Source organism: Megalobrama amblycephala, linkage group LG2 (genome assembly GCF_018812025.1).
Source record: "Megalobrama amblycephala isolate DHTTF-2021 linkage group LG2, ASM1881202v1, whole genome shotgun sequence".
Classification (NCBI taxonomy): Eukaryota; Metazoa; Chordata; class Actinopteri; order Cypriniformes; family Xenocyprididae; genus Megalobrama; species Megalobrama amblycephala.
The window spans coordinates 55,049,650-55,107,698 of record NC_063045.1 but is presented as its reverse complement, the minus strand read 5'-3'; the positions used below and the strand labels follow the sequence as shown (position 1 = coordinate 55,107,698).

General features: G+C 38.5%; 7 protein-coding genes across 7 annotated transcripts in view; 4 read left to right on the top strand and 3 right to left on the bottom strand.

The window, feature by feature from the left end:
- The first annotated feature begins 6,472 nt into the window (after positions 1–6,472).
- On the top strand, positions 6,473–8,435 carry LOC125262302 (trace amine-associated receptor 13c-like). The gene has a single exon (XM_048180988.1). It carries the CDS (start codon positions 7,051–7,053, stop codon positions 8,062–8,064), a length of 1,014 nt encoding a protein of 337 aa, XP_048036945.1. The 5' UTR covers positions 6,473–7,050; the 3' UTR covers positions 8,065–8,435.
- Positions 8,436–17,611: 9,176 nt separating this feature from the next.
- LOC125262961 (trace amine-associated receptor 13c-like) lies at positions 17,612–19,411 on the top strand. The gene has a single exon (XM_048181802.1). The coding sequence runs from the start codon at positions 17,677–17,679 to the stop codon at positions 18,688–18,690; it is 1,014 nt and encodes a 337-aa protein (XP_048037759.1). The 5' UTR covers positions 17,612–17,676; the 3' UTR covers positions 18,691–19,411.
- Positions 19,412–29,464: 10,053 nt separating this feature from the next.
- On the bottom strand, positions 29,465–30,861 carry LOC125262300 (trace amine-associated receptor 13c-like). Its single transcript, XM_048180986.1, has one exon. The coding sequence runs from the start codon at positions 30,657–30,659 to the stop codon at positions 29,649–29,651; it is 1,011 nt and encodes a 336-aa protein (XP_048036943.1). The 5' UTR covers positions 30,660–30,861; the 3' UTR covers positions 29,465–29,648.
- A 543-nt stretch (positions 30,862–31,404) lies between these two features.
- Positions 31,405–34,244, bottom strand: LOC125262301 (trace amine-associated receptor 13c-like). The gene has a single exon (XM_048180987.1). The coding sequence runs from the start codon at positions 34,041–34,043 to the stop codon at positions 33,036–33,038; it is 1,008 nt and encodes a 335-aa protein (XP_048036944.1). The 5' UTR covers positions 34,044–34,244; the 3' UTR covers positions 31,405–33,035.
- Positions 34,245–40,751: 6,507 nt separating this feature from the next.
- On the top strand, positions 40,752–42,803 carry LOC125262960 (trace amine-associated receptor 13c-like). Its single transcript, XM_048181801.1, has one exon. The coding sequence runs from the start codon at positions 40,918–40,920 to the stop codon at positions 41,932–41,934; it is 1,017 nt and encodes a 338-aa protein (XP_048037758.1). The 5' UTR covers positions 40,752–40,917; the 3' UTR covers positions 41,935–42,803.
- A 5,810-nt stretch (positions 42,804–48,613) lies between these two features.
- On the top strand, positions 48,614–50,471 carry LOC125262299 (trace amine-associated receptor 13c-like). The gene has a single exon (XM_048180985.1). It carries the CDS (start codon positions 48,876–48,878, stop codon positions 49,887–49,889), a length of 1,014 nt encoding a protein of 337 aa, XP_048036942.1. The 5' UTR covers positions 48,614–48,875; the 3' UTR covers positions 49,890–50,471.
- A 6,999-nt stretch (positions 50,472–57,470) lies between these two features.
- LOC125262959 (trace amine-associated receptor 13c-like) overlaps positions 57,471–58,049 on the bottom strand; it is a 1,672-nt gene continuing 1,093 nt past the window's right edge. Inside the window, exon 1 of the mRNA XM_048181800.1 lies at positions 57,471–58,049. This exon is cut by the window's right edge and continues 1,093 nt beyond it. Within this exon, the coding sequence (XP_048037757.1) occupies positions 57,923–58,049 (127 nt within the window). The 3' untranslated portion in view covers positions 57,471–57,922.

Below are 58,049 nucleotides of genomic sequence, written 5' to 3'. Positions count from 1 at the left end.
TGTGACTCCTCCGCTTTCTCTCACAAACATAGGCGAAGATCTCACCGAAATCTCATTTGTTATTAGGCTATCTATTAATAAAAAAACGGGGACAATGCATTTTTTAATGTTTTTGTTTTTTAATTGTTGCAGGTTCCCTATATCATTACTGTTGAGTTATGTTCTCATCATTTATGTTATATTATGAAGTTATATTTTGTAGTAATCTTTAATGGATGGATGACAACAACATATTACACATAGGCATGACGGAGAAAAATGAAACCTTAACAATTACATTAATAATTATTATGATTTAATTTTATTAGGATTTTTGTTCTGTTTTTAATACAATTCACCAAAAAATATTACACTATTAACCAGGCCTAACTAAGAAAAAACTATTACACTATTTTGAAAAATCGCATTACAAAAATAAAACAACATAAATATTAGATTAGATTAATAAAACAGCATTTAACAAATATTTTTAACATTTATTAGTGAATTTAATATTTTCATTTTTACGAGCTGAGCTAGCCTGTAAAATTCCTGGGCTAGCCCAGAAATTTCAACTTTTTAAACTTGTAATTATTATTTTGCATTTTAGTCTCAATTTAAGCACTAAGTAAGTTGCAAGTGTATTATTTATTTATTCATGTCTAAGTGTACCTTTACCACTTGATAAGACGTGTGGAAATTGCTGCGTTGTGACTGGGGACGTTTAAACTGTCCAAAACAATCCCACACCCTGTTATAAAACACATAACCGTATTACTTTAATTTAACATGAATAGTTATGTTACTACCTTGAAAGTCGAAACAGATAACGATGTTTCTTTTGATAATTGATGATATGGCGCTCTGCTCTGGTCCAGGGCTGGGTTTCCCAATAACGATGTATCTTAGCTCTTAAGAGCGCTTTCTACGTGCGAGGTTACGAACGTTCGCAGCAATTCCACGTGCGTTTCCCAAAAATGCCCTTAACATGAACGCGCGAGAACGCGTTCTACGTGCTACTTAAGAGTCGCTGTCCGTTTCTCAAGTGCTGAATATTACCTTATAAAATCGTATCCTTTAACATTTAACCTAATAATCGTCACCTGATGTGGTTTAGAATAAATAAATAAATAAATAAATATAGATACCTTTCAAAAAGATTAAATTAATGTTCTTCTGGAGGAGGTAGAGCTAAACAAAGATATATATATATATATATACACACACACACACACACACACACACACAGTCAAACCACAATTTATTCAGACACCTTGAACATTTAATTCATTATTAAAGATTATTCACTATAGTTTTTTGTAGTAGTTTGCTACTTAAGTTACGATGCTTTTGGGAAACAGACCTTAATATTAAGATCACTCGTACGATCGTTTTTACGATCAACTTAGGCTTACGATGCTTTTGGGAAACGCAGCCCAGGTTAGCGGCGCGCACGCGACCAAGTGTAGCAGTGACAGTGTAGCTGCACAGCCCCCTCTGTTGGTGAATATAATAACTACATGATTGCTCTGATAACCAACAGGCTGCTGTATGTTGGTCGGGCTTTTTTGCAATGTATTTGCGGGTTATTTTGAACGAGCTATAAAACGGGGACATTTCCAGGGACAGCTCCAGTCGGGGACGGAGCACCAAAAACCGGGACTGTTCACTACGTTCACAAACCACTGTTAATTTTAATAGAAAATAGGCCTACAGTATAAGGGAGCATGGCAGAAGACACGCAAAGAGTGCTCCCTCTGTAATCACTAAAAAGTTGTCATCTCACAAAGTTCTGTTATAATAAATTAAGCTGTCACACATTGAATCTCTTATTTAGATAGTGTCTACATTTCTTTGTTTTTAATGAGAGAATTTGCGATCGTGCAAACTCATATAGTCCACTCACCGCTCAAAACGCCGGTGTTTTTGTTCAGTGATATGCCGCTCTAGGTTGGGGCGGGGTTTGGTACTCAGTAGAATGAGGGAAAGATAATTTAAATTTAGAATAACTAATCGGGTGATAACTTTTTGATATAAGTGAAATAATTCCAAATGAATGTCCCAAAAATAAATAAATTAATTAACTTTAAAACTAAATCCCTCTCCTTTTGCCGCCCTTACTGTGCTGCCGCCCTAGGCGGCTGCCTAGTTCGCCTATAGGCACGCGCCGGCCCTGACTGGGACTTCATACCTTTAATGAAATAGAGATCGTGAGATGAATCCAATCTGTTGCACTTGGGTAAAATGTCCATTTCAAAACATAAAAAAAACTACTTTTTGTTCATGAAAGCGTTAAATCCATGAAATCTTTATATATTATCCATCGTTTGCATTACATATCTTTGGAATGATTTGCTCTCCATCATCGTTCTTCAAGAAAGGATGCAATCTGAGCATCGTTTATAATGTAAAACTCTATACGTACATATATAGGTACCAGTAAATACTTTGAGTAATTATTTTTCAGCCGACTTTTTACTTCTACTCCTTACATTTTCACGCAATTATCTGTAGCCTACTTTCTACTCCTTACATTTTAAAATAGCCTCGTTACTCCTATTTCATTTCGGCTTGTTTTCATTCCGGCTTGAAAAAAAAACAAAAAACTATCCAGATAAATCGCGCCATCCGGATAGAGTGAATTTGATTGTGGTTGGATGAGAAGTATAAACATATACCATTCTGACACCCTATTGGTATGTACGCGATCCAAAAAAAAGGTGTTTTTCTCTGAGGAATGGTAAAGCATGGTGCTCGCAAAAAATCAAGAAAATTAGATTTAAACAATAAGACTAAACATGTTGAGCTATATAGCAATTAGTTTTCTGTGTATAAATATATCAAAACAGTTGTTCTCTTGTCTATTAAAATGTAATACATTAAAGAGTCTTTGGTGTTTCCATCGTTTCTACAAAATAAAACCAGAAACCGAGGCAGGCCGAGGGTTAACGCGGGTATGATGCAATTGACAGGCGACTCCTCACATGTCCCGGAATCTTGGTTAAAACTGCAATTTTCTCACGATTTACAAATAGTTAGAAACATTTGGGATATTGTAAGTACTAAAGTGAACAAAATATATAACACTGGCCTAGTGGTTTTTGGATATTTTACTGCAAAAATATTACATATTGCACCTTTAAGGTGCAGCACAGTGAAACAAATAATATTCTTGAATAAAAATATGAAATTGCATTGGTTTTTTAAAAATGTGTTGTTTTGTAAGGAACACACACAAAAAAATGGTGCAATGAAAAAAAATTTATTGCCGTATTAATATTTAGAAGGTGAAAAGATACAAGTTTGATGCAAGTAAAAATGAAGAACAAAATCTTTTCATTGCATTTTGCATAATACAATGACAATTTTGCTACACACACACGCACCACCATCTTTCTAATATGATTATTAAATATATAAAATAAACTTTACTATGACATCCCATTGAACAAAACTGAATGACACAGGTGTAGTAATTTTTATTGACCACCAGATGATGAAGTAGAGCACCAATTGAAAAGCTTCGAAGCACCGACGCAGCTTGTTATAAAAGCCTCACTGCTTCAAAAGCCTCATTCGTCACATCCTTAGTATATTAAATTAACATAGTCAAACATAAAACAAAGACAGGCTTGACTCGGCAAAAATCATGAACTTAAACAAGACTCATCAACAGTGGTTACAGGAAACAATGCTTAAGACACAAGGCTAATATGAGGGTTCAAATACACAAGGGCAAAAGACTAAACAAGACACACCTGTGCACAATCAAGACAATGAACCAATCAGAATGTGACAACATAGAACACATGACAAGGGGAGCACATGGCAGGATCACATGACTAGAACATGACAAACATTGGAAGCACATGGCACACAAAGCAAACAATAGCAAACAACAATGAGACTTGACTAAACTTGAAAATAAAGACATGAAACATGAACATGAACACAAAACCAAACACCATCTGTGACAGTGTATTTGTGACCACATATTTATATAGTGACCACTGATGCACTTGCAGCAGATTTGACAAAGTCAGTATTGTTTTTTTTTTACTTTCTACTTACTACTATTGGTGTGGATATAGCATCACATAAATCAGTTTCATGTCTCATATTTCTCTCTTATGATCAGCAATTTTACTGCCAAAGTTCAGATGAAAGAAAATAATTATGTCATTACACAGCACCACCCAGAGTGGGCGGTAGATGGGTTGGCTAGTCTGATCCAGACACTGTATACATGAAAGGACAGTAAGGAGAGCAGAACAAACTCCTAACAGGAGGAGACTCACTCATGGCCTATGAGACAGTCCAACAAACCTAATTATTCTCTCTCTGGCTGTGGCCGACCTGCTTGTTGGACTTATTGTGATGACTGTAGATGCCATAAAGCTGATTGAGACATGCTGGTACTTTGGAGACACTTTCTGTGACATGTTTATGATAATCATGGGACTGCTTATCTCAACATCTATTTGTAATTTAGTTTTAGTTGCTGTTGATCGTTATGTGGCTGTGTGTCACCCTTTACTGTACCCACAGAAAATAACCACAACTAAAACCTTAATAAGCATCTGTCTCTGCTGGTTTTTCTCCTCTACCTACAACATTGTCTATTTAATAAGTGACAGATATTTTGAAAGTTCCCAAATACCAGACATGTGCTATGGAAAGTGCCATTTAGTAATAAGTTTTTCATGGACATTCACAGACCTGTTCTTTTCATTTGCGTTACCTTGTACCCTGATTATAACTTTATATTTGAGGATATTTTATGTCGCACATCAGCAAGTCTGTAACAAAGACAGCGGTGTGCCAACTGCAACAAGGGCCCCAAAGATGTTTTGAACAGCAGCAGCACCACTGCTTTGAATGTACCGGCAGATGGAGGCGTAAAAATGACGTGACGTGGTGATACAGCCAAAAGTTCAGTGTTTATTCCAAGTGGAGCAAAAATAAAGGTTTTCCAGTGGTGCGTCAATGGTATTTACAGTGAAAGTCCAAAAAATATATACAAAAAAAAAAAACAGAAACAAAATAAAGTAAAAACTGTTCAAAGTTATACATACAAACAAACAAACTTTTGGCTATGCCAATTAATTGACCCAAAAGACCGCAGTCCTCAAAATGGTGGCATTTACTGTGACTGGGTTTTGTCTGTTTGGGATGGGAAAATGTTCCAGTACGTAAGTATGACTATTTATGATATGTAAGTGGTAATATAAAACAATAAACATTTAACATAACCGGTCTTGTTTTACTTCTTAACATAACATAACACAACACAAATCAACATAGAAGTAATGCATGATGAGGACGTGAACAACACAACACATGATCAGTGATACCAACATATCTGTTTTAACTGATGTTCCATATGCGCAAAACAGATAAGTGTATATGATGTTACAAAAGGAAGTGTATGCATGCATGTGTTTTCACAGTCCATTGTCAAAATAAAAGTCCTTTTTATATTCAAAGTCTCTAGTCACAGGACCTCACTGTGACAAAGTCAAACTTTTAAACTCCCTGATGAAGGGTGGTAAATGTGTAATGGAAGGTTCAGTGAGGAGAAAATCTGAGAGAAAGGCTGCAATGACTTTAGGAATCATTGTGACAGCTTATCTGCTGTGCTATATTCCATACTATATATTGTCTGTAACAGGGACTACAGTAATCTCTTCTGCCACAATAACATTTCTAATATGGACTTTGTATGTTAACTCAAGTCTAAATTCTCTTATCTATGCTTTATTTTATCGCTGGTTTAAAATATCAGTTAACACATCTTAACTCTTAAAATATTGGAGCCATCCTCCTCTCTCATGGATATTTTTTTTTACAGATTGTGAATAATTTAATGTTGGGGTTGATTTTATTATTTTTCCCCCACTGAAGTTTTTTGTTTGTTTTGTTTTTGATGATCTCTTTTGCAGTTACGCTAATGCGACATTGCAGTTCTTCATCATCACAAAAGTTTATTATTTGCTTATAAGATTTTTTGCACATAAATACTGTTGGTTATGTCTTAAGTGAACATAAACAACTATAGGAAAGAAACTGCATGTATATTGGATCTGTACATTTGATCTTAAAGCCTAATATACAGTACCTGATGCTGTCTGTTGTTAATGTGAATCAAACAAAAGAACAAGAGAACAATCACACACTGCTCTTGACTGAATAACTTTTGTAGCTTTAATAAGAATCAAAGTTTATTTAACTCATACATGGAATGTGCAGTTTTATTTTTACATTTGATTATTCAATTTCTTACTTGAAGACCTATACCTGAAAAAATTTAAAGCCATTTATTTAATTTGTATCTTTTTTTATATTGTATTTGTCATTGTTTTTTTTTTTTTTTGTCTTTATTCTTATTTTTAATCATATATATAAAATAATAAAATAAAATAAAGTGAAGTAAGATTTTGGTCATATCGCCCATCCTCACTTTGGACTAAATGGTTAAATATTAGTTTGGCTGTACTGTTCAGTAAGTTGCAAAATAGTCTTAAAACCCAACTTAAAAATGTGCTAATTGTGATAAGATTGTTGATTGCGATCATGTCTGAAAAAAAAAAAAAAAGAAAATGTGATATATTTCATATCTGGATCCATTACAATTAGAAGGCTAAAAATTACAATGTTTGTGTGTAAATGTACCTTAGATATGATCTAAACATTAAGGACAAGTTGTTGGCCTTGCATTCATCATTGATATTAGTGACAAGCATCAAGTCCCCACTGAGGTATGTGAATTTTGTTTGTGACCACTTATGCACTTACATCAGATGTGATAGAGTCAGTATTCTTTTAGTTTCTACCGACACCTATTGGTGTGGATATAGTATCACGTAAAACCAATTTCATGTCTCTCATTTGTCTCTTTTGATCAGCAATTTTACTGCTAAAGTTGAGATGAAAGAAAATAATTATAAGTAATTGTCATTATGCAGCATCGGAGTGAGCGGTAGATGGGTTGGTCAGTGTGATTCAGACACTGTATAAATGAAAGGACAGTAAGGAGAGCAGAACAAACTCCTAACAGGAGGAGACTCACTCATGGCCTATGAGACAGAGGATCATGAGACTCAATACTGCTTTCCTGCCATCAACTCATCATGTATCAAGGGAAAACGCTCCAGACATGAATACAATTTCATGTATGTTTTTTTTTCATTGCTGTCAGCATGGACTGTGTTTCTGAACCTGCTGGTGATCATCTCCATCTCTCACTTCAAGAAGCTTCACACTCCAACCAACCTGATTATTCTCTCTCTGGCTGTGGCCGACCTGCTTATGGGACTTATTGTGATGCCTGTAGAGGCCTTTAAACTGATTGAGACGTGTTGGTACTTTGGAGACACTTTATGTGCAATGTTTATGGCAGTTATGGGGGTGCTTCTCTCAGCATCTCTCAGTAATTTAGTTTTAATTGCCATTGATCGTTATGTGGCTGTGTGTCACCCTTTACTGTACCCACAGAAAATAACCACAACTAAAACCTTAATGAGCATCTGTCTCTTCTGGTCTTGTTGTTCAGCTTATAACTTTGCCATTGTAATATGTAACGGATATTTTGACACACCACACAGAACCAATGCATGTTACGGTGAGTGTATTGCTGTGATTAGTTCTGCTTGGAGATTCACTGATTTGACTTTTTCTTTCGTATGTCCTTGTATGGTGATCATCACAGAGTATTTGAGGATATTTTATGTAGTACATCAGCAGGTGAAAGTGATAAACTCTCTGGTGAAGGGTAGTAAATGTGTAATGGAAGTTTCAGTGAGGAGAAAATCTGAGAGCAAAGCTGCTCTGACTTTAGGAATCATTGTGACGGTTTATCTGTTTTGCTGGATTCCATACTATATCTCGACTCTAACTGAAATTACAGTTAACACTTTCACAACAGTAACATTTCTATCATGGACTTTGTATATTAACTCAGGACTAAATCCTCTTATCTATGCGTTATTTTACCGCTGGTTTAAAATATCAGTTAAACACATCTTTACTCTTAAAATATTGGAGCCAGCATCCTCTTTCATGGATATTTTTACAGATTATTCATGATTTTTGTCTAGGGTTGTGTTTTTTGTTTGTTTGTTTGTTTGTTTGTTTGTTTGTTTTTTTCCAGCTGATAAAGCACACACTTAAAGTGTAGTTCTGTAAAGTTTGTGAAGTGGATGTAAACACAATTGATATCAGATATCTTTCCATAAACACATTAACTGAAAAAAGTGAGGTATTTTAAACATGTTGTATATTTAAATTAAATGAAATAGTTACAATTATTATGTTATGTACTATACTCATGTGTTTCTTTCTGACTTCTTGATGGCATACAACAAAGTGACAAAGCTGTCTCAAATCGGACAAAAAATGTTAACCTGCATGCAGTGCTTCAAGCCAGACAGTGATTGGTCTGTGCAGCACTGCATGAACACACCTACTACCAATTCAACTGAACTGTTTTTAGACTATGGGATGCTTCTGGTTGTTATCACCAAAATAATGTATTCTTTAACATTGTTCTCTGGTTTATTTTAGTCACTTTTAGTGGGTACAGAGGCTGTACGTGTCAGCCATGACCAGCTGTTTACCTGGGACAATGCACAGTTATAGGCTTAAAGCTCATGAAACACACAAAGAATCATTTCAGCAGGGCTTTGTACTAGGGGTGCTCTAATTGACAGGCTACCGATAACTATCAGCCGATAATCGCTCTGGAAAGCTTGATCGGAGGTGTCTATAAAGATTTATCTCATGTTGATAACGCATAAAGATGTGTGCCTGCCATGACAGGTCTGGCATGGCATGCAGTGGCACTGTTAGGGTTGTCACTGGGGCTGGGCGATATGGCCAAAAAAATCATATCTCTGTATTTTTTGGCTGAATTGTGATATGCAATATATATCTCAGTATTTTCTACATTTTTCTATTTGGATTTAGAAAAAAAAAAAATTGTTTTGTTTTGTTTGTTTTTTTTTTTCAATTTTTTTTTAAATTCACATCCTGCCCAATGTTGTCCTATAAACAATGTTCATATTGAAGGCTATTAAAACAAATATAGTGAATGTAATCATGTAGTGGTCTATGCTATAGGTTATATGTGCAAAAAAAAAAAAAAAAAAAAGAAAGAAAGGAAAATTAGATTACATTCTAACATTGTAACATTACATTTGCACTCGTATCAAACTACTGTACACCAATCAGGCATAACATTATGACGACCTTCCTAATATTGCATTGGTCCCCTTTTTGGGACTCCACTAGACCCCTGAAGGTGTGCTGTGGTATCTGGCACCAAGATGTTAGCAGCAGATCCTTTAAGTCCTGTAAGTTGCGAGGTAGAGTCTCCATGGATCTGACTTGTTTGTTCAGCACATCCAACAGATGCTCAATTGAACTGAGATCTGGGGAATTTGGAGGCTAAGTCAACACCTCAAACTCGTTGTGCTCCTCAAACCATTCCTGAACCATTTTTGCTTTGTGGCAGGGCGCATTATCCTGTTGAAAGAGGCCACAGCCACCAGGGAATACCATTTCCATTAAAAGGGTGTACATGGTCTGCAACAATGCTTAGGTAGGTGGTACGTGTCAAAGTAACATCCACATGGATGGCAGGACCCAAGGTTTCCCAGCAGAACATTGGCCGAAGCCTCACACTGCCTCTGCCGGCTTGCCTTCTTCCCATAGTGCATCCTGGTGTCATGTGTTCCCCAGGTAAGTGACGCACACTCACCCGGCCATCCACGTGATGCTTTCAGTGGTGGACAGGGGTCAGCATGGGAACCCTGACTGGTCTGCGGCTATGCAGCCCCATACGCAACAAACTGAGATGCACTGTGTATTCTGACACTTTTCTATCAGAACCAGCATTAACTTTAGCAATTTGAGCTATAGTAGCTCGTCTGTTGGATCGGACAACATGGGCCAGCCTTCGCTCCCCACGTGCATGAATGAGCCTTGGCAGCCCATGACCCTGTCGCAGGTTCACCACTGTTCCTTCCTTCCACCACTTTTAGATACTGACCACTGCAGACCGGGAACACCCCACAAAAGCTGCAGTTTTGGAGATGCTCTGACCTAGTCTAGCCATCACAATTGGCCCTTGTCAAACTTGCTCAAATCCTACGCTTGCCTATTTTTCCTGCTTCTAACACATCAACTTTGAGGACAAAATGTTTACTTGCTACCTAATATATCCCACCCACTAACAGGTGCCGTGATGAAGAGATAATCGGTGTTATTCACTTCACCTGTCAACGATCATAATGTTAATCTAGGGCTGCACCCTAATAGTCGACTAACCGTTAAGGTGATGATACATGGGGCAACTCTTTTTTATGGGCAATTTTTTGAGATTCTCCAATCAGAGTGATCACATGACCGGCTTGGAGATTTCAGAAAAAATTCAAAGATGGTGGCCTCTCAGCAGCAGTGGAGCGAAGAAAAAGAGTATGAACTTATATCTTTTTACGCTGGTAAGTTGTCATCGGAAAGGCATTTATATTTAATAAAAATGAAGAAACTACTTGAAAAGTTGAAATAAAGTGCATAACAAGTGTTTAATAATAAAGCATTTGTTGGGTTGCAATAGATTTGCTCCTTTCTGATTGGTTGTTCCCAACTGTCCGTTGCTCTAATTAGTTGCCCTGTGTATCATCAGGTTGCCCATTGACGGCAACAATCCAAACATTCACCTATCATTTATCATTCATCAACCTCAAATATTGCTTATCACTTGAAACGTGTAAGCAGTAGCAACTTTACAAGTCCGCTCGCTCTAACGTTAGCCTAGTCCTAGATAAATGCGCGCTATAATTAGGCGCATATCCATGCTTGTGTGTGCATGCTCACTGTATGACATGGAGGCGCCGGTGCGATCACTTGCATTTAACTTAAAATACAATGACATTTTGGTAATACAGATAAGAGTAATGCAAACTGTAAAGGGTCTATTTTTATTTCTGTAAACTCACAGTAACAGCAAAATGTTGTGCTTTTGTAAAATAATGAAAACCAGGATGCGCTTTCTGCCGACTCGGTCTAAGTGAAGTTGAGCATGTAACCAAAATGAAACCGAAACTCAGTGTATACTTGCCTCACAGACACGAGAAATATATCTATAGAAAGCTTGAAATGTCTTCTTTTAAATGAACCAATTCAAATGGAAAAATAAATATTCTCAGATTATGTAATCCGTATAAAACATGCATATAGGCACGTTCAATACTGCGGAGATGATGAGTTAGCATCGTCGACTTTATCTCTGCAGCCGAAAACAGAGAAAACCTAATCAATAAATTAAAATGTTTAGACAATCTCCTTGTTTTCTTTTGTTTGTTTTTTTTCCACGACACACTCATAATCATAATGTTTGCCAGTGCACTGTAGCTAGCTTTATGCGTCCGCTTCAGCTCTGATTAGGCCATGTAGGCTATGTATAGCCTCCTATGTACTATAGGCAATTAAAGGCTCATTATTATGATTTATGGTTTATTAATATAAACATGTGATTAGTCGACCAATTGCTTACTTCGGGGATTCTGTACTAATTCGGGGGCAGCCCTAACATAATCAATTGATTATTGTCATGATTAATCGAGTACTCTTTTTGTTGTTGTTGTTAATAAAAATAGAAAATGCATTGTAGGCTATATTATGTATTATAACAAACGCCTGCAGAGGGCACCAACGCTATAGTGATTGTTGTTGTTAAACAGCAAATCAAATCCTTAATACTGGCCAAATGTTTACTTCATCTTTAATATTTGGCCACTTCCTTTCGATGTAAATGCTACACTGTAATTTCAAGAACAAGAACATGAGGACATCAAAACATGCAAACTCAGAGCAAGGGTTTAAAGTTTTATTTTGAAATCGTGATGAACAGTTAACATATTTAGAAACATATGTATTCTCCAGTGTTTTCTTATGTTTATAAATGATTTACGTTATGAATCTGACTAAATGGCGCACATTGCGTTCCCAGATGTACGTTATAAGCAACCCAAATTCACAGCATATATGCAGAAATGAAGTTTGTTAACCCGAGCTGCTGAGACGCACTCCACGCATGTAAAACAGTGCAACACTTCTTATGAAACACAAAGCATGTCAGACATTATACATTCCCAAATGCACGTTACTGGAAACCCAAACAAACAGCACGTGCCAAGATCGAGTTTGTGTAAAGCTTCTGTGAACGGAGCCACTCTGAGACGGAAGAAACTCGTAACCTGCACGCATGTAAATAATTAAAGCCTTGCGCATCACCCTCAGCACATTTGACCCCAGCCTTTGTGATTTCACAATAGCATTATGATATCATTTTTAAATGGTTTTAATACATCTTGCAGCCTTAGAAAATGGTCTAATAATGCGGTTCATGGATTCTAGTCTGTGGAATGGGTTATGAATATATCCTAGTTCTGATGGATCATTTTACAAGGTTTGCCTCAGTGGCATATGCAACTAAAAATAAGTCTGGAGGAACAGCAGCAGAAAGAATCTTCAGTGACTTCATTCCCCGGTTTGGATTTCCAACTAAATTACATCATGACCAAGGTCGAGAATTTGAGAATGACCTCTTCAAAACCTTGCGCCAACTGTCAGGAATGAGCCATTCAAAGACCTCTCCATATCAGGGCAATCCTGCCGAGAGATTCAACAGAACGCTGCTACAGATGATGAGAACACTGGCAGAGAAAGAAAAGGAAAAATGGAAGGAACACCTACCACAGATAGTGCATGCGTACAATTGCACATGACATGAAGCGACAGGACACTCACCATTTTACTTACTCTATGGACGACACCCACGATTACCCATTGATCTTGTATTCAAAGAGACAAATGGAGAGGAAAGAAACAATCCAAAAGGATATGCCAAGCAATGGGCAAAGCGAATGGCAGAAGCTTACCAAATTGCTTCAGAGAACAGTAAGAACTCAAGCGCCCGAGGGAAACAGTACTGTGACAGGAAGTCAAGGGGAGTTGTTCTTCAACCTGGCGATAGAGTACTAGTGAAAAACCAAAGTGAGAGAGGTGGCCCAGGAAAATTGAGATCATATTGGGAGCAAACTGTTTACATTTTCAAGGAACAGATAAACAATGGGCCAGTCTACCGGGTGGTAGCAGAGACAGACGGCTCAAAGTCAAGAGTTCTACACAGGAATCTGCTACATCAGGTTAATGACTTACCAGTACAGATACCAGACGAAGCACCTAAACAGATGACAAAGAGAAACCAGACAAAACCACAGGATGAGTCGGGATCACTCTGTTACTCTGATAGTGATGAGGAGCAGGATGACGAAAACTACTATTGGCTAAGGGTACGAGACACCAGAGGGAACAACCTAAGACTTACCATTAATAAGCATCTGTCTCTGCTGGTTTTTCTCCTTTGCCTACAATACTGCCTATCTGACTGGTGGCAGAAATTTTGAAAGTTTTCTGTATATAAGGTCTTTACACACTTGAAATCGGGTTCACGGATAACCCTGGGTATTCGCTACTGTTTCACACTGCACATTCCTAAACCCCAGGTTAAGGTCGTTATCTGCATATTTGCGGTGTCAGTGTCACTGACTGGACAAACGCAGAACGTGACCTGTTTGAAGACTCTAGCATTGTGTGTCCTCATATTACAAACATTATTAGAAACAACTGTTTATACATTGTGCGGTGTTTCCGTGACTGCCCAAAGCACGTGAATAAAAGGCATGTGATTGGTTTTTGGTTTCTAATCATCTAGTTGTAACATTTTAACACTGCGTCATTTCACACTGTACAAGTTTGGCACCGCAATGTGGAGTTAACACCACAAAAGCAGTGCTAACCCAGCTCCAGAGCAGGGTTTTATAACCCTGGGTAAAAAGCGGTGCTAACCCCTCATCTAAATTATAAGTGTGATACGCTCCTTTAAATTGTAGTTTCAATGCAGCTTCAAAGGGCTATATACGATCCCAGCCGAGGAATAAGGGCCTTATCTAACTAAACCATCTGTCATTTTCTAAAAAAAGAAAAAGAAAATTTATATACTTTTTAACCACAAATGCTCATCTTGCATTAGTCTGCACTTTCGCTTTGGGTCGGTACTTCAGCCTACGACACGCATGATCTTTCCAACGTAACTATGTAATGCATGAACTCGTGGACGCGCATCACAGAGCTAGTGCAAGATGGGCATTTGTGGTTAAAAGCTTTTCTTTTTTTTTAGAAAATGACAGATCGTTTTGCTAGATAAGACCCATATTCCTCGACTGGGATTGTGTAGAGCCCTTTGAAACTGCAGTTTGGACCTTCAGCTCATTGGTCCCCATTGAAGTCCACTATATGGAGAAAAATTCTGGAATGTTTTCCTCAAAAAAATGTATTTCTTTTTGACTGAAGAAAGAAAGACATGAACATCTTAGTAAATTATCAGAAAATTCTAATTCTGGAGTGAACTAAAAAACAAAAATCAAAACAAAAGCAGAATCTGAATTGGCTCTAATAAAAATCATGATTAGTGCATACCTATTAATCATTATTATTTAATATCCTCTCATTGTCACAGACTAAGTGTTTAAGGTTGTAGTGCAGCAAAAATGATGCTAAGAGAAGTCAAACAGAGTTGTACCATAAATACATGGACTGAATGTTCTTCCTTTCACAATTGAGTGGGAGCGAAATTATGGAGCGAATAAGAGTGGTTTTGAGGTCATTTCTAATGGATGTAAGAAGTCAGTTACCATCAAGACACAGGTTGGTCGTTTGCTGTAAATGTCACATTTACATGTGTACAGGCTCCAGAGTTAATCATAAACTCAGAAAACAAACACTAGAATGTTAACAGAGAATGCTTATAGTATTGAGCTTTGTGAGAAAGCTCAACCTGATCTAAACATCACTGGACTTAGTTCTAAATCATTAATATTTAGTTAATGTTGATAGATAAATTGTGTCATTCATTCCTGCACGTGAGCATAGGAACACATAATAGTGTGCTCAAATATATATTTGGGTGTACTGCAGTATCATTGCCATTGATGAGCCCCAAAATCTCTTTTTTTTGGCCATGTTCACACAGCAGCAGAATATGGTTGTCAGTCCTATTGGTTTTTGAGTCCTTAATACGGTTACATTCACACGCAGTACGTTTATTTACGGGAGTGACAACCGCATTCTATAACCGAACTCAAACCTGTAAATTTTCAGGACTCACAACCGCATTCTCGGAATATTTGCGCTGTGTGAACGGAACCGCACTGGACAACTAGTTGTCTGTCACATACAGTGCGAGAGAGCCGGTGTTTTGTGTGTGGTTTCGCTTTCAGTAACTTACAGCGACAGAGATGTGAGCTGTACGTCATCTTAAGGTGTTAGATCCAGTCATTGTTCTCCATCGGAGCAGCTCATGTCAGTTTTGTGTTTCTTTTCAAATGCCGTGTATGCGCGAGATGTCGCAAATGACGTGACGCGTGTACGTCGCCATCTTTTAATACTACGTTGATCATTGTCGTCATGGTTACTAGTAAGAGAATACAGGCTTGACACTCGCTACACGTTCATACCGGCAGTGTTCTGCACGTCCTGATTTTGCTAAGTTAGATGCGTTCCTGGGTCAACATATTTTGTTGATCCTGGAACAACATTCCAGTCTGAAAATTTAGTCTTAACTCTATTCCTACCCCTAAACCTAACCTAAGTTATCCCAAAAATCAGATGGAAATGATAGATGAATAACACTGATGTAGAAGCACCAATTCATGATTTTAAGCCTAAACTTGATATAATCTGTAAACTTGCCCCTCAAATCTGATTGGTTGATTTGAATGTTGTTCCAGGATCAACAAAAATGTTGACCCAGGAACATGTTGAACTCAGCAAAATCAGGTTCTGCCAGTGTTCCAAACACTACTGTAAGTTGCTGTGTGAACGAGACATTTCGAGACTCACACCTGTAAGTAAATGCGGTTGTCAATCCCAAAAAATGACTGTGTGAACCTGGCCTTTGTCTGTGCGCACCTGGTATTTATTTGGTATTTTACATGGGTAAATAATCCTTAAGGTCCTGTTAACAACTGTTCTGTATATAAAGTTCTGCTGCAGTGACAATCCTCCAGTGATCTGTTCATTAAGTGTGTGAAGCAAACAAACTTACACAATTCACTGACCTTGCACTCCCAACTCACGGGCCTTGCACACATTTACAGAGACGTTGTGATGCTTATCATTATCCATGTTTCCATCCACCTATTTTTATGTGAATTTTAGCATATAGCATAAAAAATGCTGGATGGAAATGCCAAGATGCGCATAAATTCTGAAAATGTGCATAAAGATGAATAGTTTTTGTATCCAATAAGACACACTATGATGAAAGCGAATAAGTTCCTTGATGTGCATCAAAAAAGTCAATCTTGTTGCACAACACTTGAAATGTTGTTTTGGACATTCTGAAATGCCTTAGCCAAAGTCTTCCGTCAATGTCTTTTCATATAATTTACCTCCCAGAACTTACAGGACTTCATTCCCAAACAGCTTGTAGCCCCAGAGTGCAGTCTGGATGATTGGACGGGGTGACAATTTGAAGTGTTAGTTCACTCAAATATTAAAAATATGTTATTTATTACTCACCCTCATGTTGTTTTACACCCGTAAGACCTTCGTTCATCTTTGGAACACAAACTAAGATATTTTTTGATGAAATTCAAGATTATCTAGTGATGGCCGATTTCAAAACACTGCTTCAAATCTTTGTTTCGAGCGCCAAAGTCATGTGATTTCAGCAGTTTGACATGCGATCCGAACCACTGATTAGAAACAAAAGTTTCGAAGACTCGAATAAATCATAGATAAGAGGTTTCAGACCTGAGTTAACATACAAAATCCATGTTAGCAGTGTCATTGTTTTAGAAGAGATGTATGTGATGACCTGATAATCATTTAAAAATGTCCTCTATTTAATAATCCTTATACCTGGATCATAATATATATTCAAAGATATTTTATATTGCACATCAGCAAGTGAAAGTTATAAACAGTTTGGTGAAGGATGAAGGTTTTGCTCTATTCCACACTATGTTGTCTGTAACAGGGACAACAGTTATTACTTCTGCCATAATGACATTTCTAACATGGACTATTTATGTTAACTCTACTCTGAATTATCTTATCTATGCCTATGAATGGAAGAGATACTGTACATATAAACAGTGTAGATGTACAGATGATTTAAACTATTGGGAGAGGTTATTGTGCTTTCATATGTCATTAATATTAGTGACAAGCATCACAAAGCCCCACTGTAGTCTTTGTTTTGTGATCATGTCAACTGATGCACCTTCATCAGCTGTGACTTCATATGAATGTACTGTATGTTAGTGACCGGCATAAACTGGGCACAGAGTCAGGGGCTATCAGCTGCAGTCTATTGGTATATATCTATTGATGTGGACAGGACCATCTCTAGGGGCTCACATCAACAATCTGCATCACAGTTTTTGTTATTCATTTTTTTATTTTATTTTGTACCATATGCAAAGTCATTTTACTATTGGAAGAAAATAATTGTTACTAGACAGCGTTAGAGTGGGAGGTAGTTGGGTTGTTCAGTCTGATCCAGACACTGTATAAATGAAAGGACAGTAAGGAGAGCAGAACAAACTCCTAACAGGAGGAGACTCACTCATGGCCTATGAGACAGAGAAACATGAGACTCAATACTGCTTTCCTGCCATCAACTCATCATGTATCAAGGGAAAACGCTCCAGACATGAATACAATATCATGTATGTGTTTTTTTCATTGCTGTCAGCATGGACTGTGTTTCTGAACCTGCTGGTGATCATCTCCATCTCTCACTTCAAGAAGCTTCACACTCCAACAAACCTGATCAGTCTCTCTCTTGCTGTGGCCGACCTGCTTGTTGGACTTATTGTGATGCCTGCGGATGCCATTAAGTTAATTGAGACATGTTGGTACTTTGGAGACACTTTGTGTGACCTGTTTTTGATAATCATGGGTCTGGTCCTCTCAACAGCTATTTGTAATTTAGTTTTAATTGCTATTGATCGTTATGTGGCTGTGTGTCACCCTTTACTGTACCCACATAAAATAACCACAACTAGAACCTTAATAATCATCTGTCTCTGCTGGTTTTTCTCCTTTGCCTACAGTCTTGCCTATGTGATTAATGGCAGATATTTTGAAAGCTCACAAAGAACAGACTCATGCTATGGAAAGTGCTATTTAATAATAGGTTTTTCATGGATAGTTGTTGACCTGTTCTTTTCTTTCTTGTTTCCATTGACTGTGATCATAACTTTATATTTGAGGATATTTTATGTTGCACATCAGCAAGTGAAAGTTATAAACTCTCTGATGAAGGGTGGTAAATGTGTAATGGAAGGTTCAGTGAGGAGGAAATCTGAAAGCAAAGCTGCTCTGACATTAGGAATCATTGTGACAGCTTATCTGCTATGCTATATTCCATACTATATCTTGTCTTTAACAAGTAGTACAATAATCTCTTATGCTACAATGACATTTCTATTATGGACTATATATGCTAACTCAAGCCTGAATCCTGTTGTCTATGCTTTATTTTACCCTTGGTTTAAAATATCAGTTAAACACATCTTAACTCTTAAAATATTGAAGCCATCATCCTCTTTCTTAGATATATTTATATATTATTCATGATTTTTGTAGAGGAGGAAGATGTTTTTTGTTTTGTTTTGTTTTTTGTCTATTTGACAAAGCATAGACTAATGTATAGTACTTTTATGCATTTGTAAACTGAACGTGCACATACTGTCCCCTGAAGCAACAGTTTTACTAATGTGCATTTACAGTTGCAGAGCATTTACAGTTATTCTGTTCTTGTAATCAGCTGTATGACCATAGACAGGCCTAGTGTTAAACCATACTGTTTAAATGCAAAAGGGAATTAAAATTTTCATATCCCAATTCAGCCAGAAGATGGAGACAAATACTTGTGCAAAACCAAGGCATCATTGTCTCTCCATTGACAAAATTCTAATTCTAAATATCACATACATCCTTCATAGAGAAAGGAATCGCAAAGTTCATTGCAACAGATTCATGAGGTGTTAATAATGTTGATAATAAACTTATTTAATTCAGTACTGAAAAATATCAATACAAAATGTTTCATTTGTATCATGTCTATTTTTATTCTTATTAATGTATCTTACTATTAACTTGTACAGTATGTTATCATGCTAAAGTCAGATTTTATTGAAATCAATTGTGAGTTCACTTTTCTCTGCTCTTTGTATGTTTGTGTGGAGTGGCGGCCTATAGAGAGTGTTCCAAATCAGTTTCTTTTAAGGTTCCATGACAGTTAAAAGACAATTGCCTATGTAGGTTGTTATACATAAAGTATCTGTAAATCACAAGATTTAATTTAGTTTTGTTTTCTGTTAATCGTTATGTGGCTGTGTGTCACTCTTTACTGTACCCACAGAAAATCACCACCACTAAAACTATGATGAGCATCTGTCTCTGTTGGTTTTGTTCTTTAGCTTATAATAGTGAAGTAATTAGCTGTAATTAGGGTTGTAATTAGCAGCAGCAGCAGCAGCTATTTAGACTTTTCAGACAGAATAGTGTGTTTTGGAGAGTGCTTCTTTATAATGAGTTTTATGTGGAGAATCACTTATTCTTCTGAGGAAATCTGAGAGCAAAGCTGCTCTGACATTAGGAATCATTGTGACAGTTTATCTGCTCTGCTTTATTCCATACTATATATTGTCTTTAACAGGGATTACAATAATATCTTTGACCACAATGACATTTCTAACATGGACTTAGCTGTGGTCTGGTCTGAATACCAAATCTGCCATTAGATCATTAATAAGAAAAAAAAGAATGTGAGTAGAAGTAATTACATTAATTTATGACATAAATACACTAGTACTAGAGATGGGACAGTATGAAAATTTCATATTATGATTATAGTGACCAAAATTATCACGATTATCAATATTAACTGATACGCACACTGAAAACATTTCAACAAGTTTTATATTTGAAAATCAACAAACAACAAATAAAATGAGCAGCTCTATGCACTTTTTTTAAGCATAAACATTCAATTATATGACCGTTGTCAAAAGGCAACGCATTATAACACAGCACACCATGAGAAGAGAAGGCTATCTTCATTATCTATGGCCTAAAAAATAACAGACACCTGGTAGAAAAATGACATGATTTAGAAACAGAAATAAGCTGCAGCAAGATAAAATCTTTTTATGCAAAACCGTATACCTTTATTTACAAATAAAGTATAATAATGGGAATATTGATCTTGGAGTGAGTTTCATCGTGTTACTGTTGTAACCGAACGCTACGTGCTGTTTAAATGCTGAATGGAGAATGACTGAGGAGAGATGAGTTTCCATTAACCTTAAAGACTTAAATATTAATTTGTACCTCACATTAAGCTATCGAATGACTTCAGAAGTCTTGGAATATAGTGCACAAAAACTTTATGGTGCTTTACAATGTTTTTTATGCCTTTAGCGGGGCTTAACAATAACACAGAATAGTACGTACAATATCGGATGTCACCGAGAAGCTGCAGCCATGGTGGGAAGGATTTTTGGGGGATGAATTTCCCGAGTGCTTATCTTCTCACACACACAAAAAAAACAATGTTGCGTGCTGCGGCTGCATCAGACTGATGCTGCCTGGACAGGATTTACCACAAGTTTTCATAATCGCAATAATCAAACATGGTTTTAATGTTAATTACATTTTAAATAATAATACTAACCGCCAGTACATTTTATTGTGTTTTATCATGAAACCGGTAATCGTCCCATCCCTAACCAGTACAAACATGACTTAGTTCTTTTTGAAGGCCTTATTGTTTATTTGGCTGAGATGATTTTTTCACTTTCAAACATGTTGATAGTCTTGTTTTTACAGTGTGTATAGAGTGTCAGTCATTTGTATCATATATGAGTCTGGACCATATGAGTCACGACCAAAAGGGTCATTATGGTTCATGCATAAATACACATTACAGGACATATGGTTTTGATTACATCTGATTGATTATGTTATGCCAAATGTACACTGCAAAGGTTGCACAGAAGCGCATCAGATGCATCATTTGGGTGTCTTTACACAGAGTGTTTGTTGTTGCACAGCAATTACAACTGTATACTTTTATTCTAAAGGGCCAAGGCGGGTCTTGTAGAACCTTTAAGCTTTCTGTTCTATCTTAAATAACTTGACTCTTCCATAACGCGTCTGTATCCAACATAGCATTGTTCCCATTACAGAGAGCGCTGTTTCTCTGGCAGTTTCAAAAGCGCATAAAATATAACACTGTGGCTTGGCTTGATTAAAAAGTCTATTTGTCTAACAAAATCCAAATTTCAAACATTTTTTAGAACTCCAGACTAGGGTTGCCAAAAGTACCAGTACGTATTCTGGCTGCCACTGCCAGTGTTTTATATGTTAAGCTATTTATTTGAGAAAACAGTCATTTTACAGAATTACTGATCAATCTGTACATTTATCAACTCAGTGACCATTATGCACACTGTAAAACCCAATAAGTTCAGAATACTCAAAACATTTGAGGAAACTTATTACCTCAAAACATTTAAGTATACTAACTCATTTTTTTAAAAGTTGGTAGAACTTAAAATTTTTGTGACAAGTGGGGCGGGGCTGAGAGCCATGGAAGCGGATCAAGGCCAGTGTGGTGCACAGGTGTCTCTCACTAAAAATCCCTTCACCAGCATCCCTTGCCCAACCCATCATAATGTTAATTACATACAGTTAATTTACATAAACATCACATTCAGATCTTGGTTAAATGTTACATAGCAAATAACGCATGCTATTATAACTATCAGAGAGACTGTCATTACATACTTGCATATATGTAATCAAACAACTTATGTGGTCTTAAATGTTTTGCAGCTCATCCTCAACCTAACCACAGGCTCTACTCTTCACCACAGTGGTAAGCCTACAAAACTAACATAACAGAACCCCCCTGAATCTCAACATAACACAACATTAAACATTAACTTATATCTCCATATGTTAATCTTGTGCAAAAACACACAAAATAACACATAATTTCAACAGTTATTTATATGGTCTGATGCAAAGCATGCTGGGAATTAGAAATCTGATGCAGCTCAATCATATTAAGTTCAGCTTACTACAATGAAATTTTGAGTTCTTGCAACTTTTTTCTATTAAGTATAATGAACTTTCATTATTATTTGAGTGAAACAAACTCATTTAATTTAATTAATTTCACTGCTCGGTTTTACAGTGCACATTTGTTGTATTTATGAATAATAGTTGCATTTTTCCAAAATAAACCAAAAGTTTATTACAGTCTGTTATATACATACAAAGGCTGCTGTGCCAATCTAATAATATTACTTATTATCATTGCTATTATTCATTAACATTGCTTGTTTGTGGTGATGGATTCCAGAATGCCATAATCGCTGTTCACTGTCTGTGATGCGGAAGTGACTGATGCTAATTTGCTTTGGTCTGAGCACTGTCATGATGCGTCTTACATAACATTTTTGTTGGTTTTGTGTGTCGAACAACCCACCCAGTTGCCAGAAGTGAACACAATGATTGTGTGCTTATGCAATTATTTGTAAGGAGAATTTGCATCTTATTACATTTTGGAGATAACTCTCATACTCACTGTGGTGTTTGCTTGTTTCTTTTCTTGTTAAAATTAACTTATGCAGAACTACAGAAGAGGACACAGTAAGCTAGGCTGATTTTAGGCTAAGTTTACTTTTTTCTTGACGAGGGAAGGGGGTGAGAGGGCCAAGGTTTAAGAGTCACGGTTTGCTACTGTTATATACACAAGGGCTGACGAGACTAGACACAGCTAGAAACAGACTAAAGGCCCGAAGCGCACACCCAAGCGATTTTCACCGGCGATGCGCCGAGTGAAAGTGCAAATTCACTCCCTGGCAGTATGTGGCGCTTGTGCTTAATGGTAGTGCAAATAAACATATGATATTAATAAAGTTAAAGAAGATAAAAAAATGCATATATAAAATGGCATATGCCTACATTATATATATATATATATATATATATATATATATATATATAGTCAGAAACGGTAGTGCAAATAAGTCACAATGACAGTAGTGCAAGTGAACGGTAGTGTAAATAAACATATTTATGAAACAGACATTCTCAACTATATTTCTTGAATGTAAAAAAAAAAAGTAAAAATACAGAAATAATACACATCTGTGGCAGAGCACCCATAGTGTGCGTCTCAATCAGCTCTCTAGTTCACTAGTCAGGGCACTGATCAGGGAGTCGGCCACATTCATTTACATGGTATACTGATACACGACCTAGGAAGCTAGGGAGCTGTTTGAGATGCAGGGATAGTTTGTAGGGGTCTTCCTCGTCTACTTACTTTCTCTTCGTCGTCTTGTGTGCTCGGCAAGACCGTTTTGTGCTTGAGCGCCACCAAGTCGTGTTTTACTGTAACTTCAGCAGCTCCAGGCACGTGAACAAAAGCGCCAATCTCATTGGTCGGTCAGTTTTTAACGCGGCGCGTCAAACCAAAAAAACGAACCCGAGGCGTTTTTTAAAAAAATGACGCTTTTACGCCTCGCGTTTTTCGCGTCGGTGTGCACACTCACATTGGCGCCCGTTGTTTAGTCACGAGGCGTTAAACGTCGGCGAAAATCGCGCGCGATATTCGTCCCGGTGTGAACAGGCCTTAACAAGGGGAAAACTACAAGCTAAAAGACTATATAGAATAAGAGAAAGACATACCCTGACAATGAGAGCTAATCTCAAAACAAACTTTATTCAACTTATTTTTTAAATTAATTTTAATCAGATTGTGTGGTAGTGATTTTTAGTGAATGTATGAAGTCAGTCCTTTTTGCAAAATATTTAGCTGGAAAACTGTTTGTGCTATCTTTCTTTAAAATAAATGCCATATTTTATTAGTGTCTCTTGTGTGTTGATGAACCGCTGACCTGTTATTCAGACAGTGACTTTGCATCTTTGTTCATTTGACCAATTCAATTACTAACTTCAGACAGAAACTAATCATCTAGGGACATCCACTTGTGTGTTTATTATGTATTTCAGAAGTAATCCTGAGGGTCCTGTTAACACCTGTATTCAGAGTTCTGCTGCAGTGACAATCCTCCAGTGATCTGTCCATTAAGGGTGTGAAGCAAACATTGGCAAACAAACACACACAATACACTGATGTTGCATTGTTCTCAGAGGTCAGTGAGTTTGTTTTAATGAGATTAAAAGTTACGAAATTTTTGAAACTTTGCAATCAGAATCAGCATGAATATAAATCACCAATAAGATAATTATTCTTAATTAGTACCACACAAAGTTCAGCTGAAGCATTATTTAATGATGAATTATTTAATATTGCACCAACAAGAAAGGTGCGTTAGGCCTGCCTAACTGCCTGTTTTAGCTCTGAAGCAGTGTTTATGTGTGTGCATGTTTGTCCACTACAGCCTGTGGATACCCTGTGTAAGGAATATAGGCTGTGACACACCAAGCCGACATTAAAGAACTAGTCGCCACAAATCCAAATGCTGTTTTGCCTTGCGTCTTCTGCATCTTGGCCAAAAAGCTGCACTTGAGCACACTGCACAGAGCACAGCCAGTGGCCAGCTAGCATGTATGCTCTGTGTCTGTGTGAGAGGAAATTATTTTCTATATCAGCAAGTGGCAGTAGTCTGTATTCAGCATTCAATAAGGGAAGCAGGAGCAAATACAGGGGATATACAGTACAAATTGTAAACAAAGCAGCGTCTGCTTAACATGTAGTCATGTTGATCCCTTGGTCTTCACTTTCTTCATTGAAAATATCGATATTTCAATTCATATGACAATATTTGTGTATTTGGATGCACAGATAAGATGATTTAAAGAGTCTTCTGTGTGTGCCTTCTTGACGTTGTCATTTGTTTGCTTTCATCACTTTCATTTTTCTTCTTGTGCACTGAATCCCTATACTGAAAAGCCAACTAGATAGATCTCTCTCACTGACTGCTACAATGCTGATTCAACTCCAAAAAGCCACTGATGGTGGTCCAACTATACCAACACTGCAGAACAGTATGCAAAAACTGAGATGCTCAAGTGACGGCTGACTGTTGGCTTGGTGTGTCGTCCTTATAATCTAGGGCTGTTTCAAATCAAAGGGGTCCAGTGAGTTTCAAGACATTTTACAGAAGAACATTGGTGCAGTAAAGTGCTCAAACTGGCCCAATCATCATTTTCTATCATCCCTTTTTGTCAACAGTACTAACCTTGACAGTGAAATGTTTTATTTCTCCTGCTCCAAACTACATTGCTATGCATAAGACAAAAATGAGATATGAAATCAGAAAATTCTGCTTTTACATGATATCAACAGTTAAGGCCTGTTTACACTAAGAACGATAACTATATTTGCGTCCACACCAACGAACGATAACATTCTGCAGTTTCAATGTGTGTACAACATGTTTTTGCTGTTCTTGTTGCATTTACATGGCTTTAACCAGCAGATGTCCTCAGCATGCTCTGTTTTTGAAGTGAATAGCTAGTGTAATCGATCTAATCTAACAGTGAATTTAGCAGAAGTCAATATAATGGCATAAATCAACGCCTAGTCTTTTTCACTGCAACTTCAAAGGAAGAAAGACAATGTTGTCGAAACTAGTGCTGGATAACTTACCTGAGCTAATTTTATGTTACAGTGGTTGCTAGTCTGGCATAATGATCTCATCGTTAATACTTCTCACCATTTATTCAGAGGGTATGACCGATTGTTTTCCATATATCCATTTACTTTAAAGTATCCTTGAAAAAAGGGGTTGACTTGTCAAAAAGTGGTGGCTTTTTCTGGTCCTCTGTGATTAAATTCTCCGCAAAGTCATCTGCCATTTTAAATGCGTGAGCCCTTAAATTAGAATAGAGGCTGATTGGTTGTCAGTGTTTTATCGTTCATCTGCTGGAAAAAAAATATTCTGAAAGTGATCCCATCCATATCGTTTCTCTGTATCGTTATATCTGTGGTGTGGACATTGCTGATCTTTTATATTTAGAATGATTTTTATAACTATATCTTTATAGTTATAGTTCTTTGTATGAATGGGCCTTTACAGCTGTCAGTATAAAGTACAAGAATGTTGATGTTCAGTGAAACATAAAAGTTTACATAGTGCACCTCTAAGCCATGTACTGCATTATTTTTCTGTATTACAAAATTACTGCAGCCAATATCCACTGAGTCTCTGTGTACTGTTTGAAAGTGCCCAGTTTGTGCCACAGTCACATACATTCATATAAAGTCATGCCTGCTGTAGGTGCATTAGTGGACATGATAACACAATACAAAGACCACAGTGGGGCCTTGTACACATTTACAGAGAACCTGTGATGCTTATCAGTAACATCAGTAGGCCTGTTTACACCTGGTCACTTCATGCGTTTTCTCTGATCAGATAGCTATCTGATCATGAAAAGACCAGGTGTAAATGCCCTCCGAAATGCATTCGAGACAGATTCGATCGCTCAAACCACTTCAGGAGGTGGTCTGGGATGCATTCCAGTCAAAACTGAACAGGTCTAAATGCATCTGGTTGATGAAACCAACTCCTCACAAAAATGCTAAAAAATAAATAAATAAAATAAACGTGTGAGAGCGTGTTATAGGCTAAATATAGGGGTGTGACGAAAATTTCTCAACGAGGTGAAAAGCTGTCTAGTGAGTGATATTGCCATGGCAGAGTGTAAGGGTTAAATTAGGATAGAATATGCCACCGCTACATTTACATAATGCGTCTACTGTCGTTTTGTTTTTTATAGAAATAAAAACCATTTAATTCAGCTGGATAACGATCGCCGCCGATCCCTATGAGTACATGCGATCACAAAAATCAAAAGTAAACACAAGCGTGCATTCAAGCGTGATTTCAATACCCTGCATTTTGAAAGCGGCTCCCTGATGCATGTATATACAGCGTTTATTAATCTTAATGTTAATTTCAACATTTAGTAATACATTATTAAAATCAAGGGCCCTATCTTGCACCCAGCGCAATTGACTTTGTACACCGACGCATGTGTCATTCCTATTTTGCACCCGCGCAAAGCGCGCTTTTCCCTCCACAGAAGCACGTCGCTAAACTAGTGAATGAACTTGCGCTCCCTGGGCGGTTCAGCGCAAAAAAGGAGGTGTGTTCAGGCGCATTGCCCGCGCATTGCTATTTTAAGGAGCTGAAAATAGACTGCGCCATAGACCAACTCAAACCTGGTCTAAAGTCAATGGCGCAATATTTTTTTGTTAGAGCGCATTGGTAGAAACTGCGCCTCTGGGCGCGTCCACAGTGCGCGTTGACTTTGCTTATTACACACAGGGATGCGCATCACACAAACATGCCAAATATTAAAAACAAAAGGATTACAGTGTAAAAGAATATTATTGTGTACATAAATATAAAAATGTAATGATGAATAGTCATTGCGTGTATTAGAATTAGGCTACCTATTTTCAATTCAACCTATTACTACTTATAATGATGAACGAAATTGGCTAATTAATTGAACAATCGTGCCAATACACACACACACACATATATATTAACTGACTCATCGCGTGTACGCCATGTAAATAGCAATCCGCCATGGCGCGAGCGTATCTCGCTCTTAAAGGGAATGGGAGATGACACTCTGATTGGTTTATTTCACGTTACGCCCAAACCACACCTATGAATAATGAAGCTACTTCAGACCAACCCATTTTAGATTTGCGCCGGGCGCAAGAGCCATTTATCCCGCCGGGAAAATAGCAACAGCGCCGAGACCCGCCCACAAAGTTACTTGCGCTTCGCGCTTTGACACTTGCGTTTCAGATCGTTAAAATAGGGCCCCAAGAGTTGTATTTAACTGAACTAACATGAACTAACAATAAATAACTTTTTATTAACTAACATTAACAAAGATTAATAAATAATGTAACAAATGTATTGCTCATTGTTAGTTCATGTTAGTTAATACATTAATGTTGACAAATGGACCTTGTTGTGTAGTGTTACCATTTTTTTATTCTATATTTTTATTTCTATGATCGATTTGTGGAAAGGAGTTCAGTTATGAGGTCAAAAGTTGTAGAAACTCAAATCATGTACAGTAAGGTCTGAAGAGATTCATATGAAATCATACAGGAGAGAAGCCAGTCAGCTGAGTTTGTGGCAAAACAAATTGTCATCAATAAAATGCTTATCAATAAAATGCAGCTCATATTTCTTACTTTCGGTGACGTCAACTCCATTAAATCTGCATATAGCGTGGAACTTGAAGATCGGATTTATATCCATTTTGCTGAAACGCATTTATGTGGCCAAGTGTAAATGGAATCGTTTTGATTAATCAGATAGCTGTCTGATCTGTAAAAATGCATGACCAGGTGTAAACAGGCCCAGTGATAAATGGGTAAAGGTGAATCTGGTGCAAGGACAACAACCTCTCCTAATTATTTAAAATTAATATAGATGTGATCCATTTATACATACATTTTATAGTCACTTTTATAGTGATTTATAGACACTTGATGTAAACCAACCTACATAAGCACTGCACACGAAGAGCACAAGAGACTCAACTCACAATTGATTTTTTTAAAGAGTTGATGCTAGCTAATGTAATGTTTTAATCAGTATTGGGGAAAGTTACTTTTAAAAGTAATATGTTACAATATTGCATTACTCCTTAAAACACTAATAACTAATTCATTTCACTACTTAGTTACTTTTTATGGAAAGTAATGTTACGTTAATTATGTATTATTTTTTCTCACCTGGGCTGGGCTTGGTTGTTTGCTTTTTAATAACAAACAAAATGTTTTATTTTTAGCTAATGTAAAGGCCCTTTCACACCACACAAGTGAAATGAATAAGCCTCTGACCAAAGAAAGGAAATGCAAATTCTTGCCTGTGCAGTAGAGGGCGCAGTTCAAACAAACCTTCAGCTGTGATGCCATTCCAAATTTCATAGGAATAGGATGCAGGAGAAGAAGGTTCAACACTCATATTGTCAATCAATGAATAGGACAAAAATAACTTTTGTAACTTAATTGAGAAAGCAACTCTTTCTTACTCATGGATATTTTGTTGTAAATGTATAAATAATGCATTACTTTACTAGTTACTTGAAAAAAGGTATTTAAGTATTAAAATTAAAGCATTTTTACACATGTTTGATTTACTTTATCTTAAAAGTAGATTTTGGGATCACTTCTCCATGAAGAATACATGTGATGCTTTCTTAGAGCACAGAAGAGATATTGGCAGCCTCAATCACCATTTATGTTCATTGCATCTTTTTTCTGGACAGTGTAAGTGAATGGTCATTCTGCCTAACATCAGACATGAGGGTGATTAAATGATGACAGACCTTTTTTTTCTTTGAGTGAACGATGCCTTTAATAACAAGTTAATGTTGTTTGTTGAATTGTATGGCTCATTCTTGTACCTGAACAGGTGAAAACATATCACGTGTTGCAATTGCGGCATTTGTGCATTTACAGGGATAGAAAAAAATTGAAAAAAAGAAAACAAATCAACCCCCCGTCTCCAGAATCATGAATGACAATCTGTAAACATTTCCATCAGAGATGATGCTGGCTGAAATATTTTAAGAGTTAGGATGTGTTTAACTGATATTTTAAACCAGCTGTAAAATAAAGCATATACAAGAGGATTCAGACCACAGCTAACATACAAAGTCCATATTAGAAATGTCATTGTAGTGGAAGAGACTGCAGTGGTTTCTGTTAGAGAACAGATACAGAATGGAATATAGCAAAGCATATAAACTGTCACAATAATTCCTAATGTCAGAGCAGCTTTACTCTCAGATTTCCTCCTCACTGAAACTTCCATTACACATTTACCACCCTTCATCAGAGAGTTTATTACTTTCACTTGCCATTGTACAACATAAAATATCCTTAAATATACAGTGATGATCACGACACAGGGAAATAGGAATAAAAAGATTAAATCAGTGAATGTCCAAGCAAGACTATTCATGACAATACACTGACCATAACACGTTTTGAGTGAGATATTAAAATATCCATTACTAATTACATACCAAACATTGTAAACTGAAGAGCAAAACCAACAGAGACAGATGCTCACTGAAGTTTTAGTCATGGTTATTTTCTGTGGGTACAGTAAAGGGTGACACACAGCCACATAACGATCAACAGCTATTAAAACTAAATTACTAAGAGATGAAGAAAGAAGAAACCTAACAGTAATTGCAAACAGTCCACAATAAGTGTCTCCAAAGTACCAACACATCTCAGTTTGCTTGATGCCCTCTATGGGTATCACAATAAGGCCAGTAAACAGGTCGGCCACAGCCAGAGAGAGAATGATCAGGTTGGTTGGAGTGTGAAGCTTCTTGAAGTGAGAGATGGAGATGATCACCAGCAGGTTCAGAAACACAGTCCATGCTGAAAGCAATGATATGAACAGATAAATGATATAATATTCATGTCTGGAGCGTTTTCCCTTGATACATGATGAGTTGATGGCAGGAAAGCAGTATTGAGTCTCATGATCCTCTGTCTCATAGGCCATGAGTGAGTCTCCTCCTGTTAGGAGTTTGTTCTGCTCTCTTTACTGTCCTTTCATTTATACAGTGTATGGATCACACTGACCAACCTATATACTGCCCACTCTGATGATGCATAATGGCACAATTATTTTCATGATGCATGAACAGAACAGTGGATTGAAGCTAAGATGTAAGAGGGTTTGTAGTCCTTCCTTGTGCACCTCTAATTGTATCCAATTCCTTGTTTTGTTAATGTAGCTTTTTGACATTTTATTTAAAAAAAAAAAAAAAAATCACAAAATGTAACCTTTTTCACTGAAGTAAAATAATGACACTAATGACATAACAAGACACACCTGAAAGCAATTTACACAATCAACCAATGAGAATGTGACACATGACACAAGGGTACCAATCAGAACATTACACATGAGGCTAGGGAAGCACATGACATAATCACATGAGGAAAAGGGAATCACATGACAAAACCACGAACCTTGACTAAGAAAACTACAAAATAAGACATGAAAACATAAATGTGAATCAAAACTAAATGTGACATTGCTAACACTGCTGAGAGTGACATTTACTGTAGATGAATATAAATATGTGCTGCATGCTTTCCTCTCAATAACAAAATAGACACACAACAAAAATGACAGCAGTGAGAAAAAAGCAGCAAAGAAATCATCTGATCATGTGGATGTAGATGTGAATTATGTTTGCATGAGCTCTGCAATTCGACACTCCAGTCAAGTCACGTCATGTTTATTTATACCACTTTATACAATATGTTGCTTTAATATATAAATAACAATATATCGTTATCTTGGTTTAGTTTTATTTGCACAAATATAAAATATATACAATAAAAAGCAAAAAGTACAATCCATATACTGTACTTCACTGATCTAAGTCTATAGGCCTACTGTAATTAAGACATTTATTCAGGAAATTCATTACAATCAGTAAGACGTATAGTACAGAGAAATTTCATGTCGGAGTAGGATTTGAGTGAACGTTGTTACCGGTGAGCAAAAGTGGAGCATTCGCTTGGGCCATGAGCTATTGAGCGGAGCGCACTGGCATAGAGCGGAGGTTTCACTCACATGCTCTGTTCCAGGTGACGCTGTTATGAAAATATTTGTGTACTGAAATGCTCAAATAAAATGACGTAAAATTTTTAGTCTTCTGTGTGTGCCCTCTTGACTTTGTAATTTGCTTGCTTTCGTCACTTTCATTTTTCTTCTTGTGCACTGATTCCCTAAACTGAACAGCCGACTAGAAGGATCTCTCTCACTGACTGCTCCAATGCTGATTCAACACCAAAAAGCCACTGATGGTGGTTTGACTAGTGCCAATGTTGCAGAACACAGCACAAAAACTGAGCTGAGAGATGCTCAACAATAGCTGACCGTCACCTTGTTATGTCACAGCCTTATAATTTAGGGATATTTCAAATCAAAGGATTCAAATGAGTTCCAAGTTGAATCAAGACATTTTACAGCAGAACATTAGTGCAGTGTAGTGCTCATACTGGTCCATAATCTTTCCAAACTACATTGCTATGCATAAGGCAAAATTGAGACACATGAAATCAGAAAATTAAGCTTTTACATCTTATCAACAATTACAGATGTCAGTATAAAGTACAAGAACATTGATGTCCAGCGAAACATGAAAGTTTACTTAGTGCACCTTTAAGCCCTGTTCTGCAATATTGAGATTCTTTATTACAGAATTACTGCAGCCAGTATCCACTGACTCTCTGTGTACTGTTTGAAAGTGCCCGGATTGTGCCACAGTCACATACATTCATATAAAGTCATGCCTGCTTGAAGGTGCATCAGTGGACATGATCACAAAACAAAGACTACAGTGGGACCTTTTATACATTTACTGGAGATACTATGATGCTTATCAGTAATATCAGAGATAAATGGCTAAAGGTGAGTCTGGTGCAAGGACAACAACCTCTCCTAATTATTTAAATGAACATATATGTGATGCATTTATACATAAATGTTGTGATTTACAGATAATTTATGTATACCAGCCTACATAAGCAGCAGATCTGCACGCGAAGAGCACAGGATACCCACAGTTGGTTTTAAAGAGTTTGATGCTAGCATGTTGATAATGCAATGATGTTATTCTTTAATAAGCACTAAAATACATAACACACACATACTAAAGCAGTCAATTTTTACTACACTGAACTATTTTCTTAGAACACAGTCAACATTTATGTTCTCCATTTATGTCTCATTCTTGTACCTGAACACATGAAAACATATCACATGTGTTGCAATAGCAGTATTTGTCCATTTTCAGGGATGGGAATCAAATGTTGTGCTTTAAGTGCAAAAAATGAAATAAATCAACCCCCACCACCACAATCATGAATGACAATCTAATATTTCCATCAGAGATGATGCTGGCTGAAATATTTTAAGAGTTAGGATGTGTTTAACTGATATTTTAAACCAGCTGTAAAATAAAGCATATACAAGAGGATTCAGACCACAGCTAACATACAAAGTCCATGCTAGAAATGTCATTGTAGTGGAAGAGACTGCAGTGGTTTCTGTTAGAGAACAGATACAGAATGGAATATAGCAAAGCATATAAACTGTCACAATGATTCCTAATGTCAGAGCAGCTTTACTCTCAGATTTCCTCCTCACTGACCCTTCCATTACACATTTACCACCCTTCATCAGAGAGTTTATAACTTTCACTTGCTGATGAACAACATAAAATATCCTCAAATATACAGTGATGATCACGACACAGGGAAATAGGAATAAAAAGATTAAATCAGTGAATGTCCAAGCAAGACTATTCATGACAATACACTGACCATAACACGTTTTGAGTGAGATATTAAAATATCCTTTACTAATTACATGCCCAACATTGTAAACTGAAGAGCAAAACCAACAGAGACAGATGCTTATTGAAGTTTTAGTTGTGGTTATTTTCTGTGGGTACAGTAAAGGGTGACACACAGCCACATAACGATCAACAGCTATTAAAATTAAATTACTAAGAGATGAAGAAAGAAGCAACCTAACGATAATTACAAACAGTCCACAATAAGTGTCTCCAAAGTACCAACACATCTCAATTTGCTTGATGCCCTCTATGGGTATCAAAATAAGGCCAGTAAACAGATCTGCCACAGCCAGAGAGAGAATAATCAGGTTGGTTGGAGTTTGAAGCTTCTTGAAGTGAGAGATGGAGATGATCACCAGCAGGTTCAGAAACACAGTCCATGCTGAGAGCAATGATATGAACAGGTAAATGATATAATATTCATGTCTGGAGCGTTTTCCCTTGAAACATGATGAGTTGATTGCAGGAAAGCAGTATTGAGTCTCATGATCCTCTGTCTTGTAGGCCATGAGTGAGTCTCCTCCTGTTAGGAGTTTGTTCTGCTCTCTTTACTGTCCTTTCATTTATATAGTGTATGGATCACACTGACCAACCCATATACCACCCACTCTGATGATGCATAATGGCACAATTATTTTCATGAGCATGAACAGAACAGTGGATTGAAGCTAAGATGTAAGAGGGTTTGTAGTCCTTCCTTGTGCACTGGTAAGTGTGCCAAAGACTGTACTTGTTTTTTGTTTGTTTTGTTTGTTTTGTTTTTTTAACCATTAATTCAAAATATACTCCATCCAAAAATTACAATTCAATGGTTATTGAAAAAACAAAAAACTTAAGTCACTGAAATAAGGCCAAAAAAAGTATATTAAATCTGTGTTCACAAGACTTTTGGGTATTGGAGGTTGTAGACTAGAGTTTTTGCTTCAGAATTATGTAAAAATTATGCTGCCTACTCCTTCATATAAAACAATATATTGATTTAGTTTTTGTAAGACACGTTTTGTCAAGAAACACAGTATGCTTGGAGGTGTGAATCTGCATGAATAATGGCTCATTTACACCTGAGAAGACAAAAGAATCACATAATAATGACCTGAAATGACTTGCATATTAATGAGGCCTTTCAGTCAGGTAGGCTGTGAAAAAAACCCTCTGTAATAATGTCTCAGCTCATCATAAACAGCAATACTGTGAAATATTATTACAATTTAAAATAATGGTATTCTATTATATTCTTTAAAATAAAATGTTTTTCTGTGATGCAAAGTGTCTGAACAATTATGTTACCTCTATGGCATTTCATATAGGCTTTTAGCTTAAAAGCATGCACATTTGGAGAAATATTGATGGATTCTTATATATTTATGTCAATTTTCTATACTGAGAAGTAATATTTATTGTCATCACTACGAGTGCTGGATACTGTGTTTTACACGAATGGATACAATTCATACTTGCAGCCGGAGGGCGCTCTCTGTACACATTTAGTCCACAAATTATTCTAAAGAAGAAGAGGACATTTCAGGAATGGTGTTTTTAATTCATACTTGCAGCCGGAGGGCGCTCTCTGTACACCTTTAGGCCACAAATTCATATAAAGAAGAAAAGGAACTAGGAACTAACGGCATGTCTTCTAGAGATCGCTAACCATTGCTTTAACATCCAAATAAACACTTTTCAAGACAATAAATACACGATTGAGACGATGAATGCATGTATTGCCTCTGAATTTGCGTCTGAATAGCACTGGCTCCGTGGGCGTGGCCGCATTAGCGGATAATGAGCTGAATCACTGACTTCTGACATGGCTCTCTTTTCATACAGATTACATAAACACAGAATGTTTGTTTTCGATTTGACTTGCACGATTTAAAACCTGACATTTCAACATTTCCTTAGACGTAAGTGTAATTTTTTTTGTCATTAGTATTCATAAGTTACAGTTCATTTTCTGAGAACTATCAGAACTTCGTTCAGAGGGAGAGGAGAGATCACGCATCATGTTAGTTTTCTTTATTTTACAAAAAGCACAACATTGTGTTTTTACTCTGAGTGTATACAAATAAAAGAAGACATTCTATAGTTTCAATTGATATATTACTTATGTCTCTATAACAAGAAATGACGGAGTATTTTAAGTCTGTTTTGCTGCAATGTGAAAAAAATCCTGCAAAACGCGCCGGCGCATTTTCAGACCTCAGGGAGTTAATATTGAGTTGGCCCTTTGCAGCTATAACAGCTTCAACTCTTCTGGGAAGGCTTTACACAAGGTTTAGGAGTGTGTTTATGGGAATTTTTGACCATTCTTCTAGAAGTGCATTTGTGAGGTCAGGCACTGATGTTGGACAAGAAGGCCGCTCTAATTCAAATGAGTAATTTTATATCACGATAACGATATAAATCACAATATAGTTATTTTTGCTTTTAATAAGATTATGATATCAAAATTTCCCATGTCATTCAAAATTTCATAATTATCAATATAATTAAAAAAATTAATACTAGCCTAAAAAACTCTCAAGCTTACTGAAGACAAATAAACTGTGATAAAGAAAGAGCAAAGAAAACAAACTACAATAGAACAAAGACAGACGAAATAGACCTACATGAAAAAAAATTAAAACACTAGAAAATGTATAAAGTAATCAAAGGTATAAAATGCAATGCATAGTCTTTACTGTGTAAATTAAATATACATTTATTCTTATTCAAGTTACAAAAGCAAGCAGTAAGAGATTTTCTTTCTTTTTTGTTGTTTGATTAGCATTAATAATGACAGCAGGTAAATTTGGATGCTGTCCCTTTAAGACTGACTGCACTGATCCATTAACTCAAGCCTTGTCTTTCTCTACTGTACCTTCACTTAAGACATAAATAGCTCTGTTTACTTGTAAATACATGGTCACTTTGACACATAGGTATGTGTATTTAACTGTTCAAGCTCAATTAGTCAGCAAAAAGCACTCAGTTCAGTCCTCAGGCGCTCATGAGCAACAGCTTCATGACGTACGTCTCTCAAGCCCCGGGTATACTTCACTTTTCGCGCCCGGACGCGTTGTGCATGCAGTCGCGTCCACAAAACTTTAAAAGTATACTACACCACAGATGCGCGCGAATGACCGCGTTCGACACAGTACAGTACAGTTTTTTTTCTATGCTCTACCAGACATCGGAGGGCAGCACTGAGTTGTGTCATCAACAGGACATTCACTTGGCATAATCGGAGAAGAAAAGTAGTGCATCCTTTTGCCATATTTTTACTTGTCTCCCTCTATGAATTTGCCGCACGAATTTGCAGAATTTTCAACACGTCTTTGTAACATGAATTGTACAAATGTGGGTACTTTCTAACCTCTTCGCACAAACGCTGGTCAAGTTCGCCGTCCATTGTCATGTTTTTCTCTTTTTTTCAAGCGTGATGTTTTTAAACCGGTCTTTTCACACACAAAGTATACCCGGAGCTTCAGACGGCGCTGAGAAACAGTCTCTCAGAGAGCACGTGCATACGTAGAAATGAGTCGTCTTTCTCTGCTAATTGCAGTTAAATGGGTTAAAACGATTTGTTTTTAAACCACAATGTTTAAAAACTCATGCAGATTATAAGCTTTCGTGACCATGCAGCATAGCAACCTCACGTGAGTGTAACCTTGACAGAGACTATTGTCCAAAATCTCTACCAGTTGACAAATTTCTACCGGCTAATCATGTCTACCAGTAGTTCGCCCACCCCTACTTATTGTGCTTAATACACTTTAACATCGAGCATGTCTCTAATTCTCGATTGCCTTCTGAGAGAGGCAGGTTTCATGCATGTACTGGCAGTGTGCCAGTCAGCACGAGCGCTGCACCGAGTTCCTTTTCAGGATATATTGCACTTATAACTCTTTTAACATCAAGCGCATCCTCTTTATATTTTCATTCATGAACTTCATCATTCTGAAGTGTCAACAGTGCAATATATTTACATACTACGATATAGACGATATAGCAAAATCTCTAATGATAGACATTTTATTTTGTGGTAACAATATATATCGTCATATCTCACAGCCCTAGTTTCCACAACATTGAGAGCATGAAATTTTCCAAATGCTGAAGCATTAAGAGTTCCTTTCACTGGAACTAAGGGGCCAACCCCTGAAAAACAACCCCACACCATAATCCCCTCCACCAAAATTTATACTTGGTACAGTGCAGTCAGACAAGTACCGTTCTCCTGGCAACCGCCAGACCCAGACTTGTCCATCAGATTGTCAGACAGAGAAGCGTGATTGGTCACTTCAGAGAACACGTCTCCACTGCTCTAGAGTCCAGTGGCAGCGTGCTTTACACCACTGCATCCGATTGCATTGCACTTGGTGATGTAAGGCTTGGATGCAGCTGCTCAGCCATGGAAACCCATTCCATGAAGCTCTCTACACACTGTTCTTGAGCTAATCTGAAGGCCACACGAAGTTTGGAGGTCTGTAGCTATTTACCTGTTGATTAACAAGTAAAGACTTGTTTAACTAGTATCTTCCTCATCGTGTGTTTGATACACCAGCATACTGTAACAGAATACCCAACCAAGCAGTAAAGAAATGTGTTTGTTTGACTTTCTTTTTATTTTCGTGTTCAGTTTTTTTTGTTCCGTGTTTTCACCCCTGCCTTCACTATGGACCCACCTGTGAGACTTATGTACCTTGAGCAGGGAAAAAGCGCCCTCGAGAGACATTTACAACTGTTTTTGGATCTTGCCCATCAGACCACCTTCCCAGACTACTGCCTATGCACGTACCTGTACCTCGGACTCAACGCCGCCACATGTGCACAGCTGTCCGGGGAGGGTCCTCGAGGGAGCTTCGCGTCCTATGTGGAGTGGGTGCTGGCATCCTGCGGATCTGCATTCACCATCGATGTTGCCGCCAACCACACTTCCCATCCAGTGCCCAGCCAGAACCACCCAGACAGCGAGGATAAACGACCTGAGCCCACCGACCTGAGCGAGGATAAACGACCTGAGCGATTGAGCCGCCCATGCATACAAGAGTGATCGGGGGTCACATTGCCATGGATCCCGAGCAGCGTATGCCTGACCAGGTGTGTGAGCCGGCTGAGCCATCCATTGCCGAGGGAGTGTTGGTGGACTTCGAGGGTTCGGAAGTGAGAACTACTACTGAGATTGAGTTTTTTGCTGAGACACTGCTGAACTTAAGGTGTGGAGAGGACATTTTTCTTGCCCCAGTACTGTCACCTGTCCAGTTGGTCCCGTCCAGCGTGCCTCTCCCACCACATCTCCAATTTACGTGTGACACTCCACTGCTTTTGGATTTTTGCATGGAACTCCAGCCTGTTTCCCAGTCTCCAGCCATCAGTGCCACTCAGTCTCTTCCGTCTCCCTTCAGTCCCTCGGTACCACCTCCTCTCAGTAATGTGGCACCATCTCGGGCATGTCGGGATCTGTCTCCTCCTGGGCACGAGGAGCCCGAAGCTCCGCCTCCAGCCTTGGAAGGTTTCGCGCTGCCTCGTTCCGTTGTTCTGACTCCTGCGCCTGAGCTCTTTCCACCCTCAACCTCGGAGTGGACCATTGGATTTTCGACCATGCCAGACTCCCTTGGCACTTTGGCTCCACCTGGGTCAGACATCGCATTGCCTCCGCTGCAGACTTAAGGACCGTCCACTGCTCTCTGGTCCTCCACCCCTTACACTACAGCTTGCTCCACCCTACCTTCGTCTCTGCCCTCGGTCGCTCCAACGCGTCCTCAGACCTCCGGATCCCCTCCTCAATCTCAGGAGGTCGTCACTGCGGCTCTGTCGTGGCCGCCTGGATCCTCACCATCTCTATACCACCTCAGCTCGTCGGCTGCACGGTGGGCTCCATCCTTGCCGTCGTTGCCTATGGTCATCCCCATGGCAGTCCTCATCAGGCTCTACCATGGCTCCTCCCTCCATCAAGGCCGCCGTGGGGCACTACCCTGGCTGTGGCCTGGAAGTACATCCTGCAGCCCCTGCTCAAGGCCATCACCTGGATGTCACCACCATCTGGACTCCTGGTTTCTGTCTCCATCTGCCCATTTCACCATCCACCATCACCCACCTCCAGAACCCCCTCCGACCCTCCCCTTTGTTTCTCTGCGGCGCAAGGACACGCCTTGCCGGAGGGGGATGTACTGTCACAGTCACGTCATGTTCTGTTTGTTTTGGTTTTCTGTCACATGTGCTCCTTTGTTCTAGTTTCCTGCCACTATCTGTTACCATGGACACTAATCACATTCATCACAGCTGTATGTCATTTGAGTTAATTCATCAGTGCATATAAGTTCCTGTTTGTTGTCTGTTCATTGTCAGGTATCGTTTGTTCTAAGTTGGTGTATGTTCCTGTCTGGATTCTGTATTCTCCCTTTGGATTATCAAGTAAAGACTTGTTTAACTAGTATCTTCCTTGTTGTGTGTTTGATACACCAGCATACCGTAACAGATGTGCTTTGATATTGCGGGGCAAATGAACTGCAATATTAATTTAATAATAAAAGTAGCATAATAAGAATAATTTAATAGGCCTGCGTGCCCATCCACCATATGCCAGACGTTTTTTTTTTTTTTTTTGTGACCACTGACGACGGTGCGTTAAACGCGTCTTTCCATGCTCACGGGCAAAGGAGTATCTTTGAAAGGCTTGCATGCTTGACACTGCACGTCATATCTGCTTAATTGTGAAAATGTCTGTTTGCTACAAAAGGGAAGTTAAAGAGGGTGGGCATTTTTGTACGATCAACCTTGAATTGTAGGGATGAACTCCTGGAAACTGTTTTCCATCAACCAGTCAGCCACATGGATTTTCCAGTGAATCACCCCTGAGCTCATTCTTGCTTCAGTCTATATGCAAAGAAATATTGCAATTTAGAAAACAATGTGTTGTAAAATATTAATGAAATATGAATAAAAATGAACTATTTTCACTTTTACACAAAATTACCTTTTGTTATCTATAAAAATCACATTCTTTCTCTCTCCCATACATGCACACACACAATAGCGTTACAGTAAGGATTAAAAACTGAAAAATATCTTGAAATACATGTGTAAAAGGTGTAGTAATTGTGGTACACGCAGAATAATTACTCCAGGCCGTTAAATTGACGTGTGGTAGGGTACTTTGTACTGTATGTGTGTGCATGTTCATTTGCCACCACTGAAGACCGTTTTTGACACAGGAAAAACCCTGGTCAGTGGCTATCGGCTGCAGTTTAGAATACAGAAAGTCAGTATTATAGTAGAAATTAATTGTTATTAGGCACCATTAGAGTGGGCGGTAGATGGGTTGGTCTGTTTGATCCAGACACTGTATAAATAAAAGGAAAGCAAAGACAGAAGAACAAACTCCTAACAGGACGAGACTCACTCATGGCCTATGAGACAGAGGATCATGAGACTAAATACTGCTTTCCTGCCATCAACTCATCATGTATCAAGGGAAAACGTTCCAGATATGAATACAATTTCATGTATGTGTTTTTTTCATTGCTGTCAGCATGGACTGTGTTTCTGAACCTGCTGGTGATCATCTCCATCTCTCACTTCAAGAAGCTTCACACTCCAACAAACCTGATTATTCTCTCTCTGGCTGTGGCCGACCTGCTTGTTGGACTTATTGTGATGCCCGTGGAAGCCATAAAGCTGATTGAGACATGTTGGTACTTTGGAGACACTTTGTGTGGAATGTTTATGATAATCATGGGTCTGCTCCTGTCAACATCTATTTGTAATTTAGTTTTAATAGCTATTGATCGTTATATGGCTGTGTGTCACCCTTTACTGTACCCACAGAAAATAACCACAACTAAAACTTTAATAAGCATCTGTCTCTGCTGGTTTTTCTCCTTTGCCTACAATACTACTGTCTCTCTGATTGGTGGCAGATATTTTGAAAGCTCACAAAGAACAGACACATGCTATGGAAAGTGCTATTTAATAATAAGTTTTTCATGGATAGTTGTTGACCTGTTCTTTTCTTTCTTGTTTCCTTTGACTGTGATCATAACTTTATATTTGAGGATATTTTATGTTGTACATCAGCAAGTGACAGTTATAAACTCTCTGATGAAGGGTGGTAAATGTGTAATGGAGAGTTCAGTGAGGAGGAAATCTGAGAGCAAAGCTGCTCTGACATTAGGAATCATTGTGACAGCTTATCTGACATGCTATATTCCATACTATATCTTGTCTTTAACAAGCAGTACAATAATCTCTTCTGCTACAATGACATTTCTACTATGGACTATATATGCTAACTCAGGCATGAATCCTGTTGTCTATGCTTTATTTTACCGCTGGTTTAAAATATCAGTTAAACACATCTTAACTCTTAAAATATTGAAGCCATCATCCTCTCTCTTAGACATATTTACAGATTATTCATGATTTTTGTAGATTTCCCCCCCATTTTTTTCATGTGATGAAGCACAGAATAATGTATAGTTTTTATCTATCTATCTATCTATCTATCTATCTATCTATCTATCTATCTATCTATCTATCTATCTATCTATCTATCTATCTATCTATCTATCTATCTATCTATCTATCTATCTATCTCAGTTTGTAAACTGAATGTGAACATACTGGATACCAGATTTCTTTATGTACCATAAGATATTTTAAAGACATTTTAAATGAAGGTAAATAATTACATTTACCTTGCAAGAATCTGATGTGCTTATGTTAAATCTATAGAGCATCTTGTTATAGAGGCAAGTATGGCCATTATTCTAATTTTAGTTACCTGCATAACCCATTAATTGTGTGTATAACTGAGTAAGTCATCATGTTTAGTCTATGATTATTTTTTATTTGTTTTGGGATTTAATTGTTTAATTCTTATTCATGTCTAGGCCTCATAAACATAAATTAATAAAAAAATAAAAAATAAAAAAAGAGATGCCTTTTCATTGCAGTAATTTTGAAACAGATCTGAAGTGGACATGAGATTAAATACAATGTTATTAGGGTAATTTGAGCAATAAAATTTTGCTAAAATCTTTAGTTGTGTAAAATTGAATAGATAATGATTCATTTTCCCCTGAAGCAACTGTTTTTTTCTAATATGGACAGAGCATTTACAGTTATTGTAGAATGTTCTTTTCTTGTAATCAGCTGTATGACCCTGGACAGGTCTAGTGTTAAACCTGTGTACTGTTTAGATGCAAAAGGGAATTTAAATGTTGGTATCCCAGTTCAACCAGAAGATAATATACTTGTATTTTTAAATTCCCTTTTTGCATCTACACAGTGCAAAACCAAGGCATCATTGTCCCCTCCAAAAACTGACTCACTTAAGTGAGTCAGGCATGTGATAAGTTAAAGACAAAAAAGAATATATGGTATATGTAGGCCCGGATTAAGAACACATTGGGCCCTGGGGCTATAGACCTTATGTAGCCCTGCCCCTTTTCAGCGTTGTGCTCGTTGTCTTTTGACTTCCGGTTTGTATTTCCACAGCGATATTACATTTATGAATGAACTGCTCGTTTAAAAATCTTCCCGACCTACTGACATTTGTTTAGACATCTGCTTTAAACATAAGAATGCTCATGATAACTTTCATTAACTCTACAACAAGTAAATCCACTTAACCAACTAATTATTCTTTGACAGACAGACATTCTTCGTACAGAGCTACCGCAAAACGGAAGTTCAAAGACAATTTTATAAAGATGGCGGCGCGCTTGTTTCTCTGGTAAATAAGGTCTATAGCAACACCAAGGACCCCCTTTCATCTGATTGCCATGCCACAGTGTCTTGTACCACAAGAATGTTTTTATTATTGTTATTATTTTTATATTTTTACAAATCTCATTTTATCAAATCATTTTATATAAGCACAAGCACACTAAATATTCCATGCTATTTAACACATTAAAAACAAATGCATTAACTCCAGATATGAACTCCAAACAAACAGGTTGCCAAAAGCAGCAAAAACATTTGTCATACTTCAGTCATACTTGACTCAATGATTACTTTACCATGAATACTTTAAAGAGATAGTTCACCCAAAAATGAAAATTGTCATTACTTACATGTTACATGTTGGTAACCAGACAGTTGACGGCACCCACTGACTTCCATAGTAGGAAAAAAGTCAGTGGGTGCCGTCAACTGTCTGGTTACCAACCTTCTTTAAAATATCTTCTTTTGTGTTTAACACAAAAAAGAAACTCATACATGTTTGGAACATCATGAGGGTGAGTAAATGTTTTTTGGGTGAACTATCACTATAAATAGGGTCTTACTGTTAAATAGTCTTTTTTCTAACTTTAACAGAGCAGAAATCCTATATCATTAAAATCCATGGTTCTAACAATGTCGCATTCCAGGGACATTCGTGTTAGATGGCTTGTCTTTCTTGGGCCATTGTTGACCGCAATCGAGATTTAATGATAGATAATTTTGAGAAGGAGCGCTCTGCTGATGCATTTGTGACTGGCAAGGTGAGATATAGTCTCAAGGCTATGTCCAGATTTGGAAAAACATTTTGAAGGTCCCTTGCTCTTATTTCTTTCAGCAATTCACATTAAAAATATTTCAGCAAATATTTTTAATGTGCATGATACATATTTTAAAATTGTATTGCATATATTGCTGACACAATAATTCTTTTCTCTGATTAACACAAAATAAACTATTTTGAAGAATGTGGGTAACCAAACAGTTGATGGTCCCCAGTGATTTCCACATTATATATATTTTTTCCTACTATTGAATGGGGACCAGCAACTGTTAGGTTACCCACATTCTTCAAAATAGTTTATTTTGTGTTCAACAGAAGAAAGAAACTCATTCAGGTTTAAAACAACTTGAAAGTGAGTATGTGATGACAGGATTTTAATTTTTGGGTGAACTATCCCTTTAAGGACAAGGGTCCGCATGCTACTGTAACTATTAGGATGCTGTCACTTTAAGACCTGCACGCGTCCGATTTTCTCAACTCACTTCAGACATAACCAACTGTGTTTATGTAAACCTTTTGTGTATTTGACAGTATTATAGCGCAATCAGACGCGAAAGATGAAGTCCAGTAGGTGCTGTTTGACAGTCTTAAGTGTGTGTGCACGCTTCGGGTGTATGGGGTCAGAAAAAGCGCATCTCAGAACAGCACACGAATGACATGTTTAACTGTCAGGGCTTTAAAGCACATGCAAATAAAGAACTTTTGTGATTGCGAATAAGTGCAGTAGTGTCCCGTGAGTAACTCTACCGCTGTGTTAACATGTGATGTGAATGTGTCGAGGTCGAGTTGTACGGATGGAGGCACCAGAACTGCAACTGATAGAATGTGCTTCAAAGGCAGATAGTGGAGACAAGTCACACGACATTGGTGTTCGTCAAAAAACAGTAGAAAAGTTAATTCGGGATTTTTACACGGGTGATGATGATGAGAGAAAAACACCGACATTCTGAATTCAAACGGCAATAAAATCAATCGACTCGTCCCTGTAAATGTTGAAAACACCTTACGTCTTCATGAGAAACAATTACCATCCGAATAGGGCTTAACTCGTTATAAGAATAATAACTTGCTGCAGCTGCTATCTCACCTTCTTCAACGTGTAAAGCACGCAGATCGGCGACGGTGTCGGTGGGTGAAGATTATTGTGAGCTGCCGCTGCACGCGGGTTCTTCCACTGGCTCGGATGTTTTAGGTGAACCGAAGTAGTTAGTTAGTTTTGGATTTTTTTGCTGTAAGATTAGCATCCCTTTTCTCCCTTTCAAGCTTATTTTTCCGTTTTTGCGAACCACTATCACTTTTTTTTTTTTTTTTATCATTTTGAACACCAGCGAGGCTGAACAAGCAATAAAGGCCAATTTCCCATTTTCTAGTCTACATGCGATAGCATAACGCAAAGAGGTGTTTCCCAATGTCATGGCGCGAACTGTAAAGTGATTTTGATTGGACAATTTGGATTAGACACAAATCAACCACCTATGACTTGTCAATCTCATTTCCTCAAGCTAATCACGGGCCCCCTCTATCCGCGGACCCTGGGGCTTCAGCCCCACCTAGCCCTTATGTTAATCCGGCCTGTGAGGTTCCATGACAGTTGGAAGACAATTGCTTATGTAGGTTGTTATATATAAAGTATCTGTAAATCACAATATTTATGTGTTAAAGCTCTCAGATATGATTTATACAAGCTTTGACCCTCCATGTCCATTTTCCTTAAGAGTTTTGCTCCAACTCTAAACAAGCTAATCAAGGTTTTCAGGGTTTATAGAAAGTTATAGGCAGTTGAGTTTGATCAAGGTTGGAGCTAAACTCTGCAGGAAAGCGGACACTGAAGTTTTTTCATTGCTGTCAGCATGGACTGTGTTTCTGAACCTGCTGGTGATCATCTCTGTCTGTCACTTCAAGAAGCTTAAAATTACAGTTTCAGTGTAGCTTCAAAGAGCTTTAAACGTTACCAGATGAGGAATGAGGGTCTTATCTAGCGAAACGATCGGTCATTTTAGAAAAAAATGTTTATGCTTTATAAACACAAAATATTGCCAAAAATATAATATATTGACCTTCAACCGTCTGGAGGCCATTGAAGTCCACTATATATAGAAAAATCCTGGAATGTTTTCATCAAAAACTTAATTTCTTTTCAACTGACGAAAGCCCAAAATAAATGCATCCATCCATCATAAAAAATAATCCATATGGCTCCAGGGGGTTAATAAAGGCCTTCTGAAATGAAGCAATGGGTTTTTGTAAGAAAAAAATGTCATACGCATCGATTTGCAGCGGAAGAGTGAACTCTGACCCAACGCATAACGGAATGACGAATGTGGAAGCGCAGAGGATAGAGCAAAACACTGGTCAAAAATTAGAAGTCTAAAATGAGAAATTTTACAGAGAAATGACGAACTTCAGTTTGTTGCCCAGCCCTATTTGTTTACATTGCGAAAAGCGTCTAAGCTTATGCTACTCCTATATATATACTCCTATATCTCCAATTGTCCACATTTGAAAGAAGAAAGTCATATACACCTGGCTGAATGGCTTGAGGGTGAGTAAATCATGGGATAATTTTCATTTTTGGGTCAAAACCATGCCTTGAACTAAGCACATATTTCTTTATGATTAAGTCCTAGTTCAAAATAAAACTCTATTAACTGCTCCAATGTTAACGTATAAAGCTGTCTGAACCACTGCCAGCGGAAAATTCAATAGGAAGTGTTTGCCTGAACCGACAACAGGTTTTGCATGCACAGGCAAATATATTTGCGCAAGATCACAAAAGTTGGCAAGAGAATCCAAAAGTTTTGTGAGTTAATGCAAAGTTTTTCGCGGGAACACAAAAGTTTTGCGAGACCATGTCCCTTTAGGGGCTCCATAGTTATATACACAGGGCTAATGAGACTAACTAGACGCAGCTAGAAACAGACTAACAAGGGGGAAACTACAAAATAAAAGAATATATAAAATAAGAGCACAAAGACATACCCTGACAACAAGAGCTTTTCTCAAAACTACCTTGATTCAACTCATTTTTTAAAATGAATTTTAGTCAGATTGGTAGTGATTTTTTTTGTGAACGTATGAAGTAAAACCTTTTTACAAAATATATTGCTGGAAAACGGTTTGCGCTATCTTTCTTTAAAATAAATGCCACATTTTATTAGTGTCTCTTATGTGTTCAGACAGTGACTTTGCATCTTTGTTAATTTGCTCAATTCAATAACTAACTTCAGACAGAAACTAATCATCTAGGGACATCCACTTGTGTGTTTATTATGTATTTCAGAAGTAATCCTGAGGGTCTTGTTAACACCTGTTCTGTATTCAGAGTTCTGCTGCAGTGACAATCCTCCAGTGATCTGTCCATTAAGGGTGTGAAGCAAACAAACACACGCAATACACTGATGTTGCATTGTGCTCAGAGGTCAGTGAGTTTGTTTTAATGAGATTAAAAGTTACAAAACTTTTAAAACTTTGCAATCAGAATCAGCATGAATAAAAATCACCAATAAGATAATTATTCATAATTAGTACCACACAAAGTTCAGAAAATCTCTGGTTATATGCTGAAGCATTATTTAATGATGAATTATTTAATATTGCAGCAACAAGAAAGGTGCGTTAGGCCTGCCTAACTGCCTGTTTTAGCTTTAAAGCAGTGTTTATGTGTGTGCATGTTTGTCCACTACAGCCTGTGGATACCCTGTGTAAGGAATATAGGCTGTGACACAAATCCAACTGCTGTTTTGCCTTGCACAGAGCACAGCCAGTGGCCAGCTAGCATATATGCTCTCTGTGTCTGTGTGAGAGGAAATTACAGTAGTCAACATTTGAAGTGGATCAAAAGAAGTTCATCAATGTTGTCCTAAGAACTAAGTTGTCCTAAGAAGAAGGTTTTAGTCCACTGATGGTGGTCCAACTATACCAACACTGCAGAACAGTATGCAAAAACTGAGATGCTCAATGGCGGCCGACTGTTGTCTTGGTGTGTCATGTCCTTATAATGTAGGGATGTTTCAAATCAAAAAGGGGTCCAGTGAGTTTCAAGACATTTTACAGAAGAACATTAGTGCAGTGAAGTGCTCAAACTGGCCCAACCATCATCCACTACCATTCCTGATGCTTCATAATGCAATAATAAATTTTTGTCAACAGTACTAACCTTGACAGTGAAATGTTTTTTTTTCCCTCCCTCTCCAAACTACTCTCAAAAATTACCTTTTGTTATCTATAAAAATCACATTCTTTCTCTCTCCCATACATGCGCACACACAATAGCGTTACAGTAAGGATTAAAAACTGAAAAATATCTTGAAATACATGTGTAAAAGGTGTAGTAACTGTGGTACACGCAGAATAATTACTCCAGGCCGTTAAATTGACATGTGGTAGGGTACTTTGTACTGTATGTGTGTGGCCATGTTAATTTGCCACCACTGAAGACCATTTATGACACAAGAAAAACCCTGGTCAGTGGCTATCGGCTGCAGTTTAGAATACAGAAAGTCAGTATTATAGTAGAAAACTTGAAGTTACACTAAGTATGCTTTTATTGTCTTCGTGCTGGCTTAAACAACATCATTGTTGTACTTTTGTACTGACATATATTGGTGTGGACAGGGTCATCACTATAGGGGCCCACAGCAAAAATCTGCATCACAATTTTCATTACTCATTTTTGTCCTTTGTACAGTATGTAAACTCATTTTACTGTGTTGAAACTATTGGAAGAAAATAATTGTTATTAGGCACCATTAGAGTGGGCGGTAGATGGGTTGGTCTGTTTGATCCAGACACTGTATAAATAAAAGGAAAGCAAAGACAGAAGAACAAACTCCTAACAGGAGGAGACTCACTCATGGCCTATGAGACAGAGGATCATCAGACTCAATACTGCTTTCCTGCCATCAACTCATCATGCGTCAAGGGAAAACGCTCCATATATGAATACAATTTCATGTATGTGTTTTTTTCATTGCTGTCAGCATGGACTGTGTTTCTGAACCTGCTGGTGATCATCTCCATCTCTCACTTCAAGAAGCTTCACACTCCAACAAACCTGATTATTCTCTCTCTGGCTATGGCCGACCTGCTTGTTGGACTTATTGTGATGCCTGTGGATTCCATAAAGTTGATTGAGACATGCTGGTACTTTGGAGACACTTTGTGTGACCTGTTTTTGATAATCATGGGTCTAGCCCTCTCAACATCTATTTGTAATTTAGTTTTAATTGCTATTGATCGTTATGTGGCTGTGTGTCACCCTTTACTGTACCCACAGAAAATAACCACAACTAAAACCTTAATAAGCATCTGTCTCTGCTGGTTTTTCTCCTTTGCCTACAATACTGCCTATCTGATTAGTGGCAGATATTTTGAAAGTTCACAAAGAACAGACACATGCTATGGAAAGTGCTATTTAATAATAGGTTTTTCATGGATAGTTGTTGACCTGTTCTTTTCATTCTTGTTTCCTTTGACTGTGATCATAACTTTGTATTTGAGGATATTTTATGTTGCACATCAGCAAGTGAAAGTTATAAACTCTCTGATGAAGGGTGGTAAATGTGTAAAAGAAGGTTCAATGAGGAGGAAATCTGAGAGCAAAGCTGCTCTGACATTAGGAATCATTGTGACAACTTATCTGCTATGCTATATTCCATTCTATATCTTGTCTTTAACAAGTAGTACAATAATCTCTTCTGCTACAATGACATTTCTAATATGGACTATATATGCTAACTCAGGTCTGAATCCTGTTGTCTATGCTTTATTTTACCGCTGGTTTAAAATATCAGTTAAACACATCTTAACTCTTAAAATAGTGAAACCAGCATCCTCTCTCTTAGACATATTTACAGATTATTCATGATTTTTGTAGATTTTTTATTTTATTTTTTTATTTTTTTTATTTGATGAAGCACAGAGTAATGTATAGTTTGTTTGTTTGTTTTTTTTTTGTTTTTTGTTTTTCTTAGTTTGTAAACTGAATGTGAACATACTGGATACTAGATGTCTTTACGTACCATAAGCTTATTAACAGGAAAAAAAAGTAAGATATTTTAAAGACATTTTAAATGAAGGTAAATAATTACATTTACCTTGCAAGAATCTGATGTGTATATGTTGAATTAGTTATAGAGGCAAGACTGGCCATTATTTTAATTTTAGTTACCTGCATAACCCATTAATTGTGGGTATAACTGAGTAAGTCCACATGTTTAGTCTATGATTAGTTTTTATTTGTTTTTGGGTTTAATTGTTTAATTCTTATTCTTGTCTAGGCCTCAAAAACATAAATTAATGAAAAAAAAAAAAAAAAAAAAAAAAAAAAGAAAAAAGAAGAAGAGATGCCTTTTCATTGCATTAATTCTGAAACAGATCTGAAGTGGACATGACATTAAACACCATGTTATCAGGGTAATTTGAGCAATAAAAAATAAATTAGCTAAAATATTCAGTTGTGTAAAATTGAATAAATGCTGATTCATTTTCCCCTGATGCAACCATATTTCTAATGTGGACAGAGCATTTACAGTTATTGTAGAATGTTCTGTTCTTGTAATCAGCTGTATGACCATGGACAGGTCTAGTGTTAAACCTGTGTACTGTTTAGATGCAAAAGGTAGAATTCAAACGTTTGTATCCCAGTTCAACCAGAAGATAATATACTTGTAAGTATTTTATCTTCTGGTTGAACCGGGATACAAACTAAACAAATCTAAATTCCCTTTTGCATCTTTTCAGTGTAAAACCAAGGCATCATTGTCCCATTCAAAAACTGACTCACTTCAGTTGTCACAGACACGCCAGGCTCCAGCACCCTCCAATCACAGCGCACACCATCCCCGGAATACTAATCACTGTCACCTGCACATCATCAGCACACTCATCACCAGCACTACTTAAGACACACTCACACACAGTCACATTGTCCGGTCTCGTTTGCATCTAAGGACTTACCTGAATGCTTACCTCAAGGACTCCTCTTGCTACTTACCTGTACTCCATGTACCCAAGCTCCTTTCCTCGTTGTCTATCTGGTGTGAAGTGTTGTCTGAAGTCATCTAGGAAAGTTGTCTGTTAATGAATATGCTCTGCAGTTCAGAACTCTCGCTGCTCAGAGTGGAGGGAACGAACAAGCGCTGCTGACGTCATACCGTCAAGGACTGGATCCTCAAGTGCAGTTGCATCTCGCTGCATATGAGGATACCATCGGGCTCAAACGCTTCATCCAGCTGTCTATACGCTTCGCCACTCGTATGCAGTTGTGTCTCGAAGAGCACCAGGGTCAGAGCCTCCACAACACCTTCCTCTGCCGGCCAGAATCCGTCAGCACCCCAGAACCAGCCCAAGAACCCATGCAAGTAGAATCATCACGGCTGACTCCAACTGAAAGACAGAGAAGGCTGACCCAGAATTTATGTCTCTATTGTGGATTACCAGGGCATGTACTCTCCTCATGCCCTACACGTCCTCCACACCCCATGGTGAGTGCTATTATCTCTACTCTCCAGACGCAAAAACCACTCACCACGACTATAACTCTTACTGCTGCCAATGTTTCTCTTCCAGTATCCACCCTCATCGATTCTGGGTCAGCGGGTAATTTCATTTCTGGCGCCCTCTGTCATGAGCTCAACATCAAGACCAAGAGCACGCAGACCACTTACCAGATCCACTCAATAACTGGCAGACCTGTGAGTAATAGACGAGTCAGCCGTATCACGAAACCTGTACATCTCCAAGTCGGAGTGCTGCATCACGTGTACATTCAACTGCTGGTTCTGGAGGGTTCCACCGCTGACGTGATACTAGGGCGTCCGTGGTTGCAGCAACATAATCCCATCCTCTCTTGGAACACTGGAGAAGTCCTGAAGTGGGGCGACACCTGCTTTCCCGAGTGTTTCTCCGACCTGCCTGTTCCCAAGTCTCCTCGCTCCAACATTCTTCCAGTCTGTGCCATATCCGTTGAGAGTCCCCTCGAGAAACGGTCTGTGGACATCCCGTCCTGTTACGCCCCGTTCAGCGACGTATTCTGCCCCAAGAGAGCCTCCAAGCTGCCTCCACACCGGCCATGGGACTGCGCCATCGACCTGCTTCCGGGTGAGTCAGTGCCAAGGGGTAAGATTTACCCCTTATCCATCCCGGAGGAGAAGGCCATGGTGGATTACATTGAGGAGGCATTGGCTCAAGGATACATCTGACCATCAACTTCCCCTGCTGCATCCAGCTTCTTCTTTGTGGCGAAAAAGGACGGAGGCTTGCGGCCGTGCACTGATTACCGAGCACTCAACGCCATCACTGTTAAATTCCGGTATCCTCTTCCTCTCGTCCCAGCAGCCCTGGAACACCTCCGCGGAGCCACTGTGTTCACCAAGTTGGACCTCCACAGCGCCTACAATCTGATCCGGATACGTGAGGGGGACGAGTGGAAGGCCGCCTTCGTCATGCCCACCGGCCACTATGAGTACTTGGTCATGCCGCATGGCCTGGTAAACGCCCCCTCCGTATTCCAGGACTACATCCACGAGGTGCTCCGGGAGTTCCTCCATAAGTTCGTGCTGGTGTACATTGACGACATCCTGATATACTCCCGGAGTATGGCCGACCACCAACGCCACGTTGCGGAGGTCCTGCAACGCCTGAGGGACTTTCAGCTCTTCCTCAAGGCAGAGAAATGCTCGTTTCACCAGCCCTCAGTGCAGTTCCTTGGGTAAAACATCGACCACAGTGCCATCCGGATGGACGAGGGGAAGGTGGCAACTATCAGGAACTGGCCAACACCCACTACAGTCAAAGAGCTCCACCGTTTCCTCGGATTTGCCAACTTTTACAGATGATTCATCCATAACTACAGTTCCATTACCAGTCCACTCACAAGCCTCCTCCGCAACAAGCCCAAGTCTCTGTCCTGGACTCCATCTGCCACAGAAGCTTTCAACACCCTGAAACAAGCCTTCACGACCGCTCCACTCCTGGTGCACCCTGACAAGCCTTTCATCGTAGAAGTCGACGCCTCCACCACCGGAGTTGGAGCGGTTTTGTCGCAGCAGCAGGGGAACCCGAGCCGACTCCATCCATGTGCCGCCTTCTCCCGCAAGCTCAACCCGGCAGAGGTAAACTACGACATCGGCAACCGGGAACTCCTAGCCATCAAGCTGGCTCTCGAGGAGTGGAGGCATTGGTTAGAGGGAGCTCGGCACCCATTCCTAGTCCTAACGGATCATAAAAACCTGGAGTACCTCCGAGCCGCCAAGAGGCTTAACCCCAGACAAGCCCGGTGGGCTCTCTTCTTCACACGATTTAACTTCACCATTTCCTACCGTCCTGGCTCCAGAAATATCAAAGCTGACGCTCTGTCACATATCCACGCTCCTGAGGAAGTTACCGAAGAACCTGAGTCTATCCTACCAGAACAAATGATCGTCAGTCCCATCACCTGGTCTCAAGAAACTCTCCCTCCTTCCAATGCCTCCACCAACACCAGGACTCTTGGAACCAGTATCTGGGTTGGGCCGAGTACGCACAAAACTCCCTCCACCAATCAACCACCGGCCTGACACCCTTCCAGTGCGTACTCGGCTACCAACCCCCACTGTTCCCCTGGTCTGGGGAACCATCCGTCGTACCATCTGTGGATTACTGGTTCCGAGAGAGCGAGAGGGTCTGGGACTCAGCCCATCACCAACTGCAACGGGCCCTCCGTAGACGCAGGATGGTCGCGGATCTACGACGCTCTGAAGCCCCTGCTTACCAACCCGGACAGAAGGTATGGTTATCTACCAGAGACATCCGCATGCGTCTACCCTGCCGTAAGCTGAGTCCCAGGTTCATTGGCCCATTCACCATCACGGAGCAGGTCAACCCAGTCACCTACAGACTTAAACTCCCTCCTGAGTATCGCATTCACCCAACCTTCCATGTCTCACTCCTCAAGGGGTGGTGGTACTGTCACAGACACGCCAGGCTCCAGCACCCTCCAATCACAGCGCACACCATCCCCGGAATACTAATCACCGTCACCTGCACCTCATCAGCACACTCATCACCAGCACTACTTAAGACACACTCACACACAGTCACATTGTCCGGTCTCGTTTGCATCTAAGGACTTACCTGAATGCTTACCTCAAGGACTCCTCTTGCTACTTACCTGTACTCCATGTACCCAAGCTCCTTTCCTCATCGTCTATCTGGTGTGAAGTGTTGTCTGAAGTCATCTACTCCATTCAGCAAGTATCATTCCCCATTGTCAGTCTGCAACCACAAAAGGACTGTATCATTCTTCATATCATTCATCAGTCATGAACTTGCATCTGCTTACTCACCTGTTGTCATCCTAATACTCTGCTTGTGTTCAATAAACTACCTGTTAACCTATCTTCTGTCTCCTGGCTGGGTCTATTGTAACATCAGTGAGTCAGGCATGTGATAAGTTAAAGACAAAAAAGAAGGTATTAATAGAGTTGTAATGAAATTATTTAAAATATATATATTTTTTTTATAATAGAGTTATTGATAATAAATTAATAATATAGTTATTATGATATAATATGGTATATGATATAAATCATTATTTTTATTATTATTATTGAATTATTTTTACTCGAATTTGGAACTTTGAACCCTGACGAACATGCTAACAGTGTCCCACAAATGGCGGCGCTGGCTCATGCAGCGCTATCAGAGGCAATCCATCCAGGAAATAAATGTATTATAAAACGTAACATTTTGCAGTTTATTCAGTAATTGTTTCAGGCCATTTTGATATTTCAATCATTATACAGTTACCAGCCACCCCCCTTCATCTTTTTCGAGGGATTCACCTCCATTCGCCCATCCTACACAAATGTGACTGATTTAAACCTTAAACTTTGACCCTCCATGTCCACTTTCCTTAAAGGGGGGGTATCACACACAGTTTCTGCCAATCTCATGTTAATCTTAAGTACCTATAGAGTAGTATAGCATCCTTCATATCACTGAAAAGTCTTTAGTTTTATCATATTTATAAAAGATACATACGCTGTACCGAGTCTTTCCGAAAACAGCCGAGCACCTGGAGGTGTGACGTGTAAGTGGAGATAGAGTGACAAGCTGTCACAAGCACACACAGCTTTTGCGTATCGTCTGCAAGCTATCAATGGTCAGCTAAACAAATATATTTAAACACACACATTACACCTTCGCGTTATCTATGGATAACTTTTGAATTACTATAATGAATATAGCGTATAGTGAATGATGAATAACGAATTTATGAATTCACTATGTTTGTATTGTTTACATTATATGCGTTAGGCGCCTATTGCCAACAAAACAGACATTTGAAGCAGTTTTACTCACCACCTGTAGTTCCACCTCATGACCAGGATCATTGTCGCTGTGACTGCTCCGTCTTTCAGTTTCAAACGCTCTGTAAATCCAGGGTAGAGCTGGGCCTTGTTTATGAAACCTTAACCGCCAATCCTGAGGGCTCGAGCTGCCACTGAAAAACACAAGATATTCTCCATTCATTTTAACCAAAAAAAAAAAAAAAAAAAAATGTGATTGCAACTATCAGTTTCTATGGTTATCTTAATGACAAATATCAAGAGTACATCAATGTAATGTGTAAGAACAAAACTCTCAGCTCCACTTAACGCTGGGTTCTTTGCGAAGGTTATCTTTCCCTCACAACCAAAAACACACTTTCAGGTGACTGTTCACGTCATGCCTGCCCAGCCAGAGACTGTTCATGTCATGCTTGTTCAGCCAAAGACTCTTGACGTCATGCCTGCCAAGTCTGAGTCTCTTGACGTCATGCCTGCCAAGTCTGAGTCTCTTCACATCATGCCTGGCAAGTCTGAGTCCTTCACGTCATGCCTGCCAAGTCTGAGTCTCTTCAAGTCATGCCTGCTAAGCCTGAGTCTCTTCACAAGATGGCTGCCTAGTCTGAGCCCTCAGTCAAAATGGCTGCCATGCCTGAGCCCTCAGTTATGATGGCTGCCATGCCTGAGCCCTCAGCCAAGATGGTCACCACGGCAGAGTCTCCAGAGTGTGCAGCACCGGCCATTATGGCCACTGTTATTATGTGTGTTTGGGCCATGCATGCATCCTCTCCAGCCCCTGTTCAGCATCTAGAGGGGACTCCAGCCCCTGACCAGCATCCAGAGAGGACTCCAGCCTGTGAGCCAGATTTAAAATCTGCTCCAGGCCACGACCCTGCTAGGGCCACGGAGGCTGCGCCTCCCTGAACTACTGTACCTGCACCACAATGTTCCCGCACCACCATGTTCCCTTGAACTGCCTGCACCTCCATGGTCCCTTGAACTTCCTGCACACCAGGGCTTCCTGAGCTGCCAGCACCGTCATGGCTTCCATTGCGTCCTAGCTTGCTATTGCCATGCCATGGTCCATGTCCGGTTCCCCTGCATGGGCTGTGCCCTCCATCCCTCCCCCAACACCACCTCTGTTCTACCACCCTCCTGAACTATGGGTGTTGGATTTGTTTTGTTTGGGCATCTGGAGCCGCTCATAGGGGAATATGTCACGGACAGTTATATAAATTATAGTTGGAATGGGTTAGTAAATGTTGACATTACTAATGTTCACTAGCAACATATAATCTTGGTTAGTTTATATTAAGTGTAGCAAAGGAATGTGATGTTTTATATTACATTGTAAATATATTAAGCATTCCCCCTTGGAAATATGGCAAGCATGCAGGTACACGTCGAAATGAACCGCAAACCTGACTGGGACCTCGATGCTTTCACATATCATTATCATGAAGAAATTGAACCACAACCAAACAAATGTTCGCATTTGGGTCCTTTTAAGGGGGTCTGAGATCATTTGGTTTGTTCACATATGTGTTTCGTCTGTTCCGCAAGGTCCATTCGTGATCGCTTAATATATTTGCAATGTAATATAAAACATCACATTCCTTTGCTACACTTAATATAAACTAACCAAGATTATATGATTCTTTTTTAAGGTGTTTTTTACACCTAGTTCGTTTGAGCCCTCCAAATGCTCTTGGAGCAGTTCAGTATTATCCTCTCTTCATTGGCTGCCGGTTCAGTACAGAATCGATTATAAGATTTTATTAATGGTTTTTAAAGCACTTCATAACATGTCCCCAAACTACATTGCTGACCTTTTAGGGTTTTACATATCAGGTAGGACACTAAGAAAAGCAAATCAATTTTTGCTGGCCGTCCATCATTCTAAGAAGTCAAAGGGTGCTTTTTCAGTTGTGGCCCCCAAGTTGTGGAACAGCCTTCCTCTTCATATCCGGCAAACTCCAACATTAGAGATTTTTAAGTCTCAGTTGAAAACGTGTCTTTTTAACTTATCTTTTAAGTAAGAGTATTCTGTTCATTGAAGTAATTATTATTATTTTTAAATTTGTAATTATTTATTTTTCTTCTATACTGATCTCACTGTACAGTTGTGAGGGTATGTGTCTAAGAGTGTGTAGTCATGCCTTCATTTACTAGGCATGGTAAATCTTTTTATATAAGTATGTTTTAATTATTACTATAAAGCACTTTGGGCAACAACGTTGTTATTAAATATGCTATATAAATAAATAAAAGTTGAAGTTGAAGATGAAGATGTGATGCTTTCTTATCTCACAGAAGAGATATTGGCAACCTTAGTCAATATTTATGTTCATTGCATCTTTTTTTATGGACAATGAAAGTGAATGGTCATTCTGCCTAACATCAGGCATGAGGGTGAGTAAATGGTGACAGACATTTCAAAAATGATGCCTTTAATAATAAGTTAATGTAGTTTGTTGAATTTTATGTCTCATTCTTGTACCTAAACATGTGAAAACATATCACACATGCCATGATGGAAATTAGAGGTTGTCCTCTAAGTGCAAAAAAGAAAACAAATCAACCCCCACAATCATGAATGACAATCTGTAAATTTTTCCATCAGAGATGATGCTGGCTGAAATATTTTAAGAGTTAAGATGTGTTTAACTGATATTTTAAACCAGCTGTAAAATAAAGCATATACAAGAGGATTCAGA

Coding starts and splice junctions, on each gene's coding strand:
- LOC125262961 (XM_048181802.1), top strand. CDS start 17,677: ATGGCCTATGAGACAGAGAAACATGAGACTCAATACTGCTTTCCTGCC.
- LOC125262301 (XM_048180987.1), bottom strand. CDS start 34,043: ATGGCCTACAAGACAGAGGATCATGAGACTCAATACTGCTTTCCTGCA.
- LOC125262302 (XM_048180988.1), top strand. CDS start 7,051: ATGGCCTATGAGACAGAGGATCATGAGACTCAATACTGCTTTCCTGCC.
- LOC125262299 (XM_048180985.1), top strand. CDS start 48,876: ATGGCCTATGAGACAGAGGATCATCAGACTCAATACTGCTTTCCTGCC.
- LOC125262300 (XM_048180986.1), bottom strand. CDS start 30,659: ATGGCCTATGAGACAGAGGATCATGAGACTCAATACTGCTTTCCTGCC.
- LOC125262960 (XM_048181801.1), top strand. CDS start 40,918: ATGGCCTATGAGACAGAGGATCATGAGACTAAATACTGCTTTCCTGCC.